Raw genomic sequence first — 72,089 nt, 5'->3', positions numbered from 1 at the left:
CCCTGTATGTAGGGGGGTATCTCACACGGTCTGAACCAGTGTATTCCTGAAGTAAATATATCTTTGCACAAAATGGCTGTATTTCAAATGGCTGTATTTCAAATGCCTAATTCAAACCCCTGTATGTAGAGGTAGTATCTCAGAGGGCCTGAACCTCTGTTGGCCTGAAGTAAATATATATTTTCACAAAATGGCTGTATTTCAAATGGCTGTATTTCAAATGCCTGATTCAAACCCCTGTATGTAGAGGTAGTATCTCACACGGTTTGAACCAGTGTAGGCCTGAAGTAAATATATCTTTGCACAAAATGGCTGTATTTCAAATGACTGTATTTCAAATGCCTAATTCAAACCCCTGTATGTAGAGGTAGTATCTCACACGGTCTGAACCAGTGTAGGCCTGAAGTAAATATATTTTTGCACAAAATTGCTGTATTTCAAATGGCTGTATTTCAAATGCCTAATTCAAACCCCTGTATGTAGAGGTAGTATCTCAGAGGGCCTGAACCTCTGTAGGCCTGAAGTAAATATATATTTTCCCAAAATGGCTGTATTTCAAATGGCTGTATTTCAAATGCCTGATTCAAACCCCTGTATGTAGAGGTAGTATCTCACACGGTCTGAACCAGTGTAGGCCTGAAGTAAATATATCTTTGCACAAAATGGCTGCATTTCAAATGGCTGTATTTCAAATGCCTGATTCAAACCCCTGTATGTAGAGGTAGTATCTCAGAGGGCCTGAACCTCTGTAGGCTTGAAGTAAAAATATCTTTGCACAAAATGGCTGTATTTCAAATGGCTGTATTTCAAATGCCTGATTCAAACCCCTGTATGTAGGGGGGTATCTCACACGGTCTGAACCAGTGTAGGCCTGAAGTAAATATATCTTTGCACAAAATGGCTGTATTTCAAATGCCTACGTCAAACCCCTGTATGTAGAGGTAGTATCTCAGAGGGCCTGAACCTCTGTAGGCCTGAAGTAAATATATCTTTGCACAAAATGGCTGTATTTCAAATGGCTGTATTTCAAATGCCTGATTCAAACCCCTGTATGTAGGGTGGTATCTCACACGGTCTGAACCAGTGTAGGCCTGAAGTAAATATATCTTTGCAGAAAATGGCTGTATTCAAAATGGCTGTATTTAAAATGCCTAATTCAAACCCCTGTATGTAGGGGGGTATCTCACACGGTCTGAACCAGTGTAGGCCTGAATTAAATATATCTTTGCACAAAATGGCTGTATTTCAAATGCCTAATTCAAACCCCTGTATGTAGAGGTAGTATCTCAGAGGGCCTGAAACTCTGTAGGCCTGAAGTAAATATATCTTTGCACAAAATGGCTGTATTTCAAATGGCTGTATTTCAAATGCCTAATTCAAACCCCTGTATGTAGAGGTAGTATCTCAGAGGGCCTGAACCTCTGTAGGCCTGAAGTAAATATATCTTTGCACAAAATGGCTGTATTTTAAATGGCTGTATTTCAAATGCCTGATTCAAACCCCTGTATGTAGGGGGGTATCTCACACGGTCTGAACCAGTGTAGGGTTGAAGTAAATATATCTTTTCACAAAATGGCTGTATTTCAAATGGCTGTATTTCAAATGCCTAATTCAAACCCCTGTATGTAGGGGGGTATCTCACACGGTCTGAACCAGTGTAGGCCTGAAGTAAATATATCTTTGCACAAAATGGCTGTATTTCAAATGCCTAATTCAAACCCCTGTATGTAGGGGGGTATCTCACACGGTCTGAACCAGTGTAGGCCTGAACTAAATATAAATTTGGGAAATTTGTGGATAGCTCACCACCCTCCTCAATGAGGTAAGGGTGCTCTAGTCGAAAAACTGATCACTCAGTCAGTCCAGAAAGATAATAAATAAAATAGAAAAAGACTGGCACTCACTATGTGGGTCACATCAAACAACTTTTATTAGCCGCCAGCTCAACAATGGAGTGGTAGCAGCAATGAATACAACTTACAATTTAAACAATAATAGTCCTTAAAAACCCCTAAAAATGATAAAATACAGTGCACTGGTTATATTCCTATATGCAGAAAAAACTCTGATTATGACACAATACAATAAATAAGAGATCTCCTGAATATATATTTGACGCTTTATATAGCAACAATGTTCCTTTGCCAGATGGCAGTATATATCCAAATAACTCGTATTGGGGATACTGTCTCTTTAAATGAAAGTAAGAGATATCACCAAGTCCGTTTGTATCCTTCCCAATGTCCACAATATATTATATAAGTTGATCCGGATCCAGTGGAATTTAGCGAGCTTCAATGGATTGTAGTACTAGATGCTGCTGGGGAATGCCGTTTACCTATGTATATTTGTCTCCGGCAATCCCATTAAACAGCTTATACTGCGACCTTCAATAGCTTATCATGTTGAATATTGCAAGAAGGTGTCGCTTACCCATGTATGTGAGACTTCAGCAGTCACGTTGGGCCGCTCGCTGCACCGCTCAGATGGAATCACTTTCGGCGTCCTCGCTCTCTGGTGTTTGTCACGTGGTCTCCCAGAGATATCGCGGGACTTGGAGACTTTGTTCCGGTATTCCAATGAGAGGTACTCACGTCAGATGAAAAAATGGAGCGCTCCAAATTTGAAAAAATGATCTATGTCCTATCGATCATATCCAGAATCTTGCTGTAAACAGGGATATAACGCCAAACGCGTTTCGGGGACTTCACTCCCCTTCCTCAGTGGCTATATCCCTGTTGGTACGTCACCTCCTTTTATATCGCCACAAGCAGTCCACAAAATCTGGGCTGGAATCTCTTTTTCGCATGATGCGGTTTTGGTGCGTTTTTAATGCGGTTTTTAAATCGCACATGCGTTTTTTATTGTATTTAAACCGCAATGTCATAATAAGTACTTGTATTAGAAAACACAATTGTTATAGATTCTAAAATATGGAAATAATCTACAAAATGTGAAAAATTCTAAAATCTTCATATAAAATTCAATATGTAAAACAGGAAGTAAATACTAATTCATAAGCAAATAGGAACTAGATAATAATTCATAAAAAGACTTTAATTCATAAAAGGACATCATCCTGTACATCTCATATTCTTATGTTTTTTCTAAAGCTGATAGATGTAGTAAGAATAGCGAAAAGGGAGGTGGGCCCATCATCAAGAGGGGATCACAGCGCCGATAAATGGCCAAGCATGTGATCCCCGATTAAATGAGGGGCACACCGCCCGAATCTATAGGAAGCCAAAAATTTCCAGTTCCGCATTCAAACCAGCTGGCATCAAGCTTCCAAAGTTATAAATTTGCTTGGATTCTGCCCTTGACATCCGCTCAATGTGGTTTCCACCCCTCCAGTGTTTGTCAATCTTTTCTAGGGCCACAAAAGACAGACCTGTAGGGTCTTGTCCGTGGACTTCTTTAAAGTGCCTTGAGAGTGAGTGTTTTAAATATCCCTTTCTAATATTGGAAATATGTTCGGATATCCTCACTCTCAAGGCCCTTTTAGTCCGTCCAATATATTGTCTTGAGCACGGACATTGAGCTAGATAAATCACACTGACTGAATTGCATGTGAGAAAGTGTTCTATCTCCCACATAAAGGAATTTTGAGTAGAAGATACCCTTTTGGTATTTCTTGGGATTTTAGTAGTTTTACAACAGATACACTGTACACTTGTAAAAACCTTTTAAATTAGTCAATCTACCAGCATTTGATGTTTTTGTCTTAATCGTCTTAATCGAAGGGGCCACTTTTATACCCAAATTGGCCGCCCTCGTATATATTATTTGTGGTCTCGAAGGTACTATTCTACCTATGACTTTATCCTGCAGAAGGTGGTGCCAATGGCGTTTGATAATTTCTTCCACTTTCCTCCTTTGTGTTATATAGGGAAGGATTATCCTAAATTGGGAATCTATATCATTCTTTTCAGCTGTTTTTACGGTCAGTAATGAACTCCTTGGTAATTTCCTAACCTTTTCCAATGACCCTTCTAATATATTGCTCGGATATTGTTTGGCCAGGAATTTGTCTCTCAAATGCATGGCTTCCACTTCAAACTGAGCCTCTTCGGTACAGTTCCGTTTCAATCTACGGAACTGTCCGAAGGGTACATTTAATAACTAGCTTGGCAAGTGGCAGCTGGAGTGTAAAATGAATGAATTCCTGGCAGAGGGTTTCTGATATGTCTTACAAATATACCTTTCACCTACTCTCGTAATTGACAAATCTAAAAATTCAATTTCTGTCATATTAGCACTTTGGATAAAAACCAAATTCAGGTTGTTTTCGTTTAGTTCTACTATGAACTTATTGAGACTAACATGATCTCCCTTCCAAATTAAGATGACGTCGTCTATACAGTATAACGTCGCCAAAGCACCAGGTCGCCCCCTCTATGCAAATCAATAGTTTCCCGCTCCCATTGTGCTAGGAACAGGTTTGCATAGCTGGGGGCGAACCTGGTGCCCATGGCCGTTCCTCTAGTCTGTAAATAAAAACTTCCTTCAAAATAAAAATAGTTGTGCTGTAAGATGTGTTCAATCCCCTCTAAAATAATTCAAACCCCTGTATGTAGAGGTGGTATCTCACAGGGCCTGATCCTCTGTAGGCCTGAAGTAAATATATCTTTGCACAAAATGGCTGTATTTCAAATGGCTGTATTTCAAATGCCTAATTCAAACCCCTGTATGTATAGGGGGTATCTCACAGGGCTTGAACCAGTGTAGGCCTGAATTCAATATTGGTGCACCAAATGGCGGTATTTAAAATGTATTAAGGGTGTATCTCACAATGACATCTGCATCAAAGGCTGCCAACTAAATTTTTTGTGCCCAAATTAGTGTTTGTTTAAAAACTGAATTTGACAGCAGTATATAAGCCTGTAATTTCACACGTGGTGAATGGATGCTGCAAGGCCTGAAAATAGTGTTTTTTGTCAAAAGAGTGTGTTTTTTAAACCCCAGAAAATGATGGGTGTATTTCTACTTTAAATTGCACACTGACTAATACAGATGTTGTAGATTGCCAAAAAAGTCTTTTTTTTGCTAACAGAATAGGAAAGCTGTATATATTAAACTTGAATTTAACACTTGCAGATCTGGAAAATACTGTTTTTTGAAGAAAAGAAAAGTGTGTTTTTCAAACCCCAGAAAATGATGGGTGTATTTCTACCTTAAATTGCTCACTGACTAATACAGATGTTGTAGATTGCCCCAATTTTTTTTTTGGGCTAACAGAATATGAAAGCTGTATATATTAAACTTGAATTTAACACTTGCAGATCTGGAAAATACAGTTTTTTGGGAAAAAATGTGTGTTTTTTAAACCCCAGAAAATGATGGGTGTATTTCTACCTTAAATTGCACACTGACTAATACAGATGTTGTAGATTGCCCAAAAAGTCTCTTTTTTTTTTGCTAGAAGAATATGAAAATGGCATATATTAAACTTGAATTTAACACTTGCAGATCTGGAAAATACTGTTTTTTGAAAAAAATTGTGTGTTTTTAAAACCCCAGAAAATGATGGGTGTATTTCTACCTTAAATTGCACACTGACTAATACAGATGTTGTAGATTGCCAAAAAAGTCTTTTTTTGCTAACAGAATATGAAAACTGTATATATTAAACTTCAATTTACCACTTACAGATCTGGAAAATACTGTTTTTTGAAAAAAATTGTGTGTTTTTAAAACCCCAGAAAATGATGGGTGTTTTTCTACTTTAAATTGCACACTGACTAATCCAGATGTTGTAGATTGTCAAAAAAGTCTTTTTTTGCTAACAGAATATAAAATCTGTATATATTAAACTTGAATTTAACACTTGCACATCTGGAAAATACAGTTTTTGGCCAAAAAAAGTGTGTTTTTCAAAACCCAGAAAATGATGGGTGTATTTCTACCTTAAATTGCACACTGACTAAGGCCTATTGCACACGACCGTATGGCTTTTTCAGTGTTTTGCGGTCCGTTTTTCACAGTTCTGTTGTTCCATCTTTTGTTTCCGTTGTGTTTCCGTTTCTGTTCCGTTTTTGCATTCCGTTTTTCCGTATGGCATATACAGTATACAGTAATTACATAAATAAAATTGGGCTGGGCATAACATTTTCAATAGATGGTTCAGCAAAAAATGGAACGGAAACGGAAGACATACGGATGCATTTCCGTATGTGTTCCGTTTTTTTTTGCGGACCCATTGACTTGAATGGAGCCACGGAACGTGATTTGCGGGCAATAATAGGACATGTTCTATTTTAGAACGGAACGGAAAAACGGAAATACGGAAACGGAATGCATACGGAGTACATTCCGTTTTTTTCCCGGAACCATTGAAATGAATGGTTCCATATACAGACCGTATACGGAACGCAAAAAACGGGCAGTAAACGGAAAAAAAACAGCCGTGTGCAGGAGGCCTAATACAGATGTTGTAGATTGCCAAAAAAGTCATTTTTTGCTAACAGAATATGAAAGCTGTATATATTAAACTTGAATTTAACACTTGCAGATCTGGAAAATACATTTTTTTTTTTTAAAATGGTGTGTTTTTAAAACCCCAGAAAATGATGGGTGTATTTCTACCTTAAATTGCACACTAACTAATCCAGATGTTGTCGTTTGCCCCAAAAAAATGGTGATTTGCAATGTCCCAAAAGCTCAGATGCAGTGCTGGCGCACTGAGCATGCATAAAATGGCCGCCGCCGCCACCCACCTAACTAACAGAATTCTAAAAGTTTGTATTTTTTGGTCAATGAGCTCAGGGCAGGGTAAAACGATAGTGCCCTGCACCCACACAACTATTTGTCTGTAGATCGCTGATTCTCTCCTATGCTCTCTCTGAAATCACAAGTCCAGCAGCATCCTCTCCCTACACTTGTAACAGCAGAGTGACGTACAGCGCTACGTGACTCAAGCTTATATAGAGCCTGGGTCACATGCTGCGCTGGCCAATCACAGCCATGCCAATAGTAGGCAAGGCTGTGATGGCCTCTTGGGGCAAGTAGTATGCCGCTTGTTGATTGGCTGCTGTACAGCCTTTCAAAAAGCGCCAAGAAAGCGCCGAACACTGAACCCGAACTTTTACGGAAATGTTCGGGTGCGGGGTCCAAAAATCCTAAAGTTCAGTACGAACCCGAACTTTACAGTTCGCGTTCGCTCAACCCTAATTGTAACACATTACAGGAGAAATCTAAATAACTATAATATATTAAAAGATGCCAAACAGCAGAACAATGAAATAAATCTGGGTTCATAAAATGCAATACCTTTAGGTACGACTGTTTCATGTCCGAAATGACGCGGAGAGCTCTCAGTATTGCCAGTCTTATGTATACCGTACATGAAGGGGCGGCACAGCCAGGAGGCTGAGAGATTCAGCTTCAGCCAATAGCTGGCAAGCAGGAAATGATGTCATAGAAGAGGCCATTGTTTTGGCAACATTTCTTGTACAGCCCAGTAACTTGCAGCCATTTTGTATTTCCTGTGTGTGTTATACCGTTTTAATAATTACATATTAGAGACGTATTAAAGTGGCCCCAGGAGCTACGATTTATATTCAATAAAAAGTTGTCTTATTTCTAACTTATCCTCCTTTCAGGCCTCACCTCAGCCCTCTGGTCACACATTGCCCCCGTGTTGTACAGGCTGACGTCTAAAGTTGTGTTCCTTCCAATCGTCGGAGTTTCACAGCAGTCAAAGAGTGTCAACAAATATATCTTCATGTTTCAAGGAATAAATCCTCCTAAGCCTTGGTATCAGCACGTCCATTAGTGAACATCATATATCACCCATATGTCAATGAGGAAATTTGGTGTGTAAGCCGGTTTACTTCTTAAGGATCGTTTGCTTAGAAACATTAATACATATTTAAGGCAGAAGAGCACATTTCTCTAAATAGTGACAATATCCATTGTCTAACGAGTGCTATCCGAAATAACGTGCGTTTATGGGTCATTCATTAAACTAATATGCGGCATAACATGAAATGATATATGAGTATATGGGGCACAGGTGGGAGTTCTCAGGAAAGCCATAAATGTAGCTTTGTAAATCAATGCCCTTTGGATTTGCATGTTTTATTCAATGCAATCTAATATAATGCATTATGATAAAGGCATGTCACATGCATCAAATTCTTAAAAGGGTCGTCCCATGATTAATACAAAAAATAAAAATCAGCCATCATATAGTACGTGACAATCTCTTTCTAACAAAGCTGGAACCTGCCCTGTACCTCACATGGGTCCAAGGATTGCCTCATTCATTTCTCCAGTTGCTCTGCTAGGTTTACTTCTGACTGACAGCTGAAGGGGGCGTAGCCTTTCTCATGAGGTGTGCCCTTTCTGCTGCAGCTTTCTAGTTATCACAGCTCAGGGGATGCATCCTTGCTGCTGCAGCTCTTTACCTATCACAGCTCAGGGGTGTGTGTTCTTTCTGATGCAGCTGTCTCCCTATCACAGTTGAGGGGGTGAGCGCTTTCAACTACACCTCTCTCCCTATCACAGCTCAAGGTGTGCGTCCTTTCTGTTGCTGCTCTCTCCCTTGTACCTGTCACAGCTCCTAACAGTAGATATGGCTGGTGGCAATTGAAGGATGGAAATAAACGTGTGCATCCATTACCTCAGCGAGGTGGACAGAGAAATAAGGAAAACAACAAACAGCAGGTGGCGCTATACAGAAACATTTTAGTGAATAGCTCAGTGGCTCGGCCAACATTTTAATTTGATTTAATTACAAAAGTATTCAGATCCAGGTTCCCGTTTCAAAAATGCTGAATATTTTTCATGGGACAAACCCTTTGAGGGTAAACCCACAGGTGGCAACAGGGGCGTAGCTAAAAGCTCATGGGCCCTGGTGCAAGAGTGCAGCTTGGACCCCCCTTCCCCTTCCCCCTTCGCCCTTCACCCATCCTCAGTGCTTTGTGGAAAGGGGAAGGGGAACACATACCTGCTGCCTGAGTCAAAACAGGCACCCCCTCCCCCCATGCCAAATTCTTGACCTAACCTCTTCCCTCCAGCCAGAGGACTAACTTGAACATTTTGGGCCTCAGTGTAAAATCTATGACAGAGCCCTCCCAGCATGCACTTTCTATAATACCGGTGTCTTCTTATGCGGCACAAGAGTCTTTGGGCCTCCTCAGGCGACTGGGCCTGGTAGTGACTGCTACCTCTGCACCTCCTAAAGCTACGCTCCTGGGTGGCGAATATCTGTGTCCAAAATTGCTTGTTTTGATGGCTAGCACATGAAGACCCATTCAGGTGAATGAGATAGTAGTAAACATGTTTGCAGCATGTGAATTCAGCCTTAGGCCTCATGCACACAACTGTATGCATTTTGCGGTGCACAAATCGCGTATCCACAAAATACGGAGGTGGTGTGTGTGCTGTTGACATTTTTTTTTTTGTCCGTTGTCCATTTTGCAGACATATTATATCTTTATGCCCTATTCACACAGTCATTGTTTTGGTCAGTGATTTCCATCAGTGATTGTGAGACAAAACCAGGATTGGAGCCTCCACAGACATAAAGGTGTAAGGGAAAGATCTTTGCCTGTTCTGTGTTTAGAGCCGCGCCTGGTTCCCCCATTGATGGAAATCACAAACCAAGCACTGACTGTGTGAATTAGGGCTTAAGCGGAATGGAGATAAGGATGCGGGCAGCACAAGGATGTGCTTTCTGCAGCTGCATGTCCATTTCACGAAAGGATAGAACATATCCTAAACTTGTCCACAAAATGCAGACTATGGACTCATTGAAGTCAATGGGTTTGCAAAAAATTAGGATGAAACATGGACGGTATGCATATTTTGCAGATCCTCAATTTCCCGTTATGCACACCGCTCCTCTGGAGTGGATTCGCAGCATCGTAATGATTTATGATGTTTGAATTCCTTCCTGGTCGTAAGTCTACTGAACTGCAGTTACGGCATTATGTGACTACACTTCCACAAACTTACGGCAAGGAAGGAATTCAAACATCATAAATCATTACGATGCTGCGAATCTACTCCAGAGGAGCGGTGTGCATAACGGGAAATACAGCTCCCAGACGGAGTGTGTTTCCCACATTGAACGCGCTCATCTGAAACTACCCTTAGGTTTGACCTGCTAGATCCTGTAACATCTAAAGAAGCTCTTTGCACAAAACTGGAAGAATCATGGCACCCCCTCTACAGACACTACGTATGTTATCATTTCTGGGGGAAATGCCATCAAATGTTCCTTTGTAGATCTAAATCACATTTCACATCAATGTCCACATATCTAGTGGTGGCAGTTATGTGTATGCTGTAAGTGTATCCACACATAGTCTCTGTGATCACCACTGGAGAGGAAGTCATGACGACATACAGCTAGTGTACTGTAGATGCAAGCATGTTGGATTTCAACATACCGAAATGTGTCTGCAGAGAATACGGCATTGTCATAAGGGTCTTGCAGCAGCTTATTCCTGTTTCTCCATTGAAATAGGCTTAGACTGGGTGCTCAATCTCCTTAAAGAGAACAGTCTTGTATGGAGACTTACTGGCTAAGGCTACTTTGACACCTGCGTTAGGTGCGGATCCGTCTGGTATCTGCACAGACGGATCCGCACCTATAATGCAAACGCTTGTATCGGAACGGATCCGTTTGCATTATTCTTTTTAAAAAAAGTCTAAGTCAAAACGGATCCGTCCTGACTTACATTGAAAGTCAATAGGGGACGGATCCGTTTTCAATTGCGTCATATTGTGTCAGTCAAAACGAATCCGTCGCCATTGCATTGTAAGTCAGGACGGATCCGTTTGGCTCCGCATCACCTCACATGGGAACTAGAAAGAGTCTACTCTTGTGATAAGACTGTGAAACCAATAGATGGCGCTGTTCATAACTCAATAGCGCCATCTATTGGTTTCATAGTCTTCTGACAAGAATATTAGACTATGAGTCTTATGACAAGTTTATATTAGTGTAGCCTTTTGCATGGAAAATTCGCAATAAAAATAGCGATTAAAATATTTGCGATCTACACTAGGATGATATCTGACTCTGGGAAAGCTGGGTAGTAAGTCAGTGACAAATTATTTGACACTGGAAAAGCTGGGAAATAACTCAGTGATGATATCTGACACTGGGAAAGTTTGGTAATAACTCAGTGAAGATATCTGACACTGGGAAAGCTGGGTAATAACTTAGTGTAGATCGCAAATATTCTAATCGCAAATTTTTATTGCGAATTTTCCATGCAAAAGGCTACACTAATATAAGCTTGTCATAAGACTCATAGTCTAATATTCTTTTCAGAAGACTATGAAACAGATAGATGGCGCTATTGAGTTATGAACAGCGCAATCTATTGGTTTCATAGTCTTCAGACAAAACAATTAGTCTACTCTTGTCATAAGACTGTGAAACCAATAGATGGTGCTGTTCATAACTCAATAGCGCTATCGATTGGTTTTCATAGTCTTATGACAGCTGAAAAACAAGGCAGATTCTGCTCATTTGCATTTCTTTCCCATATGCCCATGTTTATGCAAATTAGTTTTTATAAGACAAAACTATATAGGAAGGTTATTGAATATTATGTTAGGACAATCGGAAAAGGTGTGCAGCTCCACCCAAGCCATCCAACAGATGCAAAATAACTTTGAGGTTTACTGGTTCTCAGTCAGATGAGAGCTGGTTTGGAATATCTCATAGTGCACAAGGCTTCCATTGTAAGGTATGCTGGCTGTTATCTCTGGATAGATTGTCTCATGGATAGATTGATGGCTTGTACATACCTGGCTTTTGGCATATAGCCTTTGTGTGATTGTCTTTTGTATGTCGTACATAATAGGAGTCTAAGATGCATCCAGCTATCCTCTTAATGCTGTTTCCAAATAGTGATAGACGAACATCTGCTGGGACGGTTTGCAAACTGCAAGTTTGCGGCGGGTCCCATTCATTTTAATGGCAGGCGAACCTGAAAAACCTTCAACTCATATTTCCAGCCAATAAATAATTACTAGAAGTGCACAAATAGTCCCACAACATGGACAGTGACATACCAGATGTATTATTTGAATTTGCGATCTCCATTCATAATTTTTTTCAATGCAAAATATTGGCAATATAATTTTCGCGTACGCACATGCTCAAATGCACTGTACAGTACCCAAATGCACTATAAAGAAAGTATATTGGTATATAACACCCCACTTCAATCAGTTTTTTTGGGGGGCGACTGGTATATCACACCAGTAGAAATTATTTGTCCCAATAACGCTTGTCCCTCTATATACCCTCAGTATCGCAGCAGAACCGCACACAAGTGCCACACAATACAAATGCACTATAATATACTTTCTATGTTAATAACATTGTACAAGGAAGGCAATCCATTAGAATATACATAAAGATAAAACGTAACCTTTAATAATGTTACTATGAGGGTCCATTCACACGTCCGTAAGTGTTTTGCGGATCCGGTCACCGCAATGTGCATTCCGCAATTTGCGGACCGCACATCGCCGGCACTATAATAGAAAATGCATAATCTTGTCTGCCATTGCGGACAAGAATAGGACATGTTCTATTTTTTTGCGGAAGCACGGATGCGGAAGTGCGGATCCGCAAATGCAGATGCGGACAGCACATTCCGGCCCCATTGAAAATGAATGGGTCTGCACCCGTTCCGCAAAATTGTGGAACGGATGCGGACCCATTTTGTGGACGTGTGAATGGAAAAGATATCCCTCAAAATGAAAATAAATTTAATTATTAAAGTTAAGCAAAAAGCATAGATGTGGTAGGCAATAACAAGTGCTCGGTGGCACCAAATCAGAAACCATATGTCCTACCACAATCCGGGGGGTTCCAGTGCACATCCATGAATCCCGGCGGGAAAGCAAAAAACATCTATCCCTGGGCTAGATTATGATGTGGTATTGAAGGACAGGGTGGGCAAAGAACTGTCCCTGATATTGCCCTACAGGGGGGTGCTATTCTGGCCCTGATAGCCTAACCACCCTGACTTCCAGGTGATCACTATATAGATCTATGTGTTTTTGACTTATTATAAAAGTATATTATAAGTATATTACACCCCTCAGTATATCACACCTATCGATAGCACACCTATACCAGTCCTTAAAAGGACTTTTGTGGCCCTATTAGCTAGTGTTTGGTGTCCCTAACAGCCTGTCCCTGCTCCACACAGCAACCTCTCCCTACACTGGCAAAACACTGAATGTAAAATGGTGGCCAGATCAGGTTTATTTATAAGGTAGGGGGTATGTCCATGTGCTGAAACGTCTCAATTGGCTGTCCTGTACCACCTGATGGATGTGTCATGGGTCAAAGTTCTTTAAAATGTAAAAGAATATGGCGGGCGCGAATATCTCCATATGTTCGCATGTTCAGCAAATCGCGAACACGCAAAGTTCGCCACGAAACGACCGCCGGGCGAATCTCAAGGCCATCTCTATTTCCAAACCATTTTGATGGGGTTTCCATCAATTTCTAACCCTTTTTTATGAACCAGACACCCTCTTCTCTTCCGAGCAGGGGGTACCTGGGGTTCTCCCATTGACTTCCAGAGTGCTCGGTAGAACACACGAGCATACCGATGTGTTCGGTCAGAGCACCCAAGCACACGAGCACTTTGGTGCTCGTTCAACACTAATAGTCAGCCAAGACGTGCATGCGTGTTGATGGTGGAGTCGAGAACAATAGCTGTTGGTGGACAAGGCTACTTTCACACTGGCGTTTTGGTTTCCGTTTGTGAGATTCGTTCAGGGCTCTCACACGCGGTCCAAAATGGATCAGTTTTGACCTAATGCATTCTGAATGGAAAAGGATCCGCTCAGAATGCATCAGTTTGCCTCAGTTTCGTCTCCATTCCGCTTTGGAGGTGGACACCTGCAGCGTTTTGGTGTCCGTCTGATGAAACTGAGCCAAACTGATCCGTTCTGACACACAATGTAAGTCAATGGGGACGGATCCGTTTTCTATGACACAATCTGGCACAATAGAAAACGGATCCGTCCTCCATTGACTTTCAATGGTGTTCAAGACGGACCCGTCTTGGCTATGTTAAAGATAATACAAACAGATCCATTCTGAACGTATGCAGATGGTTGTATTATGTGAACGGATCCGTCTGTGCAGATCCATGACGGATCCACACCAAACGCAAGTGTGAAAGTAGCCTAAAGTGTACAGGCATCTTTATAGACCTTACTGAGAACTTTATCAGATAGTCATGACCTTGTCATAGGAGGCAGCAGACTACTAGTTGTTGCCCACATTCATACAATAATTACTATTGTTCGGTATCTAACATACGATTGTGCTAACGTTCGTCCTTCATCATGTGCTTTTCAGATTTTGATTCATGTTTCCTTGATGAATGCAACAAGAAATCAATGTCTTAAGGCTAGCAAAAGACATTTGTTACTTGCTAGGAGTGATCCACTCGACCTTGCACTGAACTTGTCAGCAGACAACGTGACATCATTAGCGAGATGCATGCTTGTAATGCCATCTATTCCAGACTTTCCTTGGAGTGTGCATGGCAGTGGAGATGCTACAGGTTTGGAATACTTCCTCCTCATCAGTCTTCTATATGCTATATAAAGTCATTGGCCTATGGATATAAATGGAATGCATCTAATGATCCCTGTGTGCGGTCTTACATATGTGAACCTTCTTACATGTTCTCAAGTAATGAAACTCAGAACCTTAGAAAATCTACGAATGCAGTAAGTAAGCTTGTTATAAACGTAAATTATTCCACCAGAAATCATAACATTTTACATTTGAATTACACTCGAAATTCCTATAATGAACATCCAGCTTAGGACTTTATCAGAACATTAAGTAGATAGTCTTGATCAGACAATCCGATTTCCCATCATTAGTTTACCTGCCTGTCTTGGCTCTGTCTTTTCTATTCAGCTGTTTGTCTGCAGCAATGTTAATGCTTAGTTGCTCCTAAGGGGCAGGATGAGGGATAGGCAGAGTAGGAAAGCACATAGGATTCTTTTAATTCAGCCACATTAGAGGGTTTTCGAGCTTGAACTGCCTGTTTAAGGTCATGCCACAGCATCTCAATCGGATTTAAGTCCAGACTTGGACTAGGCCTCTCCAAAGCCTTCATTTTATATTTCTTCAGCCATTCAGAGGTAGACTTGCTACATGCTTCGGATTATTGTCCTGCTGCTGAACCGAAGTATGCTTGAGCTTAAGGTCACAAACTGATGGCTGAATATACTCATTTAGGATTTTCTGGTAGAGAGCAGAATTCATGGTTCCATCGATTACAGCAAGTTGTCCATGTCCTTAAGCAGCAAAGCAGCCCTAGACCATCACACTACCACCATTATTAGTGTTGAGCGAATCAAAATCAAACAACTTGACTTCCATCCGAATTTCACTAAAAATTGGATTCACCATGAAGCCAAATTTCCTTGGACTTTGTGGTAACGAATCAATTTTCTCTAAAATGGCGATAAAAACAAAAATAATACATACTAACCTCATCCATTTGCGCGCAAAGAGGCCATCATGGCCATCTTGATTGAAGATTTCATGCTACTAGACAGGCCCCCATTGTCTGATAGGTGGGACCTGCACCTATTTTACATATTGCAGCCAAAAAGGAAGCAGGCAAAGTAGTGGCTGGCAGTGCCAGGTCTGGCCACCACCAAGTGTTTGTATTGGCCCACCGAAAATAGCCAAATGGCGTACTCAGCAATTTTCAGAATCCCATAGAAATGAATGTGAGTGCACCGCACTTGCGTGGCCACTGCTTCCATTTACTTCAGTGGGGCCGACAGAAATAGAAATGAATGGAGGGCAGCCTCACATGCGCTGTGTCTCCTCCTTCACTTTGCCAGCGTTAACGAGATAGGTGTGGGTCCCAGAGGTGGGACCCGCACCTATCAGACAATTGGGGCATATCCTTGCGATATGCTCCCATTGTCTAAGATGGCAAAACCCCTTTAAAGGGGTTATCCAACCCGCAAACTAAATTTAATTACAGACGGGTACATGTGTGCAAAATGAAGAAACATTGGCACTCATCTTTAAAAGCAGCTCCAGAAAGGGTCCAGTTTCCCTGCTGGGTTTGTCAGTTGTGGATTGGAAGCGTGAGGTCCCATGTATGGTCAGGTGCACTGGATTGATAAAACAGGGGGCACACCAAATAATACGCGGAGTGCAAAGGGTGGTGAAAAGAGCATGAAACAATATCACCGGACCCAAGAGAGAGTCACAAGAACCACCCCATATATGCACATCCGACAATAAGTCAATATAAAAATATATATAAAGTTTATTAGACACACCAACAGATACACATTAAAAATGTTATACAATTAGAACAAAGTGCGGTATGCAATATAATATATGTAACCGACACATGCAGGTCCACTGGGTTGCCACAGAAAGGGCATATACATTATAAACCAGCATATAAAAATCCAATACAAAACATATAGCAAATATGAAATGAGGTGAGACCACTAGAAATGCAGACAGACCATGATGAGGTCTAAATTGGAGAGTCAAACCTGCTGGTGCAGTGGACCTGGAAGAGTGAGAGAACGCCCAACGCGTATCGCCGGAACAATCCGGCTTCCTCAGGGGGTTTGAGGGGGTTTGACGGGGTTTGACGGGGTTTGACGGGGTTTGTATGGTCAGGAGCACTGCTTAAAGGGCTTCTGTCACCCCACTAAAGTGATTTTTTTTGGGGGCTAGTTAAATTAGTTATATTGCGATATATGAAAATATAATGGTGTTACTTACTTTGATCCAGCAGTTTATTCAAAAAACGAAGTTTTATCATATGTAAATTCGGTCTCTACCAGCAAGTAGGGCGGCTACTTGCTGGTAGCAGCTGCAGAAATCCGCCCCCTCGTCGTGTTGATTGACAAGGCCAGCCGGGATCTCCTCCTCCGGCCAGCCCTGTCGGCATTTCAAAAATCGCGCGCCTGTGTTGATTCGGCGCAGGCGCTCTGAGATGAGGAGGCTCGTCTCCTCAGAACTCCCTCAGTGCGCCTGCGCCGATGACATCACCGAAATAGAAGACGTCATTGGCGCAGGCGCACTGAGGGAGTTCTGAGGAGAAGAGCCTCCTCATCTCAGAGCGCCTGCGCCGAATCAACACAGGCGCGCGATTTTTGAAATGCCGACAGGGCTGGCCGGAGGAGGAGATCGCGGCTGGCCCTGTCAATCAACACGACGAGGGGGCGGTTTTCTGCAGCAGTAGCCGCCCTACTTGCTGGTAGAGACCGAATTTACATATGATAAAACTTCGTTTTTTGAATAAACGGCTGGATCAAAGTAAGCAACACAATTATATTTTCATATATCGCAGTATAAGTAATCTAACTAGCCCCAAAAAAAAAAATCACTTTAGTGGGGTGACAGAAGCCCTTTAAGCCATTCACTGACTTCAATGGTGATGTGTCCCCAAGTGGCATATGACCACTGAGTCTCTGCTCAGGCATACATCACCCCTGAGGCTAGCGGATGGCTGCAGTGGAGCATGTGACTGCGGAAGGGACGTTACACTTCCAGCCCACCGGTGAGATGAAGCAGCAGGGACAGGATCCTCTGCACTGGATCAGAGCTGCTTTCAATATTGGCTTTTTTCCCCCATTATTTTACACACATTCCAGTAATTAATTTTGGTTTCAGGGTTGGGTAACCCCTATGTCAAAGGTTTGAATGAGGTTCAGGAGGTAATAAAATGTACTGTAATATGTAATAGTAAAGGTGTAATAAAAAATGACTGTGAGAACAAGGGGGCAGAATCCAAATTAGTTGTGAGGAAGATCAGATGTAACGTCATAAAAAATTATTTTACTGACAGAGTAGTAGAGGCTTGGAAGAAACCTCCAGCAGATGTGGTTGGAAAATCTACAGTAAGCGCAAATTAAACATAAACGGGATAAACATAAAAATACAACGTAACTGATGAAAGATAAATGTTTTTTTTTTACATTTTTTGCCATCATTCTTATATGTTTCTGTGTCCCGAGGTATGGATTTGTGGCATTCTGAATAAGCGCAAATGTGCATCTCTGCTCCCACTGCTCTAAAGCTGGATAGATATACTGTACATATTAAAGGGGTATTCCTATCCTATATCCAGAACGGGGTCCCAAAAGTGAAGGAAGAGCAGCCACCCTCAGTTAACCACCAGCACCTATCTAACATTTATACCACAAATCTTAAGATGGGAAACCCCTTTAATGCTTGCCCAACTTGTCTATTTTGGGAGATTCATCCAACACAAGTTATGGGACAGAAAGTCCTTCAAGAGTAGATATTGGCAGATATAAGACCCTGAACCTTTATTTCTCAGGGAGATAAGCAACTGCCAAAGAGAGCTGTTTCTTCCCCACTGAAATAAATATACAGTCAGGTCCATAAATATTGGGACATCAACACAATTCTAGCATTTTTGTCTCTATACACCACCACAATGGATTTGAAATGAAACGAACAAGATGTGCTTTACCTGCAGACTGTCCGCTTTAATTTGAGGGTATTTACATCCAAATCAGGTGAACGGTGTAGGAATTACAACAGTTGATGTCCCAATATTTATGGACCTGGCTGTATATACCTGACACAATGGATATGATTCTAGGCGCTATGTAGAAATGTTGTCTCCCAAATTGATACTTTATTAACAGCTATCTAAGGCTACTTTCACACTTGCGTTCAGAGCGGATCCGTCTGGTATCTGCACAGACGGATCCGCACCTATAATGCAAACGCTTAGATCCGTTCAGAACGGATCCGTTTGCATTACCATGAACAAAAAAAAAAAAAAAAATTTATTTTTTTTGGTTCATGATAAGGCCTCATGCACACGACCGTTGTGTGCATCCGCGGCCGTTGTTCCGTTTTCCGTTTTTTTTTTCGCGTACCCATTGACTTTCAATGGGTCCGTGGAAAAATCAGAAAATGCACTGTTTGGCTTCCGCGTCCGTGATCCGTTTTTCCAGTCCGTGAAAAAAATATGACCTGTCCTATTTTTTTCACGGGCAACGGTTCACGGACCCATTTCACTTTTCATGTCCGTGGATCCTCCAAAAATCAAGGAAGACCCACGGAAGAAAAAACGATCACGGAACAACAGAAATCCGTTTTGCGGACCGCAAAAAAAACGGTCATGTGCATGAGGCCTAATGCAAACGGATCCGTTTTGACTTTACATTGAAAGTCAATGGGGGACGGATCCGTTTGAAGATTGAGCCATATTGTGTCATCTTCAAACGGATCCGTCCCCATTGACGTACATTGTAAGTCTGGACGGATCCGTTTGCCTCCGCACGGCCAGGCGGACACCCGAACGCTGCAAGCTGCGTTCGGGTGTCCGCCTGCTGAGCGGAGCGGAGGACAAACGGTGCCAGACTGATGCATTCTGAACGGATCCGCATCCACTCAGAATGCATTAGGGCTGAACGGATGCGTTCGGGGCCGCTTGTGAGAGCCTTCAAACGGAACTTACAAGCGGAGCCCCGAACGCTAGTGTGAAAGTAGCCTAATACCGTCCTTCTCTGTTTGTGAGGTGGTTCTCATTGGTTAGACTCAAAGCAGTTGGTGGTGAGCTAGAGCAGTTTTAATACATGTGATACACAGACCTATACTGTATGTCGTATGCCTTCAAATTTATCAGGAGGCATGCAGAGTTTTTTTAAAAGATTACATACAAATTATACAGAAAATAAATTGTTGCATACACTAACAGTATGCATATATACTGAGGTATTCTCCCCTTGATGTATTGCAAAAATATCTACAGAATCCACCAGAGCCTCTTTTGTAATGCACAGTTATGTAGCTATAGAGGTCTCAGCGGTTTGCAGTTGCAACAGGGACCTTGAAGGGGTATCCTCTGGATAGATCATCAGCATCTGATCGGCGGGGGTCCGACACCCAGGACCCCTGCCGATCAGCTGTTTGAGAAGGCAGCATTCTTGAATGGAGCTTAGCCCCGCCCAGGCCAGTGATACTAGTCGTGACGTAACTGGGCCAGCGGTAAACAGTGAGAAGGCCGAGCGCTGCTTCCTTCTCAAACAGCTGATCGACTGGGGTCCCGGGTATTGGACCCCCGCTAATCTGATGTTGATGATTTATCCAGAGGATAGATCATCAGTTTAAACAAACTGCAGAACCCCTTTAAGCCTGGAGGTCCCACAGGCCCCCCTAACCTCACTGAATGGGCAGATCGTAGAAAGAACTGTGCAGCCGTACAATTACAGCTGCACAGTCCTCTCTATTCTCTCCCTGAAATCATCTCCATGATCAGTGCAGGGAGGAAACAGGAAGTTACAGCCAGGGCAACTTTAACACTATTTTTGCAGCTTTAACCTGTGATTTATCTGCATGAATCTAATCAAAGTGGAGAGAGTGCAGCTGCCATATTGGCAGGTTCTGATACCACAATGGGGAGATCTGGTCCATGTTTTACATCTGACATGAATTGGTTTAAAATGGTCTCAGTTTTTCATTTTATTTCTATTCAGAATGATATATCACTGAGGAAGGTACATACGTGTACCGAAACGCGTCTGATGGCGGCGTTCCGGGAACCTCAGGGCGCATGTGCTTGGAAAGCCACAGCCAAGAGAAGTACAGCGGAGACAGCGGTGAGTAATCCGCAGGAGGTTGTGACTTCTGCGCTGAGAGACCAGAGCGAAAGGTGGTTGGCGATCTGCAGGAGGTCGTGAGTAACATACAAATGTGAATAGCGACTAGCGGACATTTATCATAATCTGCAAATCTGGATTATTCACACCATATGAAAAGCCAGCTGTGACTAATAGCACAATTATAACACATAAATGTGAACGTGCACTAACGGTGATAAAACGTACTAATGTGAATAGACTAACTAATCACAGGTAACAAAAGATATGGGCACCACCCTGTCTGTCTATATCAGATGACTGAATTATTTAAAAGTAAATCATCAAATGTTGAACCACACGCCCAAACACAAGTGAAAACCGCATTTTCGACTCTTTTAATTTTTATGCATGAGCTCCGCAGTATAAAAGGGACCAGTTCTATTAACCTATTGTGAACACATTTTAAATTGGGGATTTATGATTTATTGGTATATTAAATGTTTTTTTATATATGTATGTAAAAGGAATGAGTAAAAATACTTGCAAAATATTGCGAGCCAGCCATTTTATAGATATTTGGCAAACCTCAAACTGCCCTTGACCACCAAGGATAGTGGAATTTACACCCTTACCCACTAAACCATCAGTTATACTCACAGTAACGCCTTTACTGCTTTAGACCATCAGGTATACTGACATTAACCCCTTATGGGTTTAGACCACTAGTTATACTGACATTAACCCTTTTACTGCTCTAGACTGCCCGGAAAACCGATATTTATCTCTTCACTGCCCTAGACCACTATGGAGCCTTACATTACTCTCTTACTGCCCTAGATCACCAGGTATACTGACATTAACTCAACTGACCTAAATCACCAGGGATGCTCACACAAACCTCTTTATAGCCATAGAACACCATGGAAACATGGTAATCCCTTCAATGCCCTAGATCACCAGGGAAATAGACAATGGCCTTCATTTCATTAGAAGTGGATGCTTTTTAATATTATTTACCTGGAAACTACACAGGCAAGTTATTATGACCAGCAGCTAATATCCAGAGTAACCGCAGAATGGACAGCAGCTGGACGGGCTGGGAGTGACCCAATAAGGTCCTGGTAGGTTGTCACAGGTATCTGGAGCCATGCTGACTGCAGTGCATCCCACAGCTGCCTGAGAGAGTGCGGGGGAGGATCCATAGAGCAAGCACAACAATAGAGGTGGTCCCACAGATGCTCAATTGGGTTCAAGACTATGGAATTAGGGGGCCAGGTTAGTACCTGGAAGTCTTGGTCATACACTTCCAAATAATGTTGGATATTTCTAGCCGTGTGACATTTTACATCGTCTTGCTGAAAGGCCCCATCCACCTCAGGGAAGACAATCAGCATGTATGGGTGTACGTGATCTGCAAGGATGGATTCATACCCAAATCAATATAGAGTGTCTTCCACATGGATGAGTGGCCCAGAGAATGCAACAAAACATTCCCCAGACCATAACGCTGCCATCACTAGCTTGTGTTCTTCCAGCAATGGCTGCAGGGTTCTTGTTCTCTGATGTTTCTCTCCTGACACACCAATGTCCATCCGTTCGATGAAGCAGAAAACGTGACTCATTAGAGAAAGCAACCCTTTGACAATCAGTAGAGGTCAAATTCTGATACTGCCACAAATTTAAGCCTTTTCTGCCATTTGATGCACTTTCACCACAGCAGTACGTTAACAGTTCACAAACTGCGCAGTTTGAGAAATATCTCCACCATTGGCCTGAAAGCCAATACCCATCCCTTTTTGTAACTCCAATAAATCGCCCTTTTTACCCATAACAGCAACGAGGGACATGTGTGCAGACAGCCGATCACACACCTTATATAGCCACCAAGCCAGCTCACCACACGTAACTTCCTTCATGAGCTACACACTACACGAAAGTAGGAAGTGGGCATAATGTGACTCGACCATGTATAAGTCATACTTTTTGGACGGTCAAAGAGGGACACTAATGGTTCATTGTGTGAAAGATCCATTTTCCAGCATATCTATACATTTCAATCGTTTTCTTTTACGAAATAGCGCAAAAATAATCTGAATATAGAAATTTCTAAAATGCCAACTGCATCAAATAATAAAATAACATACAAGACGGGCTCAAATATACAGAAAGGAACGAGACAAACACGTTCTGGGTCAATATTGTTAATGTAAAAATGAAAAATCTATCCCTCAGATCAAAAAGAGGGACATTTAGGGAACAAAGAGAGACAGAAGGACTTGGGTCAAAAAGAGGAACTGTCCCTCTAGAAGAGGGACACTTGGGAGGTCTGGTATAAGTATATGGTTGCCCTATAGCTAATTGTATGGGTGCAGTGCTGTATTGCCAGTGCCCTGGTCCCTAACCACCCTGCTCGCTAGCTAAAAATATTTAGGCCTCTTTCACACGGATGAGTTTTCCGCACGGGTGCATTGCACCCTCACTGAATCTGGACCCATTCATTTCTATGGGGCTGTGCACATGAGTTATAAGGGAAAATAATAGCATTCTGAATACAGAATGCATAGTAGGTGATCAATTGAGGGTTAAAAAAAAATAAAAAAATTAACTCCTTCTCCTCTTGTTCGCGTAGTTCCCGGTCTCTTCTTTACTTCTTAAAAGATGAACTATCGGCTAGGTGATGGACCATGTGATTGGAGCATGTGATCTGACATCACCAAAGGTCCTTTAGCCCACAGCTCATCATTAAAGAAGTAAAGAAGAGACCGGGAACTACGCGAACAAGAGGAGAAGGTGAGTTAATTTTTTAATTTTTTTTTAACCCTCAATTGATTACCTACTAAGCATTCTGTATTCAGAATGCTATTATTTTCCCTTATAACCATGTTATAAGGGAAAATAATAACATCTACCCAGCACCTAACCCAAGCCCGAACTTCTGTGAAGTACCAAACATGCGTGATTTTTCTCACGCGAGTGCAAAACGCATTACAATGTTTTGCACTCGCGCGGAAAAATCGCAGGTGTTCCCGCAACGCACCCGTACATTTTCCCACAACGCCCGTGTGAAAGAGGCCTTAGAGTGTAAAATACCAGAGATACAGCCGAAAGTTACACATAGGCCGCAGCTGGTGGGTGTGTAGAGAGTGTTTTGTGAAGAAGAGAGGCCATGAAGCTCCATGCACTGGGCTCTGACGTGTACATGAGTATTAAAGCAATATCGTACATAAGACCAAGAATACATGATCCATGGAGTTAAAGATGTTTATTTAGTGGACAAAATACAATGGAAGACACAATACACTCGGAAGTAGAATAAACTATAATGATGTCCTGAAGTTCTGTGCTATTTAAAGTCTTTACTTCAATAGTCAATGATTCTAATACCTTTATATATTCCTTTGCATATTTTGGTAATGTCTTGGCACCAGGTTTCATAGCCATAAGAAGGATTCTGCTACTTATGGTGGAACTTCTTTTCAGTAACCATGATTTCATTAAAACCAGCATTTACACATAAAGCTCCAAAATCGTAAAGCATAGCCCCAAATGCACGTTTAAATTGAAATTAAATATTGATATCATGAAATTGCAAAAATAAGTAATCTCCAGACATGAATTACTCGTCCCTCTGTATTTAAATAGGAATGTAAAAAGTGGAGACAATTCTAGAAATTCTGTCTGTGTTATTCTAAGCCTGTCTCCTGCACCTTGTGACTTTCTGTCATGGATTAGTCTCAGAGGTCGAAGGCCAGGGTCATTGCCCCAACACTTGATAAAAGTTGAATCTCAGGAACTCAATGCTCAAGCTATTCTCTTAGCTTCTTTATCTAAAAATACATGCAGGGAGGTTATCTTTTTATGTTGACGAGAAGATCTCAGCATCTGATAGCCTGGAGACAAACAGAAATAGGATGAATCATCTATCAATGAAACCTGACTGTGGCCAGCAAAGAAGCAAAGCCTGACCACTCACAGTACAATATAAATGACTTACGGAGAGCGGTGCACCTGGCGTCTGTAACTGCAGATGATACACACAGTTGCTTCAACCCAATCCCACTTCGTGCAAGCTGATGACTAAATGCAAGTCAGCTGTGACTCAAAAGATGGACCCCTAGAAGACAGCCTCAAAGAATGAAAATTATACACTACATCAGAGGTCTTCAACGGGTAGCTCTACTGATGCTCTTAAGCAGGGCCGGGACGATGGGTAGGTAAGGGTACGCAGCCGCCTAGGGCGCCAAATATCTATCTATGATGGAGGCGCAATCATGGCCGCAGCTGAAGTCGTTCAGCCTCATAGGCTTCAGGACACTAGGACACATAGGAGCATTTTATACTGGCCCTAAGCAGGGAACATTAAATACTGGCACTAAAAGAGGGGCAGCATTATATACCGGCGTTAGGCTGAGATTTTAAATACTGGCATCAATGGGGGGATCATTTTATACTGGCACTAAGGGGGGGAGCATTAAATACTGGCACAAAGGAAGGGAGTATTATATACTGGCGCATTATGGAAGCATTATGTACTGGGACTGGGGGAAGCATTATATACTGACACTAGGTGGAGGAAACATTATATACTGGCACTAGGGGGTGGCATTATATACTGTCAAGACAAGGGGGATGGAGGAGCATTACATACTTGTAATACGGGGAACATTATATATATATGTATAAAATATACATATATATATATATATATATATATATATATATACAGTACAGACCAAAAGTTTGGACACACCTTCTCATTCAAAGATTTTTCTTTATTTTCATGACTATGAAAATTGTAGATTCACACTGAAGGCATCAAAACTATGAATTAACACATGTGGAATTATATACATAACAAACAAGTGTGAAACAACTGAAAATATGTCATATTCTAGGTTCTTCAAAGTAGCCACCTTTTGCTTTGATTACTGCTTTGCACACTCTTGGAATTCTCTTGATGAGCTTCAAGAGGTAGTCCCCTGAAATGGTTTTCACTTCACAGGTGTGCCCTGTCAGGTTTAATAAGTGGGATTTCTTGCCTTATAAATGGGGTTGGGACCATCAGTGGCGTTGAGGAGAAGTCAGGTGGATACACAGCTGATAGTCCTACTGAATAGACTGTTAGAATTTGTATTATGGCAAGAAAAAAGCAGCTAAGTAAAGAAAAATGAGTGGCCATCATTACTTTAAGAAATGAAAGTCAGTCAGTCAGCCGAAAAATTTGTAAAATTTTGAAAGTAAGGGCTATTTGACCATGAAGGAGAGTGATGGGGTGCTGCGCCAGGTGACCTGGCCTCCACAGACACTGGACCTGAACCCAATCGAGATGGTTTGGGGTGAGCTGGACCGCAGAGTGAAGGCAAAAGGGCCAACAAGTGCTAAGCATCTCTGGGAACTCCTTCAAGACTGTTGGAAAACCATTTCAGGGGATTACCTCTTGAAGCTCATCAAGAGAATGCCAAGAGTGTGCAAAGCAGTAATCAAAGCAAAAGGTGGCTACTTTGAAGAACCTAGAATATGACATATTTTCAGTTGTTTCACACTTGTTTGTTATGTATATAATTCCACATGTGTTAATTCATAGTTTTGATGCCTTCATAGTCATGAAAATAAAGAAAACTCTTTGAATGAGAAGGTGTGTCCAAACTTTTGGCCTGTACTGTACATACACTCACATAAAGACTTATTAGGAAGACCATACTAATATGGTGTTGGACCCCCTTTTGCCTTCAGAACTGCCTTAATTCTACGTGGCATTGATTCAACAAGGTACTGATAGCATTCGTTAGAAATGTTGGCCCATATTGATAGGATAGCATCTTGCAGTTGATGGAGATTTGAGGGATGCACATCCAGGGCACGAAGCTCCCGTTCCAAAGATGCTCTATTGGGTTGAGATCTGGTGACTGTGGGGGCCATTTTAGTACAGTGAACTCATTGTCATGTTCAAGAAACCAATTTGAAATTATTCGAGCTTTGTGACATGGTGCATTATCCTGCTGGAAGTAGCCATCAGAGGATGGATACATGTTCTCATTTTGTTTACGCCAAATTCGGACTCTACCATTTGAATGTCTCAACAGAAATCGAGACTCATCAGAGCAGGCAACATTTTTCCAGTCTTCAACAGTCCAATTTTGGTGAGTTTGTGCAAATTGTAGCCTCTTTTTCCTATTTGTAGTGGAGATGAGTGGTACCCGGTGGGGTCTTCTGCTGTTGTAGCCCATCCGCCTCAAGGCTTCACAAATGCTTTGCTGCATACCTCGGTTGTAACGAGTGGTTATTTCAGTCAACGTTGCTCTTCTATCAGCTTGAATCAGTCGGCCCATTCTCCTCTGACCTCTAGCATCCACAAGGCATTTTTGTCCACAGGACTGCCGCATACTGGATGTTTTTCCCTTTTCACACCATTCTTTGTAAACCCTAGAAATGGTTGTGCGTGAAAATCCCAGTAACTGAGCAGATTGTGAAATACTCAGACCGGCCCGTCTGGCACCAACAACCATGCCACGCTCAAAATTGCTTAAATCACCTTTCTTTCCCATTCTGACATTCAGTTTGGAGTTCAGGAGATTGTCTTGACCAGGACCACCCCCCTAAATGCATTGAAGCAACTGCCATGTGATTGGTTGACTAGATAATTGCATTAATGAGAAATAGAACAGGTGTTCCTAATAATTCTTTAGGTGGGTGTATATAGATACTGGCACCATGGGGGGGGGGATATATACACTGGCACTACTGGGGGCATATATATATTGGTACTACATACTACATAGGGGCAGAGGGGGGTGGAAGAACATTATATACTGGAACTATGGGGGAGAGCAATATATATATATATATATATATATATATATATATATATACACTCACCTAAAGAATTATTAGGAACACCATACTAATACGGTGTTGGACCCCCTTTTGCCTTTAGAACTGCCTTAATTCTACGTGGCATTGATTCAACAAGGTGCTGATAGCATTCTTTAGAAATGTTGGCCCATATTGATAGGATAGCATCTTGCAGTTGATGGAGATTTGAGGGATGCACATCCAGGGCACGAAGCTCCCGTTCCACCACATCCCAAAGATGCTCTATTGGGTTGAGATCTGGTGACTGTGGGGGCCATTTTAGTACAGTGAACTCATTGTCATGTTCAAGAAACCAATTTGAAATGATTCGAGCTTTGTGACATGGTGCATTATCCTGCTGGAAGTAGCCATCAGAGGATGGATACATGTTCTCATTCTGTTTACGCCAAATTCGGACTCTACCATTTGAATGTCTCAACAGAAATCGAGACTCATCAGACCAGGCAACATTTTTCCAGTCTTCAACAGTCCAATTTTGGTGAGCTCGTGCAAATTGTAGCCTCTTTTTCCTATTTGTAGTGGAGATGAGTGGTACCCGGTGGGGTCTTCTGCTGTTGTAGCCCATACACCTCAAGGTTGTGCGTGTTGTGGCTTCACAAATCCTTTGCTGCATACCTCGGTTGTAACAAGTGTTTTTTTCAGTCAACGTTGCTCTTCTATCAGCTTGAATCAGTCGGCCCATTCTCCTCTGACCTCTAGCATCCACAAGGCATTTTTGCCTACATGACTGCCGCATACTGGATGTTTTTCCCTTTTCACACCATTCTTTGTAAACCCTAGAAATGGTTGTGCGTGAAAATCCCAGTAACTGAGCAGATTGTGAAATACTCAGACCGGCCCGTCTGGCACCAACAACCATGCCACGCTCAAAATTGCTTAAATCACCTTTCTTTCCCATTCTGACATTCAGTTTGGAGTTCAGGAGATTGTCTTGACCAGGACCACCCCCCCTAAATGCATTGAAGAAACTGCCATGTGATTGGTTGACTAGATAATTGCATTAATGAGAAATAGAACAGGTGTTCCTAATAATTCTTTAGGTGAATGTATATATATATATATATTGGAACTACAGGGGAGTTAAAACTGCAAGGGGCATTAGAGCTACAAGGGGCACTGCAGGAGGGGCATCTTTAAGAATCTAAATAACCTAACCATTATTTCAGAGACTGGACAGAAATCCAAGCATACAAGAGGAAAATATGCCAACACCATGCAGATGTCTTATCAGATTCATGTCCAAAATTCTTGCTAAATTCTGGAACGTACAAGAAATGGAAATTAAAAAAAACTTTTGGATTTTATCAATCAGGGTTTCTCACATGATCTAGCAACCATGGATCCTAAAGGAGATTATGTGTGGAGATGTATTGGGAAAGTAGCTCAGAGATGTAGGGAGGGGAAAGGTTATGGACGGCCTTGTATGTATTTGTTAGTACTTTGAAGTGAATTCTCTGGGCAATGGGGAGCCAGTGAAGGGATTGGCAGAGCGGAGAGGCAGAGGAGTAATGGGGTGAGAGGTGGATTAGTCGGGCAGCAGAGTTGAGGATAGATTGGAGGGGTGCGAGAGTGCTAGATGAAAGGCCACAGAGGAGTGTGTTGCAGTAGTCTAGGTGGGAGATGATGAGGGCATGTACAAGCATTTTCACAGATTCAAAGTTAAGGAAAGAGCGGATGCGGGAGATATTTTTGAGTTGGAGGCGGCAGGTGGTGGAAAGGGCTTGGATGTGTGGACTGAAGGAGAGGGCAGAATCCATAACAACAGTCTGCCTGTGTAGTCTGGAGCCCTCCCTATAACAGCAGTCTGTGTACTCAGGAGCCTTCCCTATAACAGCAGTCTGGCTGTGTACTCAGGAGCCCTCTCTATAACAGCAGTCTGTGTACTCAGGAGCCCTCCCTATAACAGCAGTCTGTCTGTGTAGTCTGGAGCCCTCCCTATAACAGCAGTCTGTGTATTCAGGAGCCTTCCCTATAACAGCAGTCTGTGTACTCAGGAGCCTTCCCTATAACAGCAGTCTGTGTACTCAGGAGCCTTCCCTATAACAGCAGTCTGGCTGTGTACTCAGGAGCCTTCCCTATAACAGCAGTCTGGCTGTGTACTCAGGAGTCTTCCCTATAACAGCAGTCTGGCTGTGTACTCAGGAGTCTTCCCTATAACAGCAGTCTGGCTGTGTAGTCTGGAGCCCTCCCTATAACAGCAGTCTGTGTACTCAGGAGCCTTCCCTATAACAGCAGTCTGGCTGTGTACTCAGGAGCCTCCCTATAACAGCAGTCTGTGTACTCAGGAGCCCTCCTTATAACAGCAGTCTGTCTGTGTAGTCTGGAGCCCTCCCTATAACAACAGTCTGTGTACTCAGGAGCCTTCCCTATAACAGCAGTCTGTGTACTCAGGAGCCTTCCCTATAACAGCAGTCTGGCTGTGTACTCAGGAGCCTTCCCTATAACAGCAGTCTGGCTGTGTAGTCTGGAGCCTTCCCTATAACAGCAGTCTGGCTGTGTACTCAGGAGCCTTCCCTATAACAGCAGTCTGGCTGTGTACTCAGGAGCCTTCCCTATAACAGCAGTCTGGCTGTGTACTCAGGAGCCTTCCCTATAACAGCAGTCTGGCTGTGTACTCAGGAGCCCTCCCTATAACAACAGTCTGGCTGTGTACTCAGGAGCCCTCCATGTAACAGCAGTCTGGCTGTGTACTTGGGAGCCCTCCCTATAACAGCAGTCTGGCTGTGTATTCAGGAGCCCTCCATGTAACAGCAATCTGGCTGTGTACTCGGGAGCCCTCCCTATAACAGCAGTCTGGCTGTGTACTCGGGAGCCCTCCCTATAACAGCAGTCTGTGTACTCAGGAGCCCTCCATGTAACAGCAGTTTGGCTGTGTCGTTGGGAACCCTTCCCATAACAGCAGTCTGGCTTTGCAGTCTGGACCTTCCCTCAAACAACAGTCTTGCTGTGTAGTCTGGAAGCACCCCCTATAACAGCAGTCTTACTTTCCAGTCTGAAACAGTCCCTATAATAGGAGCCGGCACTGCAATATCTACAGGTATATTTATGAGGGGGTTTTTTGCAATTTTTGCCACAATGTGTTTCTATAAATTAATTCCAGAATTGGTGGTAAATCCATAACTAAATTATATTTCTAATATGTTTACTTTTAGTTTTACAACTTTATCTAGTGGAAAATTGTGATTGTAAGATTTCTTGTTGAAAAAACCCCCCACAATTTACAGTTTCGATATTTTCTGTACAAAGAACATTATATTTTCCAGCCCAACAAGCAGGTGTTTTTACCTCCACCAGTTCAAGTTGGTAAAATTCTCGTAAATTCAAGTTTGTCTTACAAAAAAACCAGTTCCTGCTACAATGGCATTCCACAGCTAAGAACTAAAAATGAAGAAAATACGTGCAAAACATCAACTATGAGCACATTGCTCACTACATGGACATGGTAATCTCCTGTGGCTTAAAATGTTATGATAAAAGAAACAATTGTCTCTTTTTCTTTCTGTTTCCTTGTAGTTATATATTCACAGATTCTTCTGCCATCAACCTCTCTTGCCCTCTGACCTGCTCCTTATACAATATTTAAAAAGTGCTCCTTTACCTACAGACAACTCGACTCTCCAGTTCACTCATGACTCATGAGTTTCCATCCTATATCTCTGAGATATTTCTCCTCTCGTACTATTACAGACATCATTTATACAGTTGCAAGAAAAAGTATGTGAACCCTTTGGAATGGTATGGATTTCTGCACAAATTGGTCATAAAATGTGATCTGATCTTCATCTAAGTCACAACAATAGACAATCACAGTCTGCTTAAACTAATAACACACAAAGAATTAAATGTTACCATGTTTTTATTGAACACACCATGTAAACATTCACAGTGCAGGTGGAAAAAGTATGTGAACCCCTAGACTAATGACATCTCCAAGAGCTAATTGGAGTGAGGTGTCAACCAACTGGAGTTCAATCAATGAGATGAGATTGGAGGTGTTGGTTACAGCTGCCCTGCCCAATAAAAAACACACACCAGTTCTGGGTTTGCTTTACACAAGAAGCATTGCCTGATGTGAATGATGCCTCACACAAAAGAGCTCTCAGAAGACCTACGATTAAGAATTATTGACTTGCATAAAGCTGAAAAGGGTTATAAAAGTATCTCCAAAAACCTTGCTGTTCATTAGTCCACGGTAAGACAAATTGTCTATAAATGGAGAAAGTTCAGCACTGCTGCTACTCTCCCTAGGAGTGGCCATCCTGTAAAGATGACTGCAAGAGCACAGCGCAGACTGCTCAATGAGGTGAAGAAGAATCCTAGAGTGTTAGCTAAAGACTTACAAAAGTCTCTGGCATATGCTAACATCCCTGTTAGCGAATCTACCATACGTAAAACACTAAACAAGAATGGATTTCATGGGAGGATACCACAGAGGAAGCCACTGCTGTCCAAAAAAACATTGCTGCACATTTACAGTTTGCACAAGAGCACCTGGATGTTCCACAGCAGTACTGGCAAAATATTCTGTGGACAGATTAAACCAAAGTTGAATTGTTTGGAAGAAACACACAACACCATGTGGAGAAAAAGAGGCACAGCACACCAACATCAAAACCTCATCCCAACTGTGAAGAATGGTGGTGGGGACATCATGGTTTGGCGCTGCTTTGCTGCACCAGGGCCTAGACGGATTGCTATCATCGAAGGAAAAATGAATTCCCAAGTTTATCAAGACATTTTGCAGGAGAACTTAAGGCCATCTGTCCACCAGCTGAAGCTCAACAGAAGATGGGTGTTGCAACAGGACAACGACCCAAAGCATAGAAGTAAATCAACAACAGAATGTCTTAAACAGAAGAAAATACGCCTTATGGAGTGGCCCAGTCAGAGTCCTGACCTCAACCCGATTGAGATGCTGTGGCATGACCTCAAGAAAGCGATTCACACCAGACATCCCAAGAATATTGCTGAACTGAAACAGTTCTGTAAAGAGGAATGGTCAATAATTACTCCTGACCGTTGTGCACGTCTGATCTGCAACTACAGGAAACGTTTGGTTGAAGTTATTGCTGCCAAAGGAGGTTCAAACCAGTTATTAAATCCAAGGGTTCACATACTTTTTCCACCTGCACTGTGAATGTTTACATGTTGTGTTAAATAAAAACATTGTAACATTTAATTCTTTGTGAATTATTAGTTTAAGCAGACTGTGATTGTCTATTGTTGTGACTTAGATGAAGATCAGATCACATTTTATGACCAATTTGTGCAGAAATCCATATCATTCCAAAGGGTTCACATACTTTTTCTTGCAACTGTATTTCTTTTCTTAAGATTAGTGGGTTGCCTTCTGTTGACTCCTCCTTCTCAGTATCCATTGGTAGTAATTAGGGATTATAGGGATTCTCTGTGCGGAGCCTCTGTGATTCCTGGTTATTCTTCCACAGAAACAAAATATTTATTAATTATTGTGCTAGTCGGCATTGGAGGCTCCGTTCAGGGCCTCGGCCTCAGATTCCATCCAAAACAGGGGAGAGAAAAGTTCTGCATGCATCATTTTTTTCTCCACTAATAAAGCAGACTCCCAAACAAAAACTGAACAGACTGAAATATACTCGTTATGTGTCAAATCCAGCGCTTCCCTTCAGCGAATCCCTTCAATGCCCTAGATCACCAGGGAAATAGACAATGGCCTTCACTTCATTAGAAGTGGATGCTTTTTAACACTATTTACCTGGAAACCACATAGGGATGTTGACCAGCAGCTAATATCCAGAGTAACCGCCATGTGCAGACTGGACAGCAGCTAAACAGGCTGGGAGTGACCCAATAAGGTCCTGCAGTGCATTCCACAGCTGCTGGAGGATCCATAGAGGTAGCACAATGAAAGAGGTGGTCCCACAGATGCTCAATTGTGTTCAAGTCTGTGGAATTAGGGGGCAAAGTTTCTACTTGGAAGCAGTGGCATAGCGTGGGTTGCCAGCACCCGGGGCGAGCCATGTTGTCACGAGTTGGAGGTCCCAGGAGAGACCACCGCGTTGTCAAGCAATAAACAAATGGAAATCAGGTACAGACACACAAGAGTTTATTGCACAAACAAAAACCAGGGAAGGCAGCACAGACAAAACATGAGCTCTATGTACCGTCAGCACAGTGGGAGAAAACCCCCACTGCGCCACTGTCTAGTAATACTCCAGAGGGGCGTGACTAAGCAACTCCTGGTATTCACTAGGGCCCCAGATGGTAGGGTTAGACTTTGCAGCAGGAAGTTGCCAGGGTCCACTCTGGAGCGTGAACTAGACAGTGACAGCAGGAACGAATGACAGGTACCAGAAGGTACCGACGGCACATAGGCATACATAACAGACAGGCAAATACAAACAGGGCAACTTATAACACAAGCAGGAGTACATAGCAAGGAAACAGGAGTGACAATGAGCAGAGAAGGACTTGCTCCACCAGTAGTAAACTGCATGGCCTTGCGCATTGCACTCTGCTGCAAAGAAAGGTGCAGCAAGGGCTTGCTGAACAGAGACATATAACATAACAAACATAACTGGCAGAACAGATAACAGAAACATAGGAAAGAGGACATCAAAGAGGACGGGAATGAACAAGTAGGAAACCCACAGAGCACAGACAGACACGGATCCCATGGGTCAGCAGCATGGGAGAGTGAGTGCAAACAGGAGCAGGACAAGACAACACACACCAGGAGAGCTGAAACAGAACTGAGGAAACCTCAGCCTTATATACAGGTTCCATGGGTGCAGCAAAGAGGCCACACCCATGGAGCAGACAGAGAGGAATAACTCCTAATAGGCACACAGGGAAGTTAACCCATAAAGAACCACAAATAACACAGGAACGAAACTTCAGCGAGAAGCATCGAACGAGCAAGGACGGAAGGTCACAGTCAGATGTAACGACTGTGACACATGTATTGCGCCGACCACCCCCCACCCCAACCTGTGGACACGCCCCTTTTTACAGATAATGTAGTAGTCCTATGTAACACCACAGATAATACAGTGATAATTCACTGAGTACAGATAATGTAGTAGATGGGTATGAGGCCCCAGAATTCAGAACACGCACAGTGTGACCTGAAGTCTGGGGCCAGGATGCAGCAGGGTGGGCCGAATTCTCAATCCACCCTCCAACCCTACCGTGAAACAGATATGTGATTGGACATTACATACATCACTACCAAATATACAGTAGAATACAGCACCACATACCTCATCCATCCAGTGACATCTCCTGTGATGTAGACATTCCTCAACGTATTCATTCGGAGATGAGACCACCATGACACCTTCTTTCAGCCGCGTCTAGTCTCTGCAGAGTTTTATTATTAGTTATTATTATATACGTATAATGGCCCCTCTGTATAAAATATAATGGCCCCTCTGTAATATTAGGATATACACTCACCTAAAGAATTATTAGGAACACCATACTAATATGGTGTTGGACCCCCTTTTGCCTTCAGAACTGCCTTAATTCTACGTGGCATTGATTAAATAAGGTGCTGATGGCATTCTTTTGAAATATTGGCCCATATTGATAGGATAGCATCTTGCAGTTGATGGAGATTTGAGGGATGCACATCCAGGGCACGAAGCTCCCGTTCCACCACATCCCAAAGATGCTCTATTGGGTTGAGATCTGGTGACTGTGGGGGCCATTTTAGTACAGTGAACTCATTGTCATGTTCAAGAAACCAATTTGAAATGATTCGAGCTTTGTGACATGGTGCATTATCCTGCTGGAAGTAGCCATCAGAGGATGGGTACATGGTGGTCATGAAGGGATGGACATGGTCAGAAACAATGCTCAGGTAGCCCGTGGCATTTAAACGATGCCCAATTGGCACTAAGGGGCATAAAGTGTGCCCAGAAAACATCCCCCACACCATTACACCACCACCACCAGCCTGCACAGTGGTAACAAGGCATGATGGATACATGTTCTCATTCTGCTTACGCCAAATTCGGACTCTACCATTTGAATGTCTCAACAGAAATCGAGACTCATCAGACCAGGCAACATTTTTCCAGTCTTCAACAGTCCAATTTTGGTGAGCTCGTGCAAATTGTAGCCTCTTTTTCCTATTTGTAGTGGAGATGAGTGGTACCCGGTGGGGTCTTCTGCTGTTGTAGCCCATCCGCCTCAAGGTTGTGCGTGTTGTGGCTTCACAAATGCTTTGCTGCATACTTCGGTTGTAACGAGTGGTTATTTCAGTCAACGTTGCTCTTCTATCAGCTTGAATCAGTCGACCCATTCTCTTCTGACCTCTAGCATCAACAAGGCATTTTCGCCCACAGGACTGCCACATACTGGATGTTTTTCCCTTTTCACACCATTCTTTGTAAACCCTAGAAATGGTTGTGCGTGAAAATCCCAGTAACTGAGCAGATTGTGAAATACTCAGACCGGCCCGTCTGGCACCAACAACCATGCCACGCTCAAAATTGCTTAAATCACCTTTCTTTCCCATTCTGACATTCAGTTTGGAGTTCAGGAGATTGTCTTGACCAGGACCACACCCCTAAATGCATTGAAGCAACTGCCATGTGATTGGTTGACTAGATAATTGCATTAATGAGAAATAGAACAGGTGTTCCTAATAATTCTTTAGGTGAGTGTATAATGGGCCATTATATATCCTAATAATACGGACGGGGCCATTACATATTATAATAATGCAGGGGTTCATTATATATAGTAATTATACAGAGGGGCCATTATATATCCTAATATTACAGAGGGGTCATTATATATAATAATTATACAGAGGGTCCATTATATATTATAATGATACAGGGGGGGCATTATATATAATAATTATACAGGGGGCCATTATATATTATAGATATACAGAGGGGCCATAATATATAATATTTATACAAGGGGGCCATTATACCGGTATATTAAACAGGGGAGCCATTATATATTATACAGAGGGGCCATTTTATATATTATACAGGGGGCCATTATATATTATACGGACGGACAATTATATATTATAATTATACAGAGAGGCCATTAATAATGGGCCCTCTGTATAATATATAATGGCCCTCTGTATAATTATTATATATTATGGCCCCTCTGTATAATATATAATGGCCCCCTGTATAATTATTATATATTATGGCCCCTCTGTATAATATATAATGGCCCCCTGTATAATTATTATATATTATGGCCCCTCTGTATAACTATAATATATAATGGCCCCTTTGTATAATATAAAACGGTGCCCATTCTTTCTAATTATAACGGCCTCCTTTGTATCTCTTCTGCCCCCCCCATAGTGCCCCCAGTTCTTACATAAAAAAATACTCACCTCTCTTCATCGCCTCTTGTAGCCTTTGCTCGGGTGTCCCAGCGCAGGCGGTCAGGAACACATCACCGTGCCCTCCTGTGCCGCGTCATCACGTCATTTCGCGACCACCATGTGATGTAATCGCGATCTCCTGCACTAATTTACTGCTTCATAGGCTTCAGGCCTGGCCTGAAGCTTATGAGGCAGAACGAAGGGGATGGGAGACATAGGCTTCCATCACCCTCATTATACTGCCCGCTGCCCTCTACAATCTGGCACTCGGGGCAACGCCCCCCTTCCCCCCCACGCTACGCCACTGCTTGGAAGTCTTGGTCATGCACTTCCAAATAATGTCAGACATTTTTAGCCGTTAGGCTTTTCACATTGTCTTGCTGAAAGGTCCCATCCTCCTCCTCAGAGAAGAAAATCAGCATGTATGGGTGTACATGATCTGCAAAGATGGATTGATACCCAGATAAGTTGAGAGTGCCTTCCACATGGATGAGTGGCCCAGAGAATTCCACCAAAACATTCCCCAGACCATAAGGTTGCCACCACCTTGTGTTCTTCCAGCAATAGTTGCAGTAGGTTTGTTCTCTGATGTTTCTCTCCTGACCTCCAACGTCCATCCATTTGATGAAGCAGAAAACATGACTCATCAGAGAAAGCATATCACACACCTTATGTACCCACCAAGCCAGCTCACCACATGTGAGCTACACACTACACAAAAGTAGGAACTGGTCATAATAATGTGATTCGACTATGTATGGTTACTGTAAAGCTAATTGTAGGGGTGCTGGATGTTGACAGTGCTCTGGTCCCTAACCACCCTGCTCACTAGCTAAAAAGATTTAGAGGGAACGCTACAGGAGATACTGGACTGAAGGGTGCACTCCATTCATTTCCCGGCTCCATTCTCATTGTAGGTGAGGGTCCCAGCGGTAAGACCCGCACCTATCAGACAATGGGGGCATATCCTAGCAATATGCCCCCATTGTCTGAGAAAACCCTTTTAACACTCATGTACATGTCAGAGCCCAGTGCATAAAGCTTCATGGCCTCTCTTCTCCACAAAACCTCTCTACGCACCCACCAGCCTTGGCCCTCCATTCATTTCTATGGGGCCGCTGAAAATAGCTGAGCACTGGTTCGGCTATTGCTGTCTGCTCCATAGAAATGAATGGGAGCATGGGCCGCGCATGCGCGTTGCGCTCCTATTCACTTCTCTGGGAACAGCGCTTGGTGGTGGACGGACCCTGGGAAATCCGGGACCCTTCAGCCACAGCGCTTCCCGCTTCGTTCTTGTTGTAGGTGCGGGTCCTAGCTATATGCCCCTATTGTCTGAGATGGGAATACCCCTTTAAAGCAAATTTTCACTTAAAGTGTACACAGGGTGTGAATACCGGACATAAGACAGAGATACACACATTCTGTTCATTGTTCTGCTCCTCTAATGGAGAAGAGCAATGTAAATCAATAGCAGTGGTGTGAACGGACCCTTACCTGGGCATCATGCGCCATCCAATAAAAAGGCCATAGTCAGACTTTACACAGAAAATTCCAGTTAGTAGTGTCTAAGCTTCAACAGGTTACCAGCAATGTATCAGACAAGGGTTAATTCGGAAGAAGTGGTCAGATCCAAAGCCGAGGTAAAAAATCACAGGACATTTGCAGGGTAAATGAGCACGGTGCAAGAACCAGAAAAAAGCTCAATATCTGGCAAAGAACCCTGGGAAAGCTGGGTTATATAGCCAGGCCTGGATTATGTAATTAGCGATTACAGCATAGCTAAAGGAAGATTAGAGGGGTTCTCTTGGAATTAAGAAAATGAAAATACTTAAATATTACTTCATTATAAATATATTCCCAAATACCTTTCATTAGTTACAACGGCTTTTTTTCTCTAGTTAGTGATCATCAGGAGAAACAAAATAGCCGCTGTGCTATTAGTGCACACAAAACCTGTCCTAATCATACAGCAAGACAAGTTACTTCACAACACTGAGCTAAACACCTGCCTCATCCTCCTCTCTAACAGGACAGCGGCCATTTTGTTTCTCCTAATCATTGCTCCTTAGACAAAACGTGCCATTATAACTAATGAAAGGTATTTGGGAATATATTTATAATAAAGTAATATTTACATATTTTCATTTTCTTAATTCGCGGAGAACCCCTTTAACTCTTATTTGGGGCTCATGAGCACAACTGTACTGGCCCAGTGCCTGTGCTGTGGATTTCAAATAGCGGTCCGCAATACACGGCCGCTGGCATTGTGCACTCCATATTGAGGTCCGTATCCGACTTGAATGGGTCCGCGATTGGCAAGATATGGCACTCAAGCATTCCACTGGGAGTATACATCAGTGGCATATGCATCTTAAAGGCATTTTTAAAAAAATCTTCCTCCCTCTGGTGTGATCAGAATCTTAGTCCTGATCCTCTTCACAAACTATTTCTTTTAGTTTCTTTTGTTTGATATTTTTGACGCTTTAATATTGGTAATCTGTTGCTACATTTCTGAAAAGAACAAGACAAAGAAATACCATACAGTGGCCGCACCTCAAGAATACAATTTAGGCCTCCTGCACACGACCGTTGTGTGCACCCGTGGAAAAAACGGGAAATGCACCGTTTTGCAGCCGCATCCGTGATCCGTGTTTCCTGGCCGTGAAAAAAATATGACCTGTCCTATTTTTTTCACGGCCAACGGTTCACGGACCCATTCAAGTCAATGGGTCCGTGAAAGAACACGGATGCACACAAGATTGGCATCCGTGTCCGTGATCCGTGGCCGCAGGTTAGTTTTTATACAGACGGATCCGAAGATCCGTCTGCATAAAAGCTTTTTCAAAGCTGAGTTTTCACTTCGTGAAAACTCAGAACCGACAGTATATTCTAACACAGAAGCGTTCCCATGGTGATGGGGACACTTCTAGTTAGAATACACTACAAACTGTGTACAAGACTGCCCCCTGCTGCCTGGCAGCACCCGATCTCTTACAGGGGGCCGTGATCAGCACAATTAACCCCTTTAGGTGCGGCACCTGAAGGGGTTAATTGTGCTGATCACGGCCCCCTGTAAGAGATCAGGGCTGCCAGGCAGCAGGGGGCAGACCCTCCCCCCCCTCCCCAGTTTGAATATCATTGGTGGCCAGTGCGGCCCACCCCCCCTCTATTGTAATAATAGGTTGGTGGCCAGTGCGGCCCCCCCCCTCCCTCTATTGTAAAAATTAGTTGGTGGCACAGTGTGCGCCCCCATCGGCCCCCCCTCCCTCTATAGCATTAACAACATTGGTGGCCAGTGTGCGGCCTCCCATCTCCCCCCCCCCCCATCATTGGTGGCAGCGGAGTTCCGATCGGAGTCCCAGTTTAATCGTTGGGGCTTCGATCGGTAACCATGGCAACCAGGACGCTACTACAGTCCTGGTTGCCATGGTTACTTAGCAATAGTACAATAGTAGAAGATTCATACTTACCGGCTGCTGCGATGTTCGTGTCCGGCCGGGAGCTCCACCTACTGGTAAGTGACAGGTCTATGCGGCGCATTGCTAAATGAACTGTCACTTCCCAGTAGGAGGAGCTCCCGGCCGGACACGAACATCGCAGCTCCCAGGTAAGTATGAATCTTTTATTATTGTACTATTGCTAGTGACCCGCTGCCACCAATGATCGGGGGGGGGGGGGGGGGGAGATGGGAGGCTGCACACTGGCCACCAATGTTGTTAATGCTATAGAGGGAGGGGGGGGCAATGGGGGGTGCACACTGTGCCACCAACGATTTATTACAATAGAGGGAGGAAGGGGGGGGGGGGGCCGCACTGGCCACCAATGATATTCAAACTGGGGAGGGGGGGGGGTCTGCCCCCTGCTGCCTGGCAGCCCTGATCTCTTACAGGGGGATATGATAGTACAATTAACCCCTTCAGGTGCGGCACCTGAGGGGTTAATTTTGCTGATCACGGCCCCCTGTAAGAGATCGGATGCTGCTAGGCAGCAGGGGGCAGTCATGTACACAGTTTGTAGTATATTTTAACTAGAAGCGTCCCCATCACCATGGGAACGCCTCTGTGTTAGAATATACTGTCGGAAATGAGGTTTCACGATCTAACTCATATCCGACAGTATATTCTAACATAGAGGCGTTCCCATGGTGATGGGGACGCTTCAAGTTAAAATATACCATCGGATTGGAGAAAACTCCGATCCGATGGTATAAAAGGGACTCCAGACTTTACATTGAAAGTCAATGGGGACGGATCCGTTTGAAATGGCACCATATTGTGTCAACGTCAAACGGATCCGTCCCCATTGACTTGCATTGTAATTCAGGACGGATCCGTTTGGCTCCGCACGGCCAGGCGGACACCAAAACGACTTTTTTTTTATGTCCGTGGATCCTCCAAAAATCAAGGAAGACCCACGGACGAAAAAACGGTCACGGATAACGGAAAAACGGGACCCGTTTTTGCGGACCACGAAAAAATACGTTCGTGTGCAGGAGGCCTTATTGAAATATATAAAAATTAAAAACAACATATACATGGGGCAAACCCCAAGGATGGTACAATGGAAGTATGACGGTATATATATGTGTGTGGTGATATACCACAGAGAGAGCAGTGCATAAACGGATGAACAATATAATCCCTGCAAAAGACCTCCCTCAATCCTGTGGTGGTAGCACAAACATAATGGTAACACACAGAGCATACAAAACCCATCCAAGAGGAATGCACTTAAGCCTGACGCGTATCGCTAGTGCCTGGACTAGCTTCCTCAGAGGTCCATGTACGTTTTGATCCTAGGAACTCATCCTATATAGTCAGTAAGATCAAATATCAAATTTAGTAAATATGCATCAGCTGTGGTCATACCTGTTCAAAAACTCGTTAGGTAAAGAGGCCAGAGGGAAACCGCAGATAGATATCACCTGAATGTGTCCCAGTGCATGGTCCGCGCGCACCTGCAGACGCCAGCGAGCCGGCGTGTTGACTAAGCAGATGCGCATGCGCAAGATGGCTCCCGGAACAGACATCGACGTCACGGTGCGCTCCAAACAGCGGAAGCGCAGTGGGGCGTCAGACGTCATATCCGGGAGCCACATCGCAGCTGAGTCCCGGTGGAGCGCAAAATGTAAATAAAAGCAGGCGCAACAAAACTGAATATTCAGTCATAGGATACACATGGTTAAGCATGATCAATTGCATGATTATTGCATACCACAAAAAATATATACATATATATACACGATTATACAGTTACAATATAGTACAGTTGCAGATGCAGTGTAACCTCATAAACACAAAGTTCATATCTAATATGCAGTATAATTCATAAATCCTACAAATATACCTTCTCATGCATGATCAAAGAGGGATCAAAATTCATATGCATAATAGCCGTAATAAATTACATGATTGTTGCATACCAAAAAGAATATATATATGTATACATGATAATACAATTACAATACAGTACAGTTGCGGATACAGTGTAACCTCCTAAACACAAAATTCATATCTAATGTACAATATAATTAAAATATGCCCTCACATGCATGATCAAAGAGGGATCAAAAATCATATAGCATAATATCCCTTGACATAATGTAGTCTAATAAAGTGCTGAATCAGTGCTTTCTCATGAAAAATAGTATATACGAATAAAATGTACCATAGGGAAAAAAGACAGTGAATTTATTTCAATAACACCTAAAAAATCCTCCAATAACCACTTTGCATGGTGAATGCACAAACAATCTTATAATAGAAGAGTGGTCACATATGCATTTTGCAAACCACGGGGTGTGGACCATGCACCGGGACAGGCGACCAGAAGAACGCAGGCGCATATGCAGAGAAGAGAGCGACCAAGAGTACATTCTTGATTAGAAATTATTAGATCCTGTGTTTGTCCATAAAAACCATTCTCAGGCAAAACATAAATTAGCAAGAGTGAACCAAAACATACATATAAATATATAAATATATGATTAATAGACGGCAAGGTTAACCACTCAAAAAGAAAGAGTGTGAGGTAGGCCAGACAGGGGGGGGCATGAGAAAAGGGGGTAATGTGGATATTCATGACCCAGGGTCATTGGGGTCACATGATAAAAATCATACCGAGTCCAATGACCCGAGATCAGTGAAGGTGGAAAAAATTTTTTTGCCAATTATAATAAATTGTTCCTATATTTATGATAGTGAAGACGAAAAGGATCTGTTGCTACATTTCAATTTTTGTATTAGTTTCTGAGGTGTCTACTAGTGTTGGTGGAGCACCAAAGTGCTCGTGTGCTCGAGTAGAACACTTCCCAATGCTCGGGTGCTCTAGAGAGAACCCGAACACAATGGAAGTCAATGGGAGAACCCGAGCATTACGGCTACTTTGACACTCGCGTTTTGGCTTTCCTTTTGTGAGATCCGTTCAGGGCTCTCACAAGCGGTCCAAAACGGATCAGTTTGCATTCTAATGCATTCTGAATGGAAAAGGATCCGCTCAGAATGCATCAGTTTGCATCAGTTCAGTCTCCATTCCGCTTTGGAGATGGACAAGAAAACACTGCTGTCTGCTTGACGAAACTGAGCCAAACGGATCCGTCCTGGCACACAATGTAAATCAATGGGGATGGATCTGTTTTCTCTGACACAATCTGGCACAAAAGAAAACAAATCCGTATCCCATTGACTTTCAATGGCGTTCATGACGGATCCGTCTTGGCTATGTTACAAATAATACAAACTGATCCGTTCATGATAGATGCATACGGTTGTATTATTGTAATGGATCAGTTTTTGCAGACCCATGACGGATCCGCCCAAAACACGAGTGTGAAAGTAGCCTAAGCCAATGGGGACGGATCCGTTTTCTCTGACACAATCTGGCACAATAGAAAACGGATCGGTCTCCCATTGACTTTAAATCGTGTTCAAGACGGGTGGCTATGGCTATGCTAAAGATAATACAAACAGATCCGTTCTGAACGGATGCAGATGGTTGTGCGGTACGCCAGACCTGCAGGGTAATGCGATTGTGAGGTCACGGTCAATGGCAAGCGAGGGTCCCTCACAATTATATAAGGAAAACCCTGGGCAGGCATACTGCAGTGAAGGAGAGGCTGGCACAAGAGTCCTCTGGGGCACACTCTGTATTTAGGGACCAGGCCTGATGATGGTTGAGGTGCCCTGGGTGTTACAGGTGTTTTATGTGCCTGGGGCAAGGTCCCTTTAAGGTACGTGACGCCAGTGCCGGTAACGGTGGCACACCGGTGGAAGGTCTTAATAAGCAAGGAACACAGATGGCAGGGTGAACCAAACTTTGCTTTACTGTAATAAATTCCACTTTGTACAGTTAGATAGCAACTCAGTTCCACATGTCAAGTACACTTCACAAGTAGAGTTGAGCGAACACCTGGATGTTCGGGTTCGACGAGTTCGGCCGAACTTTCGAAAAATGTTCGGGTTCGGGATCCGAACTCGACCCGAACTTCATCCCGAACCCGAACCCCATAGAAGTCAATGGGGACCCGAACTTTTGGGCACTAAAAAGGCTGTAAAACACACCCGGAAAGGGCTAGAGGGCTGCAAAAGGCAGCAAAATGTAGTTAAATCCCCTGCAAACAAATGTAGATAGGGAAATGATGAGTTAACATAAAATAAATAAAAATTAAACAATATTAATTGGAGTGAGGTCCCATAGCACAGAATCAGGCTTCAAGTCACCCACCAATGGAGAAGGTCACTTACTATTATTTTGACCACAGCACCCAGACAAAGGAGAGAGGTCCCACAGCAGAGAACCAGGCATCATATCACCCACCACAGGAGTAGGCCACCATTTAGTTACTTTGACCCCTACACCCAGACGGAGGAGAGAGGTTACACAGCAGAGAATCAGGCATTTAGATCACCCACCACAGGAGTAGGCCACCATTGAATCAGACCCCGGCAACCATGTCAGATGGCACAACCATCAGCTTCATATCAATCAGCACAGGAGAAGGCGACTTTGAAAGACTTTGACCCCTACACCCAGACGGAGGAGAGAGGTTTCACAGCAGAGAATCAGGCATTTAGATCACCCACCACAGGAGTAGGCCCCCATTGAATCAGACCCTGGCAACCATGTCAGATGGCACAACCATCAGCTTTATATCAATCAGCACAGGAGAAGGCGACTTTGCAAGACTTTGACCCCTACACCCAGATGGAGGAGAGAGGTTTCACAGCAGAGAATCAGGCATCATATCAACCACCACAGGAGAAGCCACCATTTAGTTACTTTGACCCCTGCACCCAGGAAGAGGAGAGAGGCACCACAGCACATATTCTGGCATCATATCAGCCACCACAGGAGAAGCCACCATTGAGTTACTTTGACCCCCGCACCCAGGAAGAGGAGAGAGGCACCACAGCACATATTCTGGCATCATATCAGCCACCACAGGAGAAGCCACCATTGAGTTACTTTGACCCCCGCACCAAGGAAGAGGAGAGAGGCACCACAGCACATATTCTGGCATCATATCAGCCACCACAGGAGAAGCCACCATTGAGTTACTTTGACCCCTGCACCCAGGAAGAGGAGAGAGGCCCCACAGCACATATTCTGGCATCATATCAGCCACCACAGGAGAAGCCACCATTTAGTTACTTTGACCCCTTCACCCAAACAGAGGAGAGAGGTTCCACATCAGAGAATCAGGCATCATATCAACCACCACAGGAGTAGGCCACAATTTAATGGGACCCCGGCAACCATGTCAGATGGCACAACCATCAGCTTCATATCAATCAGCACAGGAGAAGGCGACTTTGAAAGACTTTGACCCCTACACCCAGACGGAGGAGAGAGGTTTCACAGCAGAGAATCAGGCATTTAGATCACCCACCACAGGAGTAGGCCCCCATTGAATCAGACCCTGGCAACCATGTCAGATGGCACAACCATCAGCTTTATATCAATCAGCACAGGAGAAGCCACCATTGAGTTACTTTGACCCCTGCACCCAGGAAGAGGAGAGAGGCACCACAGCACATATTCTGGCATCATATCAGCCACCACAGGAGAAGCCACCATTGAGTTACTTTGACCCCCGCACCCAGGAAGAGGAGAGAGGCACCACAGCACATATTCTGGCATCATATCAGCCACCACAGGAGAAGCCACCATTGAGTTACTTTGACCCCTGCACCCAGGAAGAGGAGAGAGGCCCCACAGCACATATTCTGGCATCATACTAACCACCACAGGAGAAGCCACCATTGAGTTACTTTGACCCCTGCACCCAGGAAGAGGAGAGAGGCCCCACAGCACATATTCTGGCATCATATCAGCCACCACAGGAGAAGCCACCATTGAGTTACTTTGACCCCCGCACCCAGGAAGAGGAGAGAGGCACCACAGCACATATTCTGGCATCATATCAGCCACCACAGGAGAAGCCACCATTGAGTTACTTTGACCCCCGCACCCAGGAAGAGGAGAGAGGCACCACAGCACATATTCAGGCATCATATCACACACCACAGGAGAAGGCCTCTTTCAGTGATTTAGGCCTTTGGACCCAGACAGAGGAGAGAGGCACCACAGCACATATTCTGGCATCATATCAGCCACCACAGGAGAAGCCACCATTGAGTTACTTTGACCCCTGCACCCAGGAAGAGGAGAGAGGCCCCACAGCACATATTCTGGCATCATATCAGCCACCACAGGAGAAGCCACCATTGAGTTACTTTGACCCCTGCACCCAGGAAGAGGAGAGAGGCCCCACAGCACATATTCTGGCATCATACTAACCACCACAGGAGAAGCCACCATTGAGTTACTTTGACCCCTGCACCCAGGAAGAGGAGAGAGGCCCCACAGCACATATTCTGGCATCATATCAGCCACCACAGGAGAAGCCACCATTGAGTTACTTTGACCCCCGCACCCAGGAAGAGGAGAGAGGCACCACAGCACATATTCTGGCATCATATCAGCCACCACAGGAGAAGCCACCATTGAGTTACTTTGACCCCTGCACCCAGGAAGAGGAGAGAGGCCCCACAGCACATATTCTGGCATCATATCAGCCACCACAGGAGAAGCCACCATTGAGTTACTTTGACCCCCGCACCCAGGAAGAGGAGAGAGGCACCACAGCACATATTCTGGCATCATATCAGCCACCACAGGAGAAGCCACCATTGAGTTACTTTGACCCCCGCACCCAGGAAGAGGAGAGAGGCACCACAGCACATATTCAGGCATCATATCACACACCACAGGAGAAGGCCTCTTTCAGTGATTTAGGCCTTTGGACCCAGACAGAGGAGAGAGGCACCACAGCACATATTCTGGCATCATATCAGCCACCACAGGAGAAGCCACCATTGAGTTACTTTGACCCCTGCACCCAGGAAGAGGAGAGAGGCCCCACAGCACATATTCTGGCATCATATCAGCCACCACAGGAGAAGCCACCATTTAGTTACTTTGACCCCTGCACCCAGGAAGAGGAGAGAGGCACCACAGCACATATTCTGGCATCATATCAGCCACCACAGGAGAAGCCACCATTTAGTTACTTTGACCCCTTCACCCAAACAGAGGAGAGAGGTTCCACATCAGAGAATCAGGCATCATATCAACCACCACAGGAGTAGGCCACAATTTAGTTTATTTGACCCCTGCACCCAGGAAGAGGAGAGAGGCCCCACAGCACATATTCTGGCATCATATCACACACCACAGGAGAAGGCCTCTTTCAGTGATTTAGGCCTTTGGACCCAGACAGAGGAGAGAGGTCAGAGATTAGCTTCATATCCCCCAGCACAGCAGAAGACCGCTTTATTTGACTTAGGCCTCAGCACCCAGACAGAAGAGGTAGCATGGCAGAGGTTATGGCTTCATGTCACCCGTTAGTTTAACCGGCCACTTTCATCTGGTTAGGCCCCGGCGCCCAGACAGAGAAGAGTTTCATTCAACTGTGGGTTTCATAAAATTTGTATCAAATAAAGAAGTGGCCCGTAGCACAACAAGACATGTTTTAGGCAGTTAATAAGGACTACTCTGCACAAGGGAGGGACAGGTCCTGTGGGATCCATGCCTGGTTCATCTTTATGAAGGTCAGCTTGTCCACGTTGGCTGTGGACAGGCGGCTGCGCTTGTCAGTAATGACGCCCCCTGCCGTGCTGAATACGCGTTCAGATAAAACGCTGGCCGCCGGGCAGGAAAGCACCTCCAAGGCATAACATGCTAACTCTGGCCACGTGGACAATTTCGAAACCCAGTAGTTGAATGGGGCCGAACCATCCGTCAGGATGTGGAGGGGTGTGCAGACATACTGTTCAACCATGTTAGTGAAATGCTGCCTCCTGCTAACACGTTCCGTATCAGGTGTCGGTGCAGATAGCTGTGGCGTGGAGACAAAACTTTTCCACATTTCTGCCATGCTAACCCTGCCCTCAGATGAGCTGGCCGTGACACAGCTGCGTTGGCGACCTCTTGCCACTCCTCTGCCTTCACCTTCCACCTGTTCCCCTGTGACATGTGGGAATGCTCTCAAGAGCGCCTCTATCAGCGTGCGCTTGTACTCGCGCATCTTACGGTGGCGCTCCAGTTCAGGAATTAAAGTGGGCACATTGTCTTTATACCGGGGATCCAGCAGGGTGGCCACCCAGTAGTCTGCACACGTTAAAACGTGGGCAACTCTGCTGTCGTTGCGCAGGCATTGGAGCATATATTCGCTCATGTGGGCCAGGCTACCCATGGGTAAGGACAAGCTGTCCTCTGTGGGAGGCGTATCGTCATCGTCCACCGTATCCCCCCAGCCACGCACCAGTGATGGGCCTGGGCTGCCACCCCGCTGTGAACTTGCGTCATCCTCGTCCCCCTCCACCTCCTCCTCCTCATCCTCCTCGTCCTCCAGTACAGTGCCTTGGCTGGCGACTTGTGAACCTGTCCTCTGCTGCTTAAACAAACCTCCCTCTGAGCCACTTCGAACAGACTGGCCCGAAAGTGTTAGAAACGAGCCCTCATCCTCCTCCTCCTCCTCCACCTGGGCCACCTCCTCTAACATCATTGCCCTAAGTGTTTTCTCAAGGAGACATAGAAGTGGTATTGTAACGCTGATAACAGTGTCATCGCCACTGGCCATGTTGGTGGAGTACTCGAAACAGCGCAGCAGGGCACACAGGTCTCGCATGGAGGCCCAATCATTGGTGGTGAAGTGGTGCTGTTCGGCAGTACGACTGACGCGAGCGTGCTGCAGCTGAAACTCCACTATGGCCTGCTGCTGCTCGCACAGTCTCTCCAGCATGTGCAAGGTGGAGTTCCACCGGGTGGGCACGTCGCATATGAGGCGGTGAGCGGGAAGGCCGAAGTTCCGCTGTAGCGCAGACAGGCGAGCAGCGGCAGGATGTGAACGGCGGAAGCGCGCACAGACGGCCCGCACTTTATGCAGCAGCTCTGACATGTTGGGGTAGTGGTGAATGAACCTCTGCACCACCAAGTTCAGCACATGCGCCAGGCAAGGGATGTGCGTCAAACCGGCTAGTCCCAGAGCTGCCACGAGATTTCGCCCATTATCGCATACCACCAGGCCTGGCTTGAGGCCCACCGGCAGAAACCACTCGTCGGTCTGTTGTTCAATACCCCGCCACAACTCCTTTGCGCTGTGGGGCCTGTCCCCCAAACATATGAGTTTCAGAATGGCCTGCTGACGTTTACCCCGGGCTGTGCTGAAGTTGGTGGTGAAGGTGTGTGGCTGACCGGATGAGCTGGTGGAAGCAGTGGAGGAGGAAGCCGAGTAGGAGGAGGAGGCTACAGGAGGCAGAGAATGATGCCCTGCGATCCTAGGGGGCGGAAGGACGTGCGCCAAGGAACTGTCCGCCGGGGGCCCAGCCGCCACTACATTCATCCAGTGTGCAGTTAGTGAGATATAGCGTCCCTGGTCGTGCTTACTGGTCCACGTATCTGTGGTTAGGTGGACCTTGCCACAAATGGCGTTGCGCAGTGCACACTTGATTTTATCGGACACTTGCATGTGCAGGGAAGGCACGGCTGTCTTGGAGAAGTAGTGGCGGCTGGGAACCACATACTGCGGGACAGCCATGGCCATCAGCTGTTTGAAGCTGTCTGTGTCCACCAGCCGGAATGACAGCATTTCAAAGGCCAGCAGTTTAGAAATGCTGGCGTTCAGGCCAAGGGCTCGAGGGTGACTCGGGGGGAATTTGCGCTTCCTCTCTAAGGTTTGAGATATTGAGAGCTGAACGCTGCTGTGTGATATAGTGGAGACGCTAGTTGACGGTGGCGGTGGTGGTGGTGTCGGTGGCACATCCTCTGTTTGCTGCTCGGCAGGTGGCAACATTCCTCTCGAGGCGGAAGCCGAGGCAGCAGCGGTAGAGTGAGCAGGGGGAGCCTCAGCGAGTGCCTGGTTTTTAAGATGTGTACCCCACTGCAGTTCATGCTTTGCATGTAGATGCCTGGTCATGCAGGTTGTGCTGAGGTTCAGAACGTTAATGCCTCGCCTCAGGCTCTGATGGCAGAGCGTGCAAGTCACTCGGGTCTTGTCGGTAGGACATTGTTTAAAGAAGTGCCATGCCAGGGAACTCTTTGAAGCTGCCTTTGTGGGGCTGGGTCCCTGTTGGCGATGTCCAGTAGCAGGCGAACTCTGGGGGCGGCGGCTCGTCTGCTTTGGCCCCCTGCTCCCTCTTTGGCTTCGCTGTTGTCTCGGTCTCACCACTACCTCTTCCTCTGAACTGTGAAAGTCATCGCCACGACCTTCAGTCCATGTGGGGTCTAAGACCTCATCGTCCTCTGCATCGTCTTCCACCCAGTCTCCCTCCCTGACCTCCTCCTGTTCAGTCTGCACACTGCAAAAAGACGCGGCAGTGGGCACCTGTGTTTCGTCATCATCAGAGAGTCGGTGACTCTGTGTCACGGCTGTATGTGGGCAACAATAGTAATACACAGTACAGAGCTACTGACTGGACCCAGAACTAGGGAGGATAACGGGTGACCCCTGTCCGACCCTCAACGCTCTCCCTATTCTGCTAAAGCACATGCCCGGATCCAAATGGCGGAAAGAGGCATGCCCACGTGCCTAAGACTAATGACCACTGTAACCCCTACAATAGTGGAAGGGGCACGGCCACCAGTGCCCTACTCAGTATATGGAGGGAACCGTGGCCACCTCAGATCCAGTCAGAAAATAAACAGGAACACAACAATGTCTGCACACTTAGCTGACGGTGTTGCAGCCGCAGAGAAGACGGATCCAAGGACAGGCTGGCAATATCCAGAGTGCTAGCTGCAGCAGAACACAGGTCCAGTGAACTAATAGCTACAAGTGAAGAAACTAAAGCCAGAGCTACAACTGAAGTGAGAACTATAATCCACATTCTATCATAGGAGGAGGGGTGATATAAAGAGAGGAAAATCAAACACATGAAGGACAGCTGTGGTGAAAGAAACCAAAAGTAAACAGAGTAGTGAGAACTCCTCCCAGCTCTAGTAGTGACATCATCACAGGGGTGGAGAAACAGAGCTGTGAGAACGTCCCAAAGCTCTGGTAGTGACAGTACCCCCCCTCTACGGGTGGACTCCGGACACCCAGGACCCACCTTCTCAGGATGAGCCCTATGAAATGCCCTGATGAGGCGAGTGGCTTTAATGTCCGACACCGGAACCCACATCCTCTCCTCAGGACCATAACCCTTCCAATGAACGAGGTACTGAAGAGAACCGCGGACCATGCGAGAGTCCACAATTCTGGAAACCTCAAACTCCAGATTGCCATCAACCAAAATCGGAGGAGGAGGCAAAGAGGAGGGTACCGTGGGCTGGACATATGGTTTTAAGAGAGATCTGTGAAATACATTATGTATCTTCCAAACCCGTGGAAGATCAAGACGGAAGGCAACAGGATTGATGACTGACAAGATTTTATAAGGCCCAATAAACTTGGGACCCAATTTCCAGGAGGGAACCTTCAACTTAATGTTTCTAGTAGACAACCACACCAGATCACCCACATTCAGGTCCGGACCAGGCACACGTCTCTTATCAGCCACACGCTTATACCTCTCACTCATCTTTTTAAGATTACCCTGAATCTTTTGCCAAATGGTAGACAAAGACGAGGAAAATCTCTCCTCCTCAGGTAAACCAGAAAGAGCCCCTCCCGAGAATGTCCCAAACTGTGGATGGAACCCATATGCACCAAAGAATGGTGACTTATCAGAAGATTCCTGACGACGGTTGTTCAGAGCAAACTCAGCAAGAGGGAGAAATGAACACCAATCCTCCTGGTTCTCTGAAACAAAACAGCGCAAATATGTCTCCAGATTCTGATTGAGGCGCTCAGTCTGACCATTCGACTGCGGATGAAAAGCAGAAGAGAAGGACAGCCGAACCCCCAGGCGAGAACAGAAAGCCTTCCAGAACCTGGACACAAACTGCGTGCCTCTATCGGAAACAATATCAGAGGGAATGCCGTGCAATTTAACAATATGGTCGACAAAAGCTTGCGCCAACGTTTTAGCATTAGGTAAACCAGGGAAAGATACGAAATGAGCCATCTTGCTAAAACGGTCCACCACCACCAGGATCACCGACTTCCCCGAGGAACGAGGAAGATCCGTGATAAAGTCCATGGACAGGTGTGTCCAAGGACGGGAAGGAATGGGTAACGGGAGAAGGGAACCTGAAGGCCGTGAACGAGGGACCTTAGCGCGAGCGCACGTCTCACAAGCAGCCACAAAACCCTCCACCGACTTACGAAGAGCCGGCCACCAAAATCTCCGAGCAATGAGATCCACCGTGGCTCTACTCCCGGGGTGACCAGCAAGAACCGTATCATGATGCTCCTTAAAGAGTTTGTGACGTAGCTCAGGAGGCACGAACAACTTCCCAGAAGGACAACGGGCAGGTGTCTCAGTCTGGGCAGCCTGGACCTCGGCCTCCAAATCGGAATATAGAGCAGAAACAACTACCCCCTCCGCCAAAATGGGACCCGGGTCCTCGGAGTTTCCTCCTCCCGGAAAACAGCGAGAGAGAGCATCAGCCTTCACATTTTTTATCCCAGGTCGGAATGTAACAACAAAATTGAATCTGGAGAAGAACAGAGACCATCTGGCCTGTCTCGGATTCATACGCCTGGCCGACTCCAAGTATGCCAGATTCTTATGGTCGGTAAAAACGGTGATAGGGTGCCTGGCCCCCTCCAACCAATGGCGCCATTCCTCGAAAGCCAACTTGATGGCCAACAACTCCCTATCGCCCACATCATAGTTTCTCTCTGCCGGGGAGAGTTTTTTAGAGAAAAAGGCACAGGGTCGCCACTTGGCAGGGGAAGGGCCCTGGGACAAAACCGCACCCACACCCACCTCGGAAGCATCCACCTCAACAATAAAAGGTAAGGAAACATCGGGATGCACCAAGACGGGAGCAGACGCAAAATTCTCTTTAATCTTAGAAAAGGCTGCAAGCGCCTCCTCCGACCAAGAGGAAAAATCCGCCCCCTTTTTTGTCATGTCAGTGAGGGGTTTGACAACAGAGGAATAATTCAAAATGAACTTTCTGTAATAGTTCGCAAAACCCAGAAAGCGCATCAATGCCTTCTGATTCTCAGGAAGCTCCCACTCAAGTACAGCACGGACCTTCTCGGGATCCATGCGAAAACCAGAAGCAGAGAGGAGAAAACCCAGAAATTGAATCTCCGATACCATAAAAAGACATTTCTCCAGCTTGGCGTACAATTTATTTTCCCGCAGAATCTGCAGAACCTGAAAAAGATGATCCTGATGGGTCTGAACATCAGGGGAAAAAATCAAAATATCATCAAGATACACCAATACAAATTTCCCCATTAAATGATAGAAAATACTATTAACAAAATGCTGAAAGACGGCCGGAGCATTCATCAGGCCGAAAGGCATAACGAGATTCTCGAAATGCCCGTCAGGGGTATTAAAGGCCGTTTTCCATTCATCCCCCTCTCTGACCCTGACCAGGTTGTACGCGCCTCTCAAATCCAATTTGGAAAACACCTTGGCCCCAACAATTTGATTGAAGAGGTCCGGGATCAGAGGAAGGGGATAGGGATCGCGAATCGTGATACGGTTCAGCTCCCTAAAATCTAGGCAAGGTCTCAGAGAGCCATCTTTCTTTTTAACAAAAAAAAAACCCGCGGCCACAGGTGACTTTGAGGGACGAATATGCCCCTTTTCGAGACTCTCGGAGATGTAAGTTCGCATAGCGATTCTTTCCGGTTGTGAGAGATTGTAGAGGCGTGCTTTTGGCAGCTTGGCGCCGGGAATGAGGTTAATGGGACAGTCAAACTCCCGGTGAGGAGGTAGCTCCTGAACACCGCTCTCGGAAAACACGTCAGAGAAATCAGAGAGAAATGATGGCACCGTTTTAGTAGACACCTCTGCAAAAGTCGCTGTGAGACAATTCTCTCTACAAAAGTCACTCCACTCATTTATTTGCCTTCCTTGCCAATCAATAGTGGGGTTATGTCTAGTGAGCCAGGGTAACCCCAAAACTAGAGGAGACGGCAATCCGTTAAGGACAAAACAAGATATATCCTCCACATGAGTGTCACCTACAGCTAGCCGGATATTGTGAACAATGCCTTTCAGAGATCTCTGTGAGAGTGGAGCAGAGTCAATAGCAAAAACAGGTATATCTTTATCTAATGTGCAAACCTGAAAACCATGCATGGCTACAAATTGAGTGTCAATAAGATTGACGGCCGCTCCACTATCGACAAAAATCTCACAAGAAATGACTTTGCTCTCTAGCGCCACCCTGGCAGACAGGAGAAAACGGGAACTGCAGGTCAGAGGAAAAGCATCAAATCCTACATCAACTTTGCCCAAAGTAGCAGATGAAGCAGAACTTGATGATTTACCTTTTGAGATTTTTCTCTTATTATCGCTCTTAGTACGGTTCAAGAATCTCCTAGATGGACAAACATTTGCCAAATGACCTATGCCCCCACAACAAAAACAGACCATACTCTGAGGACTAAATCCTCTTTTATCAGGGGCAAGTCGAGCTAGCTGCATGGGCTCCTCCTCAGAGGGGAGCGAGACAGGATGAGGCCCCTGCACACTGAATGAGTCCGCACCACTTCCCCTAGACTGACAATGGCTGGACAGAGAGGTCTCGTTTCTTTCTCTTAGACGCCTGTCAAGGCGTACCGCCAATGACATGGCAGACTCTAAGGACGTTGGTCTCTCATGGAAAGCAAACGCATCTTTTAATCTCTCCGAGAGACCATGACAGAACTGACTCCGGAGTGCAGCATCATTCCAACCCGAATCAGCTGCCCATCTCCGAAATTCAGAACAATAAAGCTCCGCAGACCGTTTGTTCTGGCATAAAACACGTAGGTTAGATTCGGCCAGAGCAACACGATCCGGGTCATCATAAATCTGCCCCAGGGCCACAAAAAATCCCTCCACGGATCGAAGGGAGGGATCCCCTGATGGCAGCGAAAAAGCCCAAGTCTGAGCATTACCCCTGAGCAGGGAGATGACAATCCTCACCCTCTGCTCTTGATTACCAGAAGAGTGAGGACACAAGCAAAAATGGAGTTTGCATGCCTCTCTGAAACGAACAAAATTCTCACTGCCCCCGGAGAACGTCTCCGGAAGTGAGACCTTTGGCTCGCAACAGACTCCATGAGCCGGAGCAGGGCCCAATGCTTGAAGCTGAGTCATAGATTGACGGAGATCCGCTACTTCCAAAGAAAGACCCTGCATGCGGTCAACCAGGCCAGAAAGCGGATCCATGTCAAAAAAGGACGGTTTTGGTGGATTATAATGTCACGGCTGTATGTGGGCAACAATAGTAATACACAGTACAGAGCTACTGACTGGACCCAGAACTAGGGAGGATAACGGGTGACCCCTGTCCGACCCTCAACGCTCTCCCTATTCTGCTAAAGCACATGCCCGGATCCAAATGGCGGAAAGAGGCATGCCCACGTGCCTAAGACTAATGACCACTGTAACCCCTACAATAGTGGAAGGGGCACGGCCACCAGTGCCCTACTCAGTATATGGAGGGAACCGTGGCCACCTCAGATCCAGTCAGAAAATAAACAGGAACACAACAATGTCTGCACACTTAGCTGACGGTGTTGCAGCCGCAGAGAAGACGGATCCAAGGACAGGCTGGCAATATCCAGAGTGCTAGCTGCAGCAGAAAACAGGTCCAGTGAACTAATAGCTACAAGTGAAGAAACTAAAGCCAGAGCTACAACTGAAGTGAGAACTATAATCCACATCCTATCATAGGAGGAGGGGTGATATAAAGAGAGGAAAATCAAACACATGAAGGACAGCTGTGGTGAAAGAAACCAAAAGTAAACAGAGTAGTGAGAACTCCTCCCAGCTCTAGTAGTGACATCATCACAGGGGTGGAGAAACAGAGCTGTGAGAACGTCCCAAAGCTCTGGTAGTGACACTCTGCTGTGGTGGTATTCCCATGTCCTCTTCATCTGGAGACATAAGTGGTTGTGCGTCAGTGCATGGTATGTCTTCCTCCACTGGGGAAGGGCTAGGTGGACGCCCCTGGGAAACCCTGGAAGCAGAGTCTTCAAACAGAAGAAGAGACTGCTGCATAACTTGTGGCTCAGACCGTTTCCCTGATATGCTTGGGGGTGATGTGACAGACTGATGGGCTTGGTTTTCAGGTGCCACCTGTGCGCTTTCCGCAGAAGACTGGGTGGAAGACCATGTGGTGAACGTGCTGGAAGCACTGTCGGCCACCCAATCGATTAATGCCTGTACCTGCTCAGGCCTTACCATCCTAAGAGCGGCATTGGGCCCCACGAGATATTGCGGTACATTCTGCCGGCTAGTTGAGGGAGTTCGTTCCCTACTGTGTGCGCCTGGGGCCGAACGGCCACGTCCTCTACCAGCAACAGAGGCTCCACGGACACCACCACGACCGCGTCCTCGTCCCTTAATAGTATTTTTCTTCATTGTTGCGATTCAACTCGCACCACAATGAAATATATTATTTTTTATAAGCAAAATCCCCTCGCTGGAATACTTTCAGTCTTTTGACTGTATGGATTACAGATGGAATGACTGTTATATGTGAGTACCGCTTTCTTTGACAGATTCTAGTATGGGTACATATATGTTTTCCCAACCCCAGCACATTAGTTTGCTAATTCCAGATGTATGAAACGCAGGCCTAACTGTATCTAGTATATTGAACGCCAGATAAACTAACTTGGCCTTTTTTAAATAAAAAAAAAATTCCCTCACTGGAATACTTTCAGTCTTTTGACTGTATGGATTACAGATGGAATGACTGTTATATGTGAGTACCGCTTTCTTTGACAGATTCTAGTATGGGTACATATATGTTTTCCCAACCCCAGCACATTAGTTTGCTAATTCCAGATGTATGAAACGCAGGCCTAACTGTATCTAGTATATTGAACGCCAGATAAACTAACTTGGCCTTTTTTAAATAAAAAAAAAATTCCCTCACTGGAATACTTTATGGCTTTTCACTGTATGGATTACAGGTGGACTGGTATTAGTAGGGGTGACACAAGCACACCCAAGTCCCTGATGTAGGATTTCTATGGCACAGACCACTATTACAAGTGATTAATGGACGTTGGGAGAGATTGTGCTGCAGCACTAGTCCCAAGATGGCCGCCGCCTATCAGCCCAGTAACATGTGCCACAAAATGGTCTGCACAACCTTTAAAAAAAATAGCCTTGGACTGTGCTGCTAAATCGCTATTGGTCTGAATCCCAGGTGTAGATGTCTGACTTGTTTGGAGCTTTGGAATGCACACTGTGGCAGCTTCTGCTGCAGCACTACAAGTAGCAAAATGGCGGCCGGCGGTCAGCCCAGGTACATGTGGATGGAAAAATCACTCTGGCCACTCTAAAAATAGCCAATCCCTATCAAAAAAGCAGCTCAGCTGCAGTTGTTCAGATGAATCACAGGTGGAGGAGAGAAATTTGCTTCCAGTTATTCAATTATCCCTGCCTATTCTCGCCCTAGCATCAGCTGCGTCTATCCCTGTTCTATTCACATCGGGAGTGAGCACGTCCCGACGTGCGCACAAGCTTATAAGAGGCTGAGTCACATGCTGCACTTGGCCAATCACAGCCTTGCCAATAGTAGGCATGGCTGCGATGGCATCTTAGGGCAAGTAGTATGATGCATGTTGATTGGCTGCTTTGCAGCCTTTCAAAATGCGCCAAAATCCATGCCGAACGACGAACCCGAACCCGAACTTTTACGAAAAAGTTCGGGTTCGGGTCCGTGTCACGAACACCCCAAAATTCGGTACGGACCCGAACTATGCTCGAACTGTTCGCTCAACACTATTCACAAGCAGAGTTTCACAATCATGGCAGGTATATGGTTGTTTGGCAAGATACACAGAGGGTAAACATCCACATGCGCAGAATCAGGCTGTACAGACTCCTCGGAGATAGTGTACACTGTTCCTTTCGAACTCCTGTCTGGCTTTAATCCCAAGGCCCGGATACCTTATTGTAGGCTTTTATCCTTGGTAAATAATCCTCCTCAGGTACTCATTCTTGCTCCATACTTCTATTCTCTCTGCCCTTCAGCTTACTTGTACTAGCTGGACATGTTGACTCTGCTCGACTTGGTGGGAACTACAGGGTTGCTTCCAGGAGGTAACCTCTTCCCCTGGGTTAGATCTTCTGAGCTAACCATGGCTCTCTGGATCAGCAGATAGACTAGGATCCCTCTACTAGTCTCCTGGTGGCAACTAGAAGCCTGGACTGTCTAGTTGCATGTCAGGAGAAGGCTCTGGCTTGAGCCTTCTAGCTTGTCTCTGTAGACTCCTGACCTTCAACCAACCTTCCCTGTCTGGGCCTGGACCTTTATACTAGGGGTACTCTAGCTCCCTCTAGTGTCTGGGATGACTAACTACCGAGACTAGGCCTGATAATGCATATCACAGGGAAAAACATTGCACAATACAAAAACAATACTTTACAAATTACCTAAAATGCACAATTAAAGATACCATCCCTGTCCCTAGTGAGGAGAAGTAACGCACACCCCAATTGACCCTTGTGTAGTGCCCACACTTATCTAGTGGGGCCACTACATACCACCACGCTTTAACGTTGCCCGACCTCGGCGCAACATGGAGGGGCCCTGCCCAGCTGGATACTGCACCTGAAAAAGAGACCAAAAAGCAAAGCAGGAGAAAGACATCTACATTTGCAGGAGCACATTACATGCATAAATCAGGCAGTCCACTGGCTTAGGAACAAGTAACGGTGAAAAGGGGCGTCGCTCTCTTCTCTTCAGGATCATAGGAGGGAACAAGGGCGCTGACCTGGCACAGCGTAGTATTACTACCAGGATAGTCCACATGTGCAAATTGTCCTTAATAGAACAGCAAGAGATAATAAAAAACAATTTAAAAGTTCTTGGAGGCTCAAGGAACAAATATGAGTCCGTACCCAGGTTCCTTTCTTATTTAGTGTGAGTGTCTGTCACCAGCAAGGTAAAATAGCAAATCACAGAGGCTCGCTTACAGTGGAGTCCATCTCTGGGCACATTCTTTTAAAAGAGCAAAAATCTCAGAGGCTCAGGTACTTTTGAGTCTATCACTGGGCACGGTTCCTTAGTATCAAGTTGCACAATCAAATGACATAATATAAAACAAGTGCTGTAATACCCCTGATCAACCTGAAAAGGGGGTTAAGGGTAAAAGGTGCAACAAAGGAACAGGCACAACTTGGTGTGGGATAGTAGAAGCAGGCAGGAGGTCCTGGAAACACGATGGCTTTGCTGACATCTTCATTTCAGTGGGTGACCACTACCACTGAGCCGTGGGTAACTGGCAGCAGCAACAAAGGACCAAAACAAAGGACTCCTGTCCTGGAAGGGTTAAATTTTCAGAAATAATCCCTTGGCAAAGCAAATCAAAGGCCTAGCAGGCTAATTCACAAGGGCTTATCGTAATCACCCGGCTCTGCTGGCAAATAAGGCCTGTAGTAATCCTCCACAGGCGGATGTGCCCATATTACAGTATCAGGGGGCAGCTGCAGCATGAAGGGACCCCTAATAGGTATTGGCCCCATAGGCCTAGGGGTAAAGGCAGTTGTGGACTGCACCGGTCCAGGCATGATTATGGTAGGCTGTGCTGGATTAGATACCGCCGCCGCAAGCGGTCCGGTGGGCTTTGGAATAACCGACTCTGCGCAGCAAGTCACAGGGTTAGAGGGCCTTCTTGGGGGCCCCGACGGAGCGGTGGTAGCAGAAGGTGGCCTACGGGTGGAGACAGGCACCCTTACCTCTTCCTTCTCAGGCGGCGTCTGGATCCTGGCGGTGGCAATCTTGCGCAGCTCCCGCAACTTTTTTTCCAGACGGAAGATCTGGTCACCCAGGCTCTCGGTCTCAGAATCGCTGTCTTCTGCTGTCGCCGCCGGCGCAGGTACAGTGTAGGATGCATCGGACGCGGCCGTGCAGGTTCCGGTGGCGCATCAGGTCTCCTACCCTTCCGGATATTCTCCAGGGTAACGCAGAGTCCTTTGAGATTCTCCATGTCTTGGATTGTTTTCTCCCAGCGAGGCAGCTCGGGGGATGGATAGGGACTCACCCATTTCTCCAACACAGTTGGCTGCCAAAATACATTAGGACCAATGAAAGAGCCCCGCTCTTGGAATGTGTGATGGGCCGGTTCTGGAGAGCGCACAGGTTTCCGCTCGCAGCCAGAGTAGTCCTCATCTGCCTCCCAGTCCTCCGGTTCTTTCTTGGGACGGGTCACGGCAGTAGCATATGGGCCTCGCAGGCTCTCGGCAGGGGTAAATTCCACTTCCTCTCCCTCGCGGAGGTTATGCAGATGCTCGGGGAGGTAATCTCTCTTGACGGACCTCCGGTTAACATATAAGTCTCTGCCAGTAGTGTAATCTTGTATGAACCCGTAGCCACGGTTCTTATCAAAAGACACAACCAACCCCTTTCTCCTTTCCAGGCGGGGTTGGGTATTAGTGTGACGTTCATGAATGGACTTGGTCAGTTCTTTGTAGTATATCTTAGTCTTAGTATTCCTCTTTATGGCGGCTTCCCGGACCTCTGCCATTAGTGCTGACCACTTGAATGAGGGCTGAAAGAAGTCTCTCCAGGAGCCATGATAGTTCTCCAGTTCTTTCCCCAGTGGCGGGCAGGCGGGTCTCTCCGGTCCCGGAGAGTAGGTCGGTGGAGCGTCCTCAGGCTCTACACCAACATTATTCGTCGCTAGCAAATCAGGCGCAGACATCTCAGCAGAGCAGTCTTCACTCTCCAACATGCTCGATCCTTCTCTGAAGAGCGACAGGGTGGCGCCAATAAGTTCAGACAGATCCTCCCATTGTACTGGGAGGCCGCCCCCCAGGTACTCCAGTATGGGGGAGGCGGAGTCCATTTCTGCAGACATGCAAATGTCCAGACAGGGCGGTGGCGCCGACATTGAGCCTTTCCCGCTCTTTTCAGCAAAAAGGCGCCAACTTTTTACCGCCAATTCAGGATGAAGATGACGCAGCAGTAAACTCAAGCAAGCTCAGCGGCCATATTTAGCAAAACGCTGTCTATTCACTGACAGCAATCGGTGGCTTAAACAAGCAGCAAACAGTCCAGAAAACACTATCTTCACACCGCAAATGATAACAGTTCTTTGGGCCCAGCAATTCTTCAATAAAGCAATAGGGCTTAGTCACTTTTTAGGTGGATAATGGCACACAGTTTTGTAATCCAACAATGGCGCAGATATGCTCGGATCCTGTTCGTGACGCCAATTTATGCGGTACGCCAGACCTGCAGGGTAATGCGATTGTGAGGTCACGGTCAATGGCAAGCGAGGGTCACTCACAATTATATAAGGAACACCCTGGGCAGGCATACTGCAGTGAAGGAGAGGCTGGCACAAGAGTCCTCTGGGGCACACTCTGTATTTAGGGACCAGGCCTGATGATGGTTGAGGTGCCCTGGGTGTTACAGGTGTTTTATGTGCCTGGGGCAAGGTCCCTTTAAGGTACGTGACGCCAGTGCCGGTAACGGTGGCACACCGGTGGAAGGTCTTAATAAGCAAGGAACACACCTACATGATGACCTGACTGCTGTTCCGGTGTAGATGTGGAGTATGTTCCATGCCACTTTGGAGCCTACCCACATAATATATGTATACGGTTTTCCCAATAAGATGTAGTTGATATTCTCATTCCTATCATATTTAGATCTGGCATTTACACTCTGTGTACGGATTAGAGGGTGAGGTGGTCCATTGGGGTGTACGACGGTTCGCGGGGTGGTCCCTTTTCGACGTAGTCACCTCCTTAGTCCGACAGTGATTGGACCGTTGATACGGTTAGTCGCTGCCGTGGGACACCAATCCTGCCTATTATGTGCACCTATTAGGGTGATTGTATGGCCAGCAATGAGGTTGACAGGACGCTGGTTCCCGGATTTCCAGATTTTTTCCTTTGTGGGAATCCTGGGTCCACAGTGGTCCAGACCTACATTCTAGCATGAAGATTCCTCAATACGATTTATGTACCTGATGATATCCGACTAGGATCACGTGACCATTGTTGGGAGGCCGATACATGGACATGCGCACACTGACTGGGAGACAGGCCTGGCCATCTTTGTTGTGGTCACTAGTCAGTTTCTCTGCGCTCGAAGAGACTGAATAGGGATGCCGCCAAGACCGCTATGCCGGCTCTGTTCGGACCATCAGCTGACTGTGAGTTTTTAATGTTTTGGGATCATGTGTACACACTTGCACTAATTAGGGGTAATTACAGTACTTGTTCTATATTGTAAACACTATGTAATTTTATTTGACACTGTTTATATGTACCGTACCCTGTAACTCCTGTGATACTATTTATGGATTTTGTTCACCAAGATGAATTATTGCTTTTATGAATTTCTATCCTTGTATGGACAAATTGATTCAATTGAATTTATATTGATGCACCTTTATATTGTATGCTTGTAACACATGTGCACATAGCTTGAGAAAGACAGCAAGAAGCTGTTGAAACGTCGCTGCTGACACTGGGTGATTAAACTACACGTTTTTCATTGAAATCCTTGGTGTGCTACTGGCCTTTTTTCATTTCTATATATATATATTTTAGTAATTACAAATTTTTTACAATTACAATTTTTCTTTTTTTAATATATAAATTTTATTTAGCCTCAATTTCTGACGGGATTCAAACTCACAATCTTCTACATTACAGCCCAGAATGTTAACCACTACACTATAGAGCTGAATAACCAGTAGCAAAAAAAATAAAAAAAATAGACTTCTGCTGTATATGAATACTTACTACTAGTAACAGCAGAAGTCTCATATATATATTATTATTATTTTTATTTTTTTCCCCAGCCATGCAGCTCTATAGTGTAGTGGATAAGATTCTTGGCTATAATGTAGAAGGTTGTGAGTTTGAATCCAGCCAGAAACTTTTCAGTAATAGAGGCTAAATTAGATTTAAATACACTGACTCGAGCACATGCGATATTCGGCCGAGCATAGCGATGCTCAAGCCGAACTGGTGTTTAGCCAAGCATGCTCACCCAACACTAGTGTCTACACATTCAGCCTAAAAAATATTCCCCTTAAAAAAAAAAAACTCCAGTAGAAACCATTGAATTATTCCCACCAGTCCCTTATATAGCCCACATTTTATTTATCTATGTATCCATCTATGGGTCCATTCACACGTCCGCAATTCTGTTCCGCATTTTGCGGAACGGAATTGCGGACCCATTCACTTCTATGGGGCCGCACGATGTGCTGCCCGGATCCGGAATTGCGGATCCGCACTTCCGGGTCTGCAATTCAGTTCCCGAAAAAAATATAACATGTCCTATTCTTGTCTGCGGACAAGATTAGGCATTTTCTATTAAGTGCCGGCGATGTGCGGTCCTCAAAATGAGGAACGCACATTGCCGGTGTCCGTGTTTTAAGGTTCCGTGGATCCGCAAAACACACACGGATGTGTGAATAGACCCTATCTATGTTTTGTGCATGTTTTCTTCCACTATTGTAGCTAAACATGTCTTGTGTCCTTTATCAAACGACTTGTTTTTCCTGAACATCATTTATCAGTCTATCACTGTATATCTATAGCTGACATTTTCTGCTGTCAAACTCTAAAGCCATTTCCCATCTGTTTTGATCCCTGTGCTATCTTATCCTCCTGACAGTTATAGTAAATGCTTCTCTTTTTGTTTTGATGCACATATCAATTATATAAACCCCAAGCAAAAAAGAAAAACAGACACAAACTTTTGTTGAGATTGTGTATGCCAAAATCTGTTTATTGTAAAATGCCTTAAAATGGATGATATGTTTTACTTTGGAATTCATAACCTTTTAAAATCACTATGGTCCGTGCCACCTGTATTATAAAGAAGACGGAAAAGAAAAAGATAGATAGATAGATAGATAGATAGATAGATAGATAGATAGATAGGGTTAGGGTTGCTCTGGTGATTAAAGAATACCACTTTTGAATCACATCCTTGGGAGTGCCGTGGAATTAATTTTCATTTTAGATAGATAGATAGATAGATAGATAGTTAGATAGATAGATAGATAGATAGATAGATAGATAGTTAGATAGATAGATAGATAGATAGATAGATACAGTGCAGTTTCTAGGTAAAATTTCTCTCAGGGCGAGTGTCAAAAAAAACTCCCCCCCCCCCCCCCCCGCCCTCAAAACTGCTCGATGGAATAAGTGTCTCCCCATTGTAAAAAATGTGTCACCACATTGTACGGACGGTCACAGTGACGCACCCAGTGACCCACTGTCCCACAGGCTCTCACTCACAGCAGGCTTCTTTCTCAGCACTGCTCCGGGCGGGCGGTAACAGGCAGGCAGTGCGGGCGGCGGTGCTCACCTCACTCACTGTACGTCACGCGGCGCGTGACGTACAGTGAGTGAGCGCCGCCGCCCGCAGAGCCTGCCTGTGGGGGACATTATTTTTAATAAGGATCACTATGGACATTATTTAGAATGGAGGCTGCTGTGGGTGTCATTATAACTGTATAATGTCTGATAGGCCTAGTCCTGAGTTATATTACCCTGCCTTGTATAATAATGTACCCTGATACCCCTTATTTATATTACTAAGGGGTATCAGGGATGGGTACATTATTATACAGGGCATGGGCAGGGTAATATAACTCAGCTCAGGACTAGGCCTATCAGACATTATAGTTATAATGACACCCACAGCAGCCTCCATTCTAAATAATGTCCATAGTGATCCTTATTAAACGTAATGTCCCCCCACAGTGACAGTGGCCCCCACTTTCATGTCTGCCACAGTGGCCCCCGCCCCCATTGTAAATAATGCCCCCCCCCAGACCATCCACAGTGTCACTGTCCCCATTGTAAAAAAAATTGTTTGTTTATTTAATTTAACCACATTGCACCCGAGTCGACTCACCCAGTGACCCACTGTCCCAGATCCTCACAGCAGGCTTCTTTTCAGCAATGTTACCGCTCAGGGCGGGCGGTAACAGGCAAGCAGTGCGGCGCTCACTCACTCACTGTACGTCACGCGCCTGCGCCGCCTAGTGGGAGGAGCAGGCGCGTGACGTCAGTAATTGCCGCCCGCACGTACCGGAGCTGAGTGACTAGACTCGGTACGTACGGACAGAGGACTCGGCACTCGGCGCAGGCGAGATATCAGAGGGAGGGAGCCAGGGGGGCGCACGGCACGAGAGTAATAACAGACAGAGAAAAGACAAGAGGGCGCCTCTGCCGGCGCCCCCCTTCTGACAGCGCCCCGGGCGGCCGCCCGGCCCGCCCGCCCCTAGAAACGGCCCTGGATAGATAGATATTAGATAGTTAGAACAAAAGAAAAAAAAGAGCAGCACAATATAGAAACAGTAACATGGTGGATTCAAGTTAATTCTTCATAGAGTAAAAAAACAGGCAGCACTACAAAAATCCTTTCTCAAGCCTCATAAAGATCCTTGCTAGATGGACTTAAAAACTGCCCTAGAGATGAGCGAATCAATTCTAAACGTATCAGATTTTTTAATTAGTTTTGGATGGAGCCAAATACCATTTTACTGTGAATATTAGCAGGGAAAACCATGAGAGAGAAAGAAGATAGAGGATCGTATGACACTGGGAGGAAGTGAGGGGGATGGCTTGCCTTGATTGGCTCATAGGCTGGCAGACAGTCAGATCAGTCAATCAGAGGCAGAACTGAGAAAAGTTCTTTGCTGAGAATGTCATAGAACGGCACTCTGTGTTCAGCTTCTGACCTGGAAGGATGTGTTATGGCAGTGCTTTTAGGGAATTTGACCAGGGAGAGTGTTAGGGAAAGCTGTGAGGGAGTGAGGGGCTGGTCACACAGTTGTGTGCTTGCAGCTAGTTCTGCATTACAAAGCTCCCTGCGTAAAAAACTAATTTTTCCTGTACATGAACAGACAGACAATAAAAAAAATCCTCAGTTCATAAGCTTTATTGGCAGCAGCACAACAATAGCATTCTGCTACAAAAGCTGAGCAATTTTGCATTTTTTTTCTTCTAAAAACCTTTTCAGTGCATTATATCCATGTTGTTCTGCCTCCAGCAGAGAGAGATTAATTTCAGTTCACGTCTATTTTATTTCTAATTCATTCTGCTGCACTTTCTGTATTCCTTTAGTTATTAGTTAGGTAACAGCACCATCTAGCGGTGGTAAAATGTATTGTACCTTGTTTTTTTGTTAATAAAGATTAGTGCTTTGTGGGAGGTGCTAGGCATTGTGGGTAGTGCAAGGCATTCTGGGAATGAGAAGCCCCAGTCTTCAGTCTATATACAGACTACAGCTGTTCCATGCAGTTCTCCTTCTTAAACTCCACCATCTTTGTGTAAGTATATCTGGTGAGTGACATCATGTTATGCAGAGCTGTTTAGCTAGGTATAAGTGTCACTCAGGGAGTTATTTCTGTTAGCTAGACATGCAGTTCTATGTATAGGCAGCCATTTTGGACATATGCTTTCTCTGTCAATGTATTACTTTACATGCTATTCTATATGTTTTACTTACACAAGCCATTTGTATTCTTGTAGTTTTACCAATAAACAAGTTAGACTGCAAAGAACAGTCCTCTAAGGCTACTTTCACACTCATGTTTGGTGCGGATCCATCATGGATCTGCACAGACGGATCTGTTCAGATAAAACAACCGTCTGCATCCGTTCAGAATGGATCCGTTTGTATTATCTTTAACATAGCCAAGACAGATCCATCTTGAACACCATTGAAAGTTAATGGAGGACAGATCCGTTTTCTATTGTGCCAGATTATGTCATAGAAAACGAATCCGCCCCCATTGACTTACATTGTGTGCCAGAACAGATCCGTTTGGCTCAGTTTGCAAGCAGCGTTTTGTTGTCCGCCTCCAAAGTGGAATGGTGACTAATCGGAGGCAAACTGATGTATTCTGAGCGGATCCTTTTCCATTCAGAATGCATTAGGGTAAAACTGATCCGTTTTGGACCGCTCGTGGGAGCCCATGACGGATCTCACAAACAGAAAGCCAAAACGCCAGTGTGAAAGTAGCCTTATTTGGAAGACAGGAATGGTTTATGCTGAATGCCAGACTGCACACTGTGTGAACGTGTATGAAGACAGAACAGTAAAACAGATGCTAGTCATCAGCGATAGTGGATCTGACTATACGGAGCCACCATCACACACGCGCTTCTGCGTACACGATTGCAGCGGCTGCCATACAGTCACAAGAAGTGAAAGTGCAGTCCCCAGCAAGTGCAGCACGCTCCAGACCATGCTGAAGTCCGCACAGAGACATTAAGCAGCCAGCAAACAGGCACACAATGTCCACTAGCCAGGCATCATCATACAGAACCAGGTCACGAGCAAGCTGCTCTAGCAAGTCCTCAGTAATAGAAAAGGCTGCTCTCGCCCATGCAGAAGCTGAAGCAGCAAAAGTAAGGTCTTCCTTTGCCGCACAAGAGATGCAACTAAAGCTAAGACAAGCAGATCAAGAAACCGAAAGAGCATGCGTGCAAGCGTCAATGGAGAAGGAGAGAGTACTCCTGCAAGTGTCACTGGAAAAACTTGCTGCAGAGAAAGAAGCAGCATCTGCAGTAGCTAAACCAGAGTTCCTAGAAGCCTTGGAGTTCCCCGAATCCGAGAAACACAGCCAAGTACTTGGGCCAGACCTAGATCAACAAGATACAGCACAGCGCGTCTCAGAATATGTCCATCAGCATCCCAAGACAGATGACGACTATGATTCAGTATATCAGCCAGCTTATACAGAGTGCCAAAGATCCTATCTTGAACCACTGTACCTCAAGCAGGAAGGTATGCGACAACACGATGCTGACCACTCGCTACAGAACGAAAGCTGCAACCTTCGCTTCGACTTAAAGGGACACCCTTCGCATCAGAATGGTATTATACAGACTTCCCTAAGCCAGAGACCCCTAAAAGGTATGGTGATACACCACACACGCAGCATAACAACAACACACCGGGTAGTATTGGCGCTAACCAAGCCGCCATGGACTTCGCTACGTTCTTTGCTAAACGAGAGCTGCGACTATCCCTACTCTCGGGTCATGTCACGGGGGTGAATTATACTAGTGAGCTCATCAATTTACCACATAAATTCCCACCCACCTATTCTAGATGACGGAATTATGCTAACTTACTCTCCTAGATTCTAACACCCCAATATTTTCTATTGCAATTGCCTTCACCACCTATACCAGGCATCTGCAAACTGCGCCCCTCCAGCTGTTGTAAAACTACAACTCCCACAATGCCCTGCTGTAGGCTGATACCTGTAGGCTGTTCGGGCATGCTGTGAGTTGTAGTTTTGCAACAGCTGGAGGGCCGCAGTTTGAGGATGCCTGACCTATACTATAAGGCAATAGGGGCCTATACTCACATATTCTTTCAACCCAAAATTAACACCGTAACACGAGTTATCTACACTCACCTAAAGAATTATTAGGAACACCTGTTCTATTTCTCATTAATGCAATTATCTAGTCAACCAATCACATGGCAGTTGCTTCAATGCATTTAGGGGGGTGGTCCTGGTCAAGACAATCTCCTGAACTCCAAACTGAATGTCAGAATGGGAAAGAAAGGTGATTTAAGCAATTTTGAGCGTGGCATGGTTGTTGGTGCCAGACGGGCCGGTCTCAGTATTTCACAATCTGCTCAGTTACTGGGATTTTCACGCACAACCATTTCTAGGGTTTACAAAGAATGGTGTGAAAAGGGAAAAACATCCAGTATGCGGCATTCCTGTGGGCGAAAATGCCTTGTGGATGCTAGAGGTCAGAGGAGAATGGGCCGACTGATTCAAGCTTATAGAAGAGCAACGTTGACTGAAATAACCACTCGTTACAACCGAGGTATGCAGCAAAGCATTTGTGAAGCCACAACACGCACAACCTTGAGGCGGATGGGCTACAACAGCAGAAGACCCCACCGGGTACCACTCATCTCCACTACAAATAGGAAAAAGAGGCTACAATTTGCACGAGCTCACCAAAATTGGACTGTTGAAGACTGGAAAAATGTTGCCTGGTCTGATGAGTCTCGATTTCTGTTAAGACATTCAAATGGTAATGAGTCCGAATTTGGCATAAACAGAATGAGAACATGTATCCATCCTCTGATGGCTACTTCCAGCAGGATAATGCACCATGTCACAAAGCTCAAATCATTTCAAATTGGTTTCTTGAACATGACAATGAGTTCACTGTACTAAAATGGCCCCCACAGTCACCAGATCTCAACCCAATAGAGCATCTTTGGGATGTGGTGGAACGGGAGCTTCGTGCCCTGGATGTGCATCCCTCAAATCTCCATCAACTGCAAGATGCTATCCTATCAATATGGGCCAACATTTCTAAAGAATGCCATCAGCACCTTGTTGAATCAATGCCACGTAGAATTAAGGCAGTTCTGAAGGCAAAAGGGGGTCCAACACCGTATAGGTATGGTGTTCCTAATAATTCTTTAGGTGAGTGTATATGGGACCTAAAATCCTCTGGAACACTACCGGTAATGTTATTCCTTCAGAAAGAGCAAGTTCTATAAGACAACAAGGGAGGGACTTATCAATTTTTAAATTTAATACACAATAGTGCAGTGCAATTCAAAAAGAAAGTGTGAGAAAAAAGATTTAAAAAAAATATACATACAATAACAATGCAGTAAACAGATAAAATAAAAGGGATAAAATACAGAGTATTGGCTTACTGAGATGCATATTCCGGCTGTGGGGACAGCTGAGAATACGAGCAGTCACTCCAAACAATGTGGATCCCCAAATGGCTGACAATTAACTGTTCTCAACCACCCATTTTTATTCCCCCTGAGCCGAGGGCTGAGCTGTGATGGAACCTCCCTCCTTTCGGTCCGGCCTTCTGGGACGTCTGATATTATTCAGGTTTTTGCCCCACCTTCCCAAACGGCTGACCGATGTGGCAATATGAATCACAGAAATTTCTCGCCGTATGACTGGGACTGCGGGTACAGGTAAGATCCCATAATCTGACTCGCCTTGTCCCGGTCATACAGACACCAAATATGATTGAGTTATTATTTCCAGAAGGCCAGATCCTGAATACCGAGAAATGCCCCATGTCCAGTATGGTGTGTCTAGACTCTCCCCGAAGCCCATGTCAGGCTGAACACAATTACTAGGGTTCTGAGGATGTGGGTGTTATGAGGTCGGAGTTATGGCTTCTGATATTATTTCATCCACCTACTGAAAGGCTTAGACCACCTGCTGGGTTAGCAGCCACCATGTCTGGGGTTGCCCTGCATTTTTAGTGTCCCCTTCCAGGTCTTCATTAGTATGCCTATATGGCTTGTAAGTAGCAGGCCAGTGCTAAATGGAGTTTCCTCTGAGAGAGTGGAGTGTCTCACCTTTTTGCAGACTGGTTGGCATCTAGAGGCACAATTTGCATAAGTCTTTAATAGATCAAAAGACACTGACATACAATCAGCTATTGATAATGCAAGTTTGGGAAAATCTAAAATCTATCTATCTGTCTATCTACGGGCTCTTTCACACCTGCGTTATTGTCTTCCGGCATAGAGTTCCGTCGTCGGGGCTCTATGCCGGAAGAATCCTGATCAGGATTATCCTAATGCATTCTGAATGGAGAGTAATCCGTTCAGGATGCATCAGGATGTCTTCAGTTCCGGTACGGAACGTTTGTTGGCCGGAGAAAATACCGCAGCATGCTGCGCTTTTTGCTCCGGCCAAAAATCCGGAACACTTGCCGCAAGGCCGGATCCGGAATTAATGCCCATTGGAAGGCATTGATCCGGATCCGGCCTTAAGCTAAACGTCGTTTCGGCGCATTGCCGGAGCCGACATTTAGCTTTTTCAGAGTGGTTACCATGGCTGCCGGGACGCTAAAGTCCTGACAGCCATGGTAAGTGTAGCGGGGAGCAGGGGAGCAGTGTACTTACCGTCCGTGCGGCTCCCCGGGCGCTCCAGAGTGACGTCAGGGCGCCCCAAGCGCATGGATCACGTGATCGCATGGATCACGTCATCCATGCGCATGGGGCGCTCTGACGTCATTCTGGAGCGCCCCGGGAGCCGCACGGACTGTAAGTATACCGCTCCCCCGCTCCCCGCTCCTACTATGGCAACCAGGACTTTAATAGCGTCCTGGGTGCCATAGTAACACTGAAAGCATTTGGAAGACGGTTCCGTCTTCAAATGCTTTCAGTACACTTGCGTTTTTCCGGATCCGGAGTGTAATTCCGGCAAGTGGAGTACACGCCGGATCCGGACAACGCAAGTGTGAAAGAGGCCTACCTCAGATTTCTTTACACACATATAGCAATCAATATCACAAGCCATGCTCAGCCGCCTCTCCCTGAAGCGATAACCCATCTGCGTTACCATGCTCACTGCACTTTTTCTGCTGGATAGTAAAGTCATAGTGTTGCAAGGCCAGACTCCATCTCAGCAGCTTTCCGTTGTCACCTGCCACCTGATATAACCAACTAAGGGGGTTGTGATCGGTCACCACAGTAAACTTTCGCCCATAAAGGTATGGCTGCAATTTCTGTAAAGACCATACACTGGCCAGACATTCTTTTTCTATAGTGGCATAGGCCATCTCCCTTGGTAGGAGCTTCCTGCTCAAATACATTATGGGGTGCTCATCCCCTTCAGGATTCACTTGACTGAGCACTGCGCCTAGGCCATAGGCAC

The sequence above is a fragment of the Bufo bufo genome, chromosome 3 (genome assembly GCF_905171765.1).
Source record: "Bufo bufo chromosome 3, aBufBuf1.1, whole genome shotgun sequence".
NCBI classification, from domain to species: Eukaryota; Metazoa; Chordata; class Amphibia; order Anura; family Bufonidae; genus Bufo; species Bufo bufo.
Note: the sequence above shows the minus strand (reverse complement) of the source record.